Genomic DNA, 67,261 nt, shown 5'->3' on the forward strand with positions numbered 1-67,261 from the left:
TCTATTACAGTTATTGGATTTATTGAGTATGCATGCAAGAAAACATCTCGGGGTTGTATATGGTCTCTCTCTCTCTCTCTCTCTCACACACACACACACACACATACACACACACTTTAAACTTTAACATTCTGCAATCTGTTGACTCATTTGTGCTTATTTTACATGTGTGATCTGGTGATTTAAATTTGCTCACAAGTGGTAATATCCTGTCAACACCATGCTTTTTTGCAGTACCTTGATATGGTTACTCTGTTAGTACTGACAAAGTACATGCTATCTTCTGATATCAGCTTTGGTACTTCATGTATTAAGATTAAAATTCTCATTACTTCCAAAAGCTTTCTTGAAATCTGTAAGCCAGAACTGTGTAAAGAGTTCAAACTGTGACCATTCTGCTTTAAGTATCTATTACTCAACGTGAACTTACAGCTTGGCTAGCTTTTTTTTACATAATCTTCTTCCTATGCTGCTGTTAGTGACTTGAGTACATCTAATTTCCTTGCCAAAACTTGTATGCTTCATAATATTGAAACATTGTGGTATTTTTCCAACTAAACATCATTTTACATTTATTTAATAGGAAATCCATTTGCTCAGTAGACCTCTATTCTGAAATTACGAGTTTCCAAAATCTAAACCGTGAATATTCATCTCAATTTTCTATTGGGATCATCAGTATTCAAATCTACACCATTGAGTATGTATCACATAACATTTGTGTCTTGTAATGAACTGGCTTTTGATTTAAAGTGCAAGAGAAGGGAAAATGTCAGAGGGATAAGGCATAATAAGCAGCATTTCTGTTGCACAACTACTAATTAAAACCTCCAGCAAGCAGCAATAATAACCAATTAAAAAACCAGCATGGATTTTGGGAGCTGATACTATTTCTCCAGTCCTTCATTACTGACAGAAGTTTGCCATCTTGAAGTTTTAAAACTAAACAAAACCGCAGCATTTCTAAAGCATAGAAAATTAAACTGTACTTTTATCATAGTCTTGGTATGATGATCCGGAACTCATTGAAACGTGGGTCAATTATTCTTCTGACTTCGCCCCAAATTTTTTTGGTGAATGTTACTGGACAAAGTTGCAACCATACAGGTGAATGCAGTGAAGACCTTTATTCTGGCCACTTTAGAGAAATGACAGACTTGCAAATAGAATCAGATGCATAAAAAAGTTTGACAATTTCAAAAACTGTTAAATGCTAGGTATATATTTTAGTTTAAGAAATTAAAATTAACTATTTTATCTTCCTAAATAGAATATGGAGTATCCCTACATTTGCCCCTTTTAAAATTAGAAGTAATTGATTAATTTGAACAAGCAATGAAACAAATGCTACTGACTTGAAGGTCAGTTATTCTGATGCTGTACAGAAATTAATTACCTATAAAATTGTTATTAAACTAGGTTAGCCTAGTCTAGCATTGTCATGTGAATTCAGTTTGCTGGGCTTAGTAACATACAATTCATTTGATGTCAGTATTCATACTTAAAGGAAAGAACTAAAATGCATCCCAATTTTCCTTTGAAGAACACTGCCTTTAAAATAGGCCTGGATGAAGTTTCCAGCAGTGCACAGTTATATGAATGTTACTATACACAATCTGTATTTACAGCATCTGTATATAATTTTGAATCAAATGCTGTGCAGTAATAAGGACTGCAGTTTAAGAAAAGTGATAACAGCCGTAGTGTCTCAAATTAGAATTTCTGCTACATATTTATTTGGGGTCTTCATCTATTCCAATTATACCCCAAGCTAAACCTGCTCCTTGGTTTCCTGTTTCAAGACTCTCTGAATCACCACCTTTGCCCAGGTCATCTTCATTCTCGTGAACCTTAAGCAAGGGAAAAGATTTATCAGTTTATTTCATAAGTAAATAGTCAAGACTTCATTCAACTCAGGGAAGACTTTGCACAGATACAGCATATAGGATTACAACAAAAATTATAAATTAAGATGCATTTCTGGGATAGTTGAATAGGAGTGATTTGATCAGGAAAAAAGAATTGATTCAGTGCTGAAAGAGACCGGCTCAGTGCTCTTGGTAACCTTCCACAAACTAACTCAAAGAACAGACAGTGTTCAGTCGGTGTTATTTTTTTTTAAATCAACTTCCAGTGTGTTAGTTCTCCTGTAATTTGTGCTGGCTGTTGTTAAGATTGTGTAAGTATGGCACTTTCTGAAGTTCTTTATCCACAAGCAGTAAAATACCAAATACTGACATATTTTGCACAATTTTCCCATAGTAACCCAAATGAGCAGAAGACTGAATATGGAGTCATATACTGCCCCATCATAACCTCAACGTTAATAAACACATAATCCTACTTCACCTTCACAAGGAAAATTGAGGGAGGCACCTCAGTAAGCAAGTTCTTGTCAACCCACAACGTTAATCTAAGCAGCTAAAGGACACGGAGCCATGTTATTTGGGTTACCTCAACTTGACACGCACATACTCCACTAGTATCCTGGTAACGATCATTCTTCAGTAGTATGCTGCTATAAATTACCACTATGAGACTGAATTTCTTACATGTTGTTTTTAAGATGTTAAAGAACTCTTCAAATAGTTCACATTCAAGTTAACCTTGCAGGATGTTAGGGATAAATTTGTCCCGGTGAGGAAGATAAAGAATGGTAGGGTGAAGGAACCATGGGTGACAAGTGAGGTGGAGAATCTAGTCAGGTGGAAGAAGGCAGCATACATGTGGTTTAGGAAGCAAGGATCAGATGGGTCTATTGAGGAATATAGGGAAGCAAGAAAGGAGCTCAAGAAGGGTCTGAGAAGAGCAAGAAGGGGGCATGAGAAGGCCTTGGCGAGTAGGGTAAAGGAAAACCCCAAGGCATTCTTCAATTATGTGAAGAAAAAAAGGATGACAGGAGTGAAGGTAGGACCGATTAGAGATAAAGGTGGGAAGATGTGCCTGGAGGCTGTGGAAGTGAGCAAGGTCCTCAATGAATACTTCTCTTCAGTGTTCACCAATGAGAGGGAACTTGATGATGGTGAGGACAATATGAGTGAGGTTGATATTCTGAAGCACGTTGATATTAAGGGAGAGGAGGTGTTGGAGTTGTTAAAATACATTTGGACGGATAAGTCCCCGGGGCCTGACGGAATATTCCCCAGGCTGCTCCACGAGGTGAGGGAACAGATTGCTGAGCCTTTGGCTAGGATCTTCATGTCCTCGTTGTCCACAGGAATGGTACTGGAGGACTGGAGGGGGGCGAATGTTGTCCCCTTGTTCAAAAAAGGTAGTAGGGATAATCTGGGTAATTATAGACCAGTGAGCCTTACGTCTGTGGTGGGAAAGCTGTTGGAAAAGATTCTTAGAGGTAGGATCTCTGGGCATTTAGAGAATCATGGTCTGATCAGGAACAGTCAGCATGGCTTTGTGAAAGGCAGCTTGTGTCTAACAAGTCCGATAGAGTTCTTTGAGGAGGTGACCAGGCATATAGATGAGGGTTGTGCAGTGGATGTGATCTGCATGGATTTTAGTAAAGCATTTGACAAGGTTCCACACGGTAGGCTTATTCAGGAAGTTAGAAGGCATGGGATCCAGGGAAGTTCGGCCAGGTGGATTCAGAATTGGCTTGCCTGCAGAAGGCAGAGGGTCGTGGTGGAGGGAGTACATTCAGATTGGAGAATTGTGATTAGTGGTGTCCCACAAGGATCTGTTCTGGGATCTCTACTTTTCGTGGTTTTTATTAACAACCTGGATGTGGGGGTAGAAGGGTGGGTTAGCAAGTTTGCAGACAACACAAAGGTTGGTGGTGTTGTAGATAATGTAGAGGATTGTCAAAGATTGCAGAGAGACATTGACAGGATGCAGAGGTGGGCTGAGAAATGGCAGATGAAGTTCAACCCAGAGAAGTGTGAGGTGGTACACTTTGGAAGGACAAACTCCAAGGCAGAGTATAAAGTAAATGGCAGGATACTTGGTAGTGTGGAGGAAAGTTGCCTCACAGGTGGATAGGGTAGTTAAGAAAGCTCATGGGGTGTTAGCTTTCATAAGTCGAGGGATAGAGTTTAAGAGTCGCAATGTAATGATGCAGCTCTATAAAACTCTGGTTAGGCCACACTTGGTGTACTGTGTCCAGTTCTGGCCGCCTCTCTATAGGAAGGATGTGGAAGCATTGGAAAGGGTACAGAGGAGATTTACCAGGATGCTGCCTGGTTTAGAGAGTATGGATTATGATCAGAGATTAAGGGAGCTAGGGCTTTACTCTTTGGAGAGAAGGAGGATGAGAGAAGACATGATAGAAGTGTACAAGATAATAAGAGGAATAGATAGAGTGGATAGCCAGCGTCTCTTCCCCAGGGCACCGCTGCTCAATACAAGAGGACATGGCTTTAAGGTAAAGGGTGGGAAGTTCAAGGGAGATATTAGAGGAAGGTTTTTTACTCAGAGAGTAGTTGGTGCATGGAATGCACTGCCTGAGTCAGTGGTGGAGGCAGATACACTAGTGAAGTTTAAGATACTACTATATGGAGGAATTTAAGGTGGGGGCTTATATGGGAGGCAGGGTTTAGGGGTCAGCACAACATTGTGGGCCGAAGGGCCTGTACTGTGCTGTACTATTCTATGTTCTATAAAACTCAAAATTCAAAAACTCCTCTTGTACTGCAATTTTAATTAACTTCTTTTAAGATATCCCTGTGCTACATCTAAAAAGAAATCAATAAATAATAAATCACAATTTGTTACCTTTAAAATGTTTTGAGATCTATCTTTACAATTCACTCTTCAGTGTTTCCTGTCTTTAAATGGTACAGGGAGTTTGGTAATGTGATGGTTGCATTCCTAAGAAATCATGCATCATAGTCACGTTATAAAAATATTGTGCAAATGGCAATAAGGGTCGAGAGCTGGAGTTTCAGACTAACAACCAAGTTAGTTTTTCTGCAAGATTTTCAAAAAAAAAGGAGCTTTTAACAGCTGTAAGTTTATTTTGTTAATCTAAAAGGTGCTGTTACTTAATCGAGTATGGTTGCACAATTATCAAAAGTGATTGTTTATCATTTTCCACTGATCTCCCATGCTGAACCTAGCAGCCTGGGTTCTTAAGGAAAAATGGTGCTTGATTTATAGTTGAGAATTTACATGTAAGCAGTTTTCTTCCTAGGACATTTATTTTGTTTGTCATTTTCCAAAACAACTCAACTGAAAATACACTGTAACATTTTGGCCCACATTATACAAATTGTGTTCCTTAACTAATCAATTTCATTACATCCAAAACACAACAGATTCTGTAGCTGTTGGAATTCCTGAGAAACCCACAGAAACTGATGGAGGAACTGAGCAACCCACACAAAATGCTGGAAGATGGGATGGTAGTGCAGCAGTTAGCGTTAACACTATTACAGTGCCAGCAACTTGGGCTCAACTGCACTGCTGTCTGTAAGGGGTTTGTACATTCTCCCCATGACCATGTGGATTTGCTCTGGGAGCTCCAGTTTCCCCTCACATATGGGTTAGTAGGTTAATTGGACACATGGGTGTAATTGGGCACTGTAGGCTCTTTGGGCCAGAAGGACCTGTTACTGTACTATATCTTAAACAAAAGAGTAAAACGTGCTTTTTGTACACACTGCCATTCTCTCTAACATGAATTTTGCATATCTGCTGTTTATCACATTCTTTAACTCCGGAGATGTGGTTCTTCAGTAAATCAAGATATGAACAATACATTACTGCTTACCTCAAGTTTTGTGTGATATTGAAACAATCTCACCCAAACGACCTGTACTCAAGTTTTATAATTGCACTAATTGGGATGACCTGTTTCAACCTCTCCATATTCTCAACACTCTGCAGAAAAACTTGACATCCACTTTTTAAGTTTCTACTTTTACACATCCCCATTCTGCACTAGGCCAGAAATGACAACTGTTTTTGTTTTCAAGTAAAATTTCAAAGAAATTCCATAAAGTAATCACATTTTCTTAGAAGTCCTGGAACAAGTCATTCTCATAGCTGCGTTCCTGTAATTGTTAAAATATTTTAATTAACTCAAATTAACTTAAAAATTGTACTCCTTTATAAGTAAAGCCTACTACTATTTTCTTGCTCTTCTATGGTCTTCTCAACCCATTTAGATATTTTTAGTATCTTAGAAATCTATGCCAGATTTGTTTGGTTTCTGCTCCATTTAGCTTACTAAGTTTTTAAGAATTAAAGTTTATGCCAAAATGATGAACTTAATTTTCCTTTTGTCAGCTCACCTTCCTGTTGGAAATCAACACCTTTTATACTGAAATTGAAGCCACTTCAGCTTGCTATTTCCCATTGTCTGTAAATTGGGAGTAATCTCTGACTTTTACTCCTCCCCTCCTTCTGTCATAATTTTTCAGTTCAATCTGCTACTTGGTTCATAAGTAGACAGCTTTGCAAGAATTTTCAAGTCTTCAAAGTAGAACTTTATCAAAAGGTATTCTGAAAATGTACCACCTTTATTGCTTTTACCTGCTCTTTCCAATTTGTTTACAGAATTCATTGTGTTTCAGTAGGCCAAAGTTACTTTCATGGTCTTGTACTCCGTGAACAGCTATTTTTTTGTTTTTTGTTAATTCAAATGAAGAAAGGAATTGAAACATGATTCTAATTTAGAAAATTCAACTGTTTTTGATACATTTTGGTTGAATTAATTCAAAATCAAAATAATTCAAAATTATTTTCTCCACTATTAACTCTATTTGCTATTTTGCTTGGCAGTACAATTTTAACACTTACCACTATACTACGTCCAATAATTGAATGCTTTCCTGCCAGGCGAAGCAGCCGGTCTTCCAGTTCAAAGCGGGCTATGCCACTTCCATCAGCTTCAATGTTTCCTAGGTCACCCACATGTCTATATAAATTGAAACATTATAATTTAATCAAAGGAATGTTCACTGTTTATGCATGTTTAAAGTGACACATTTTTTCTCGTTGACGATGCATTTTAAAGGCTTAGAGGTAGCTAAATCTTTCCAAATCTATTTACCAGTATTCCTCAGGTCAGTATTGGGACCACTATTTTTCACATTGTCAATGATTTTGGATAATGGAATTGATGGCTTTGTAGCAGAGTTTGCGGACAATATGTAGATAGATGGAGGGGTAGGTAGTGCTGAGGAAGCAAAGCAATTGCCGCAGGACTTAGACAGATTGGAGGAATGGGCAAACAAGTGGCAGATGGAATACAGTGTTGGGAAATGTATAATAATGCATTTTGGTAAAAGGAACAATAGTGCGGACTATTTCCTAAATGGCAGAAGGTTCAACCATCAGAGGTGCAGAGGGACTTGGGAGTCCTTGTGCAAGACTCCCAGAAGGTTAATTTACAGGTTGAGTCTGTGGTAAAGGCAGCAAATGGAATGTTGGCATTTATTTCAGGAGAAATAGAATATATAAGCAAGGAGACAATGCTGAGGCTTTATAAGACACCAGTCAGGCTAGACTTGAAGTATTGTCAACAGTTTTGGGCCCCACATCTCAGGAAGGATAGGTTGTCATTGGAGAGCGTCCAGGGGAGGTTCACAAGGATAATTCCAGGAATTAAGAGGTTAACTTACAAGGAGCATTTGGCAGCTTTGGGCCTGTACTCACTGGAATTTAGAAGAATGCAGAGGGATCTCAATGAAACCTGCCAGGCACTGAAAGGGTTAGATAGTGTGCTCAATTTGACATGGCATCAAAGGTTATGGGGACAAAGCTGGGGAATGGGGCTGAGGAGGGCAAAAATGGATCAGCCATGATTGAATGGTGGAGCAGAGTCAATGGGCTGAATGGCCTAATTCTGCTCCTATTTCTTATGGTCTGGAGTCTTCAAATTGACTTAAGCAGCTCAGCTGAACTCTGTTACAAGTTTTCACTCAACCCCAGAATCATGACTAGTTTAAGTAGTATACCTGCAGAATTTCTCATGTTATCTCTGGAAAGGTAATTGCTTTATAAGAAATATAATTAAATCTAATTCTAAAATACTTTTTTTAAACTTGTCGTAATGAAACATTTTAAAAGATCTGATACAAAATTGGATGTCTAAGATGAAGAATTATTCAGCTTTTTTTGGTGTCCATTTAGAAATCAAGGTTGAATGTTTAAATTGCTTTGTTCCGAGTTTTGAAAGTGATATTATCTTTCAGAAAAAGGAACCTGCCTCCCTCAACTTCTTTCTGACCAAAGACCTGTGATACGTTTCATAAACACTTTATTTAACAAAAATATTAATTATGAATCAGATTCTAACAGGCAAGACTAACTAATATTGAATGATTAGAACTGGTTTCTTCACCAGCATATTATTTCTGTATTATTTTCATTCCTATGAATTGCAATTTGCTATTTTAATTGTATGCCTATCCTTGAAAGGAGGTAAACATGTCATCCTTTTTGAAAAATACTAGTGGAATTTATTCCATGCCCTTTTTAAACTCTAGCCTAATGCAAAAAGAACATCAAACTAGCAAAGCTTTAAGATGCCACAGGAAACTGTTGAGGCCAGTTCATTGGCTATATTTAAGAGGGAGTTAGATACGGCCCTTGTGGCTACGGGGGTCAGGGAGTATGGAGGGAAGGCTGGGGCGGGGTTCTGAGTTGGATGATCAGCCATGATCATAATAAATGGCGGTGCAGGCTCGAAGGGCCGAATGGCCTACTCCTGCACCTATTTTCTATGTTTCTATGTTTATCAACTCTCAGATAAGCCATTTGAATAAGTAAAGTAACAAGTCCTTTGATTACCTTGACTAAGAAGCACGTTTTATTTCATTTCTTTTAAGGCTTCCTGCTCCCAGTACACAGTTATGCGTTCGCTATAAATGCACTAAACTTGTCACTACCCGTAACCATAGAAAACAGGATGGGTCTAGGGGATAATCTATTATTTTATCCATTAGGAAGCATTGCTTATAAAATACATCTACTAATCCAGAAATAGTCACCTCTAGCTGTGTTAAGTTTAAAATGATAATTTAATTTATTTAAATGAGGGAGTAGTCTGTCTTCTTGAGAGGACTTAGTATCACTGACCAGTCTAAAAGTTATTGCCCTTGAGAAAATAGGTGCTGCGTTGAATCACTGTTATCCCTCTGGTGAAGGTTCTTACAATGCTATTAGAAACAGAGAATCAAATGATGGATTAGGTAAAGCAATATATTTCAGTCAGAACAATATGCAGCTTAAATCGCAGCATGCCTTTTTCACCACCCTGTCCACCTGTGATACTGCTTTCAAAAAAATAGACTATGTACTTTTTCTCTTAAGTCCTTCTGCTCCATTACACTCCCTAGTGCCCTACCATTCACAGAACAAGACTTATACTGGTTTGACTTTCGAAATGCATCATCAAATGCTTACGTGTACTGAAATCTATTTGCCACTCATTGACTAACTTCTCTAACTGATCAAAATCCCCTTGTAATCCATGATGAACTTCTTCACATCAACGCCACCTAACTCCATGTCATCTTCAGACTTACTGATCAAGTCTTGTGGAGTCACATCCAAATCACTTATATAAATAAAAAATAACAAGTGTCCCAGCACAACCCTGTGGCACACCACCAGTCACATGGCTTCCGAGAAACAACCTTCAACTATCACCTTTTGCTTCCTACCTTTGAACCACTTTAAACCCATCATGTGAGCTTCCCCGAAAGCCCAAGCTATGGAACCTTCCAGTTCAGCCTACCATGTGGGATCTTGTTGAAGGCTTTTGATAAAGTACATACAAACAACATCCACTACCCTACCCTCATCTACTTTTTTGATTACCTCTTTAAAAAGAAACCCTAAAAAGTTCGAGCACAACTTCGCATGCACAAGGCTCTGCCTATCCAGACCTACCCTGTACCCCTTTGGAATGTACTGAAGGGCCCCCAAGAAAGCCAAGTGGTCACAGGAAGTACGTACAAACTCCTTACAGGCAGCCGCAATTATTCAACCCCAATTGTTGGCACTGTAAAGTGTTGTGCTAACTGCTACGCTAACATTTCCCATCCCATTAGGAAAAAAAGCTATTTCTAATTTACTGTGATTATTCAAAGTGTATTTATCAAAGAATGTATAAATTATACAACCGTGAGATTTGGTTGCATACAAGCAATCACAAAGAAAGGTACCTGAAAGAACCCAATTTTTAAAAAATAAGACCAACCCCCCAAAGAAAAACACAAAACAAATCATGCAAACAATAGAAGTGAGCAACAACAGCATTCCAAACCAAGTTGAGTCCTTAGATCCAAATCCCTGGAGCAGCTCAGAGTGGGCTCAAAGCCTTGATATTCAGTTCATCATATTAGCAGGACAAATGACCGCAAAGTAAAACACACGAAGCACAGCAACTGGGGGGAGTCTTGCAGTCTTAGCATCATGGAGAGAGGAGCCCCCAGACTATCTGTGCTGGCATTTAAATTGTCCGAACCTCCCACTAGGAAATGGCCCTACAGTGGCGATTTGCTTCATGCCTGAGTTCACTAGCAGAAAAGCTGTTCTCAACCTCTCCAAATCGGCTCAGCTCCCAGAGTGATCCAACTTCGCCCGGCACCCTGCCTTCCAGTCTATCTGGGCAGGCATTTAGATTGTCCAAACAGCATATTGTACCATGCATTAGTATCTGGGCCTCGCCGCATGGCGAATCTCTCCGGGCCTAGAACAAACTGCCAAGCGATTTGCTTCAGAACTGGATTTCGCTGCCAAAGAAGCCCAGTATTGGCTCAGTACTCAGAGCAATTCACACTCACACCTGGGTTAGTTAGACGGGCATCAGAATTCCTTTGCCCCATCTCTCCTCCGAATCGCCCATTCCAACCAGCACGGCTCCAACTCCAAGTGCGTCAATCTTACAACACACCAGCAGGCACATCTCGCAAATTAACTTCGCCTTCACTTGCCTCTTCATTGTTTGCAGTGATAGTTTACCACAATTTACTTTTTTTAAAAAAAGTGTTATTGATAATGATTTTAATCGAATTCCTTTGCTTCTGAACTATCAGTAAACTGTCGCGCGTCTTTGGTAGCGCCATCTTAAACCAAATATTATGAATATATTCCATTAAGTTACAAGAGAAATGATTAATAGTCACATCCGGCCTAGTCCAGAACAACTAATGATGAGTTCCTCCAGAACTGATGTTGAAATTGTGGGTTGTTGAGGCAGGCAGTTCCATCACATTAAATTACTTTTAAAGGGAGGCCTCAATCATGTGGGAATTATCTCCGGAGAAAAGCAACTGATGTTAAAAAAAATAGCCACCCACTTTTTAAAATCAAGTATAACTCGACAACAGTCTGACCAAAGCCATTATTATCAATGCTAGTTGTGTCCAAACTTTGTCCCAGTTTCCAAGGATTGTTACTGCACATGATCATTAACACTTAGCATAGTAATGTGGAATACAGTAGACCTAATCTTCTAAACTAAAGGGGAACTACTTATCCTGCAGCAACTATACTCCAGTCCTGATGCACAGTTTTGATTGAAAATATCTACCATCCCTTTGCCTCCACAAATGCTACTTGACCAAAAGACCTCTTCCAGTTTATTTTATAATGGGATCCAAAGTAATAAAAAGCCCACAAAATAAACACCAATACATAAAACTGTAGATCCTGAAATCTGTAGCAAAAAATTAAACTCTATTTGGTTCATACACTCATTCTATTTTGTAATTTTAAAGAAGTGTGTGTGTTTAGTAGCAACTTGATACTCAAATTATATAGGCCAATCACTCAAAACAGTGAATCAATGACCAAGGTGCATCAAAGTCTTCAACTATCAATATCTATAAATATTCAAACTGGTATCTCCATTATTTTACACAGTTCAAGAATGATCATTATGACAAGCTCAACTATAAATGGAAAAAATTAGATTTTCTCAACTGCTTGCTATGTGGTTCTATTATTCCACAAAAAAAATCACAACAAATAATTTTATTGCTCAAGTAAACTTAATGTCTCCTACCTCCACCATCTGGCAGCTTGTTCCATCTACTCACCTTTTTTTATGGAAAAACTTGCCTTTTAGCTCACCTTTAAATCTTTCCCACTAACTTTCAACCTATGCCCTCTAATTTTAGACTTCTCAGCTCTGAAGAGAAGACCATCTATTCACTTTATCTAAGTCCTTCACAATTTTTATCATGCCCTCAATTAAGATTACCCCTGAGCCTCCTTCACTCCAGCTAAAATTGCCCCAGCATTTCCAGTCTCCTATCCAGTGGTAGTTTACCACTAATTAAAAGTTATATAAACACTAGAGTTAGAAAAATAAATCAGGTATTCTGTGGCACAGCAATTGGGTGGTATAATGGAACAAAAAATAATTGAGTGTAAGTCTAACAACTTTAAGAATGTATGATTCCACATACAACCATCAGTTCAACTGCTAGGAACAATCAGCAATTTACACTGAAGTAACTCAAAGCTGATTCATCCTTAGTCTCAATACTGCTACTACTCTTTATTATAGCTTTAAGGTCGATGAATCTCCACCTCCAATATATTCAATAATTCTATTTAACAGCTGAGTTGAAGAATATTAGTTTCACAATTCTCTGTGAAAACACTCCAAGAAATTCCCTTCAAATCATAAGAAATCCTTAGTTCAAGTGGAGAGTCAACTTCCTGGAAATCAACAGCTAACATGCGTTTATAGACAGCATTTGGTGCTCCATAGAAACATTATCATAAAAGGTTGATAATGCTTTAAACAATGGAAAATCTGAGCAAAGACCAAAATCTTGGTCAAAGATATAAGGGCACAAGGACCTCAAGGGGAGGATGGAGTTGTATAGGAAGCAAAGCCTGAATAATTGAAAGGTCAGACTTTAATTGTGCAAAATTTAAAATCAAGGATGTTCAAGGTGGCTAGAATTAGAGAAAATATATTGCGAGATAGTAGGAAGAAGGCTTCCACCAGCAAAAGGAAAAACAATGCAAGCTTGAAAGTAAGGATGTGATTATTAAAAACTGAAGCATTGTTTAAATGAAAAGCAATGGAAATCTTCCAGTCAAGATGGCACCTGCATACAAAGCTCCTTCGGTCAATGTCCTCTAGATAGATCATGAAACCTTCTTTCACTTCTTTTATGTCTTTTACAGTTGTTTTTCATGAATTTGATTCTGAAAATGTTGGAGCCTACCTTTTTATCGCTATTGAGATCGCTCTGCTGTGGAGATGGGAGACTGCCTTTTATTGCTGATGAGATCGCTCTGCTACGGCGAGGGAGAATATTGTCTAGGTTTTCTGTGTTTGGATGTGGACTTGGATTGTGGGCTTTTTTCAGTCTTAAGATTTTTTCAGTATTCTGTTTTTTGCCCAACCTTTCTTGTTTTTTTGTGTGCAGGGGTGGGGGATTTAGGGGTCGATGTACTTGTTCAGTTTTAGTTCGTTTTTTTTGTGCGGAGAGGTGGTATTTGGGGGTTCATGACCATTTCTTTCTTGGTTTCATTGCTATCTCGAGAAGAATTTTGGAGTTGCATATTTTGATAATAAATGAAGTACTGAACCTTTGAAATCATAAATACTTAAAAGCAATCATAATTTATGTTGGATTACGATTAATTTTGTAGCATTTTTAATGCCACAAATCCAAATATTAGCTGATTCCCCACGTCCAAAGACATAGTGTATCCAATTGCCAAATACTGAGAAACAGTATGAATTAGAATGCAGCTAGGGATGATAAGTTTGTTTGTACAGGGTGTAACCAGGAGTTTGTTGGAATTGTCAAATTCAGAATTAACCAAGAATGGGATTTCCATTCCACCACCATAGACGTTGCTTTCACCAGCATTTCTCTCTTTTTCCCCGCACATCTGTACTTACCCCATCTTTTCGCCATCATAACAGAAATAAGGTTCCTTTTGTCCTTACCCACCATCCCATGAGTCTCCAAATCCAGCACATCATTCAACAGAACTTCTGCTTCAACTGGATCTTATCACTAAAGTACATCAAGTATGATAATACAGCTTCAAAAAAAATTGTTTATCTTGGACTAAAATATTGCAGATCCAGTATGACTGACCATATTTACCCCAGAAGCCTGCCAATCCTTGGTTAGATTTTTCTCTGGATAATTAAATTGTCACTATAGGGGTTGGTGTTCCACACTAATGAATAGATTGACATTGCCTATTACTCCTGTTCTGTCTGGACTGACTACTATGGAACTAATAAACTCGACAATGGACCTGTTGGACCAAATGGCCCAGTTCTATTTTGATATCTCATTTTTATCATTTAATCAATATTTCACAATTTAAGCAAAGCAATGAGATTGTTTCAATGTAAGTATTAGGGTACAGTCAATCTTCCAATGCTTGATAAGACCCAGTAACAAAAACATATTAAGGTGGTACAGAGCCAGCATAATTCTGACATGTGGGCAAAAAAAAGAGCTAATCATTGACATTAGAAAGACATGCTCCTCTATGTCTCACTGGTGTGGTAAAGAGCTTCAAATTCCTGAAAGGTTTCAGCCCAAAACGTCAACTGTACTTTTTTCTTAGATGCTGCTGGCCTGCTGAGCTCTCCCAGCATTTTGAGCGTGTTGCTCGAATTTCCAGCATCTGCAGATTTGCAGATATCATTTGCAATATATTCTGCATTCAGTTATTGTGTTTCCCTTTGTACTACCTTGATATATTTATATTGTGAAACAATCTGTATGTAAGACACTTAAACCAAAAAAAATTTCAAACAGGTCTGAGTAATTTTATTTATGAAAATTCCCCGAGTTGATAAATGAATTTTAAGATTAAAAGTCAGCATTATGTAGTAATGTACACTGTATATGGTAACAAATAAAGATATCAAAAAATAACAGCATTTCCAGCACTACTGTTTAGATGAAACTTACCTCCTCTTATCTTGTGGTGCACCATGCTGTTCTTTACAGGGGTTGAAATGAGGTCCTGTACAGGCAGACCCTAAAAATGTTTAATAGGCTTTGTATTACTGGAAATATTGTCCACTTTATTAACATACTAGTAATAAACAGTGAAGACTGCCACAAATACTGCACATATTCTTGTAAACACAAGGATCTGGCATAGTTTTGAGGAGCTGGGTCACAGACAGGTCTAAGAATCAATCATCTCAATTTTGGCCTTGAGATTTTTGAGTAGAAATACCAACTCCTCTTCCTAACACCAATTTATATTGGATTATAGTTCACTTACTGAGGTATCTATAATACTGTTATTTCCATTATTTCCTGTATCATTACTCCAGTGTAAATGTTTATGCAGTTGTTATTTCTCCATTGTTAAAATGTTTCAAGCACTCCTTTGCTTTTCCTCCATGATAAAGGTAGTGTGACATTTTTCAATAGTTATTTCACTATTCTTCAAGATCTTATATATAAACTGAGAAGTTTCTGTATACATATGGAAATACAGTCATCCACATAAAGAATTTTGATGTTTCCTCAATAGATAGTAAATGGGTGCAATTTTCCAATTTCTCTCTACCAAATGATTTTCTATTTTGTCATTATATACCACAAAGAGTCAACATCTGTTGATACAAGGAAGAAGATGGTAGCATAAATCAGCATATAAAAGCCAATCTGACATACATTACCTACAGAAATTCAGTTAAACAATAGAATCTTCTTTATTCTGTGTGACTGACACACTTTCAACAACAGGAAGCACCCAACTCCTCACCCAATCCACACCATTTGAACAGCTCATCAATTATTTAACAAGCTAGACAATAGTCAAATTTGAACTGATTGTTATCATGGTTCTACAAATACTTGATGTCCCATTACTGAATGAGGGTTCACAACTCTGGAGGGCACGGTACAACAGTTGCTGAATGACCTGAGATAGTTCCTTCTATCCAGTAAACCTGCCGGAAAAACAGTAAGACAGGAGTAAAACACTGAGTAGATCATACTGTATCTGCACAAAAGGTATCCAGGGAAAGTTGGGAGAAAACAAGGCACATTCTTAATGAAATCTAGCATCTGTTTCAGCCACAACTATGATCTCAATACAATAAAAGGATCACATTGTCTGGTTTCTTCCCGATTGAAGTAATTTGCAGCATCTCATCAGACACCTCTCATTGTTGTAGGCTCAAAATTGAATGACAGCAAAGTACATTTCATTCTGTTTTGTGTGCAATCGATCTGCAAGATCTACAAATTTCCATTGAATCAGGGTGCAATTTGCTGCAAGGCCACGAGTAGGAAACAGCCCACCACAACTTTAACTACACCAGAACTGAAAGAGAAGTCACACCTTCATCCTCACAGATAGAAAATCATGCAGGTCAATCCCTCATTTTCTAGCAGCAATCCTTTGTATTCTTTGCTCTTCAACCACCACGGAAAATCAAAGGTTGCTGCAGATCAAGAGTGTGTATATGGCATTATCACCCTTTTGCTATTCTTTCAAGGTTGCTGTACTTGAGCATTCAAAATTGAAAAGACGTAACTGCAAAGTAGATATGTTTGCATCAACTTCAACTTGTAAATTAGAAGAGTATATAGACCAAGGAGAATCAAGAAGGTCAGCATCATTTCTGTAGGTGTTACCACATATGTAGTCCATCTGTTCCCTTCTGGTTAGCTGGAACATGCAACAAGAGTAATATGATACTTTAAGTATCATGACCATCTTTACTAAATGGCTATTGGCATGTGCAGACTACAAACATCTAATGATATGGTGGATCATCTGAATATTGGCCATGATTCCTCTAAAAGATTTTTGGTATTTGAGTGGTGGAAATGTTTCTAGTTATGTAGTAACTAAGGCTAAGCATGCAATTGCAGATAAGCATTGAATGACCCTTTGATTAACTTCTTGTGGCAAAGAATTCAAGTACATAGGAATTTATTCCAGGCCTTCTGAAAATCTAAGAAAACAACATCCACTGACAAAATGCTGGAGGAACTCAGTAGGTCAGGCAGCATCTATGGAAAAAGTACAGTCAACACTTCAGGCCAAAATCCTTCTGATGTCCTGCCGAAGGGTTTCAGCCCTAAACATCGACTGTACTTTTTTCTATAGATGATGTCTGGCCTGCTGAGTTCTTCCAGCATTTTGTGCGTGCTGCTCAAATTTCCAGCATCAGCAGATTTTCTCATTTGACATTTTCCGGCAGTCTGATATCCACTCTCACCTCTCTTTTACTTCTTATATATCTGAAAAAACCTTTTGTATCCTCTTTTATATTATTTTAAACATCCTCTGACACTCATTTGACTATCCTGCCTCTTATTTCCTCAAAGAATCCCAACAGATTTGTCAAGAAAGATTTCCCCTTAAGCCATAGTGACTTTGGCCTTTCTTTTATCATGTACCTCCAATCCTCCAAAACCTCATCCTTAATAATGGACTCCAACATATTCCAAAACACTGAAGTTAGGCTAGCTAACTGGTCTATAATTTCCTTTCTTTTGTCTCTCTCCCTTCTTAAAAGAGTGGAGTGACATTTGCAATTTTCTAGTCCTCCAGAACCATTCCAGGATCTAGTAATATTTGAAAGATCACTACTAATGCATCCACAATCTCTTCAGCTACCTCTTTCAGAACCCTGGGGTGTCATCCATCTGGTCCAGGTGATTATCTACCTTCAGTCCTTTCAGCTTCCCAAGTACCTAGTTCTTAGAGACTACACTCACTTCTGCTCCCTGACACACTCAAATTTCTGACCTACTGCTGTGTCTTCCACAGTGAAGACTGACACAAAATACTTAAGTTCAATTGCTATTTTTGTCCCCCATTATTACCTCTTCAGTGTCATTTTCCGGCAGTCTGATATCCACTCTCACCTCTCTTTTACTTCTTATATATCTGAAAAAACCTTTTGTATCCTCTTTTATATTATTAGCCAGCTTACTTTTGTATTTCTTATTTTCTCTCCTTATTGCTTTTTCCTTTGCCTTCTATTGGTTTTTAAAAGCTTCGTAATCCTCTAACTTCCTACTAATTTTTTTCTATATACGTTCTTTTGCTTTTAAGCTGTCTTTTACTTCCCTAGGCATCTATCGTTGCCTCATCCCTTTAGAATACTACTTTTTCTTTGGAATACATCTATCCTACACCTTTTGAATTGCTCCCAAAAATTGCTGCCAATCAACTTTGGCCAGCTCTCCTCTCATGCCTCTGTAATTCCCTTTACTCAACTGTTAACACTGATACAACTGATTTTAGCTTCTCCCTCTAAAACTGCAGGGTGAGTTCTATCATATTATTATCACTGTCACCTAAGGGTTCCTTTACCTTAAGCTCCCTAATCAAATCTGGTCCATAACAGAACACCTAATCCAGAATTGTCTTTCTCCTAGTGGGCTCAAACACAAGCTACACTAAAAAGCCATCTTGTAGGCATTCTACAAATTCCTTCTCTTGGGATCCAGCACCAACCTGATTTTCCCAATACAACTGCATATTGAAATCCCCCCATCAAGACTGTAACACTGCCCTTTTGGCATACCTTTTCTGTCTCCAGCTGACAGCCTGTACCTCCTCCAGCCAGAAAACGCATGGAGTTCATGTTATCTTTAACTGATGCTGCCCATTCAAAATCTTGCATGTTGTGTGCGCAACTAATCAAGTATGGGAACAGAATAGCTGAATGCTGAAATCATCATGTTTTTCTGGCAGGAAGGGTAATGCACATAACCTTCATTGAAATCAATAGGCAAGGATTAATCCTGCAGAGCAATCCCTGCTACAATTGAAAATTCCCATGATCAACCTGGGAACATAGAAACTACGTCCACCGTTATCTCAAAGTAACTTAATGATTTCAAGTAGGAAGTGCTGAAACCACACAGCCTAAGGGGAGTATCTAAGACACATTTAGAGCAGGGTTTGCTGTTGCCTTGTTATCATAATTTCTGTGGTGCATTAGGGGCACTGTTAGCAAATCTCCTGATCAGGTGAATGGAAAAAATAGTTAGATATAATACCAGGAACACACACAAGATGTTGGAGGAACCCAGCAGGCCAGGCAGCATCTATGGAAAAGAGTACAGTTGACGTTTCAGGCCAAGGCCTTTCAGCAGGACTGGCAAAAACAAAATGAGGAGTATCAGAATCAGAATCAGGTTTATTATCACCGGCATGTGACGTGAAATTTGTTAACTTAGCAGCAGTAGTTCAATGCAATACATGATCTAGAAGAGACAAAAAAATAATAATAAACAAACAAGTAAATCAATTACAGTATACATATATTGAATAATTTAAAAACATGCAAAAAAACAGAAATACTGTATATTAAAGGAAGAGAGGTGGTGTCAAGGATTCAATGTCCATTTAGGAATCGGATGGTAGAGGGGAAGAAGCTGTTCCTGAATCGCTGTGTGTGCCTTCAGGCTTCTGCACCTCCTACCCGATGGTAACAGTGAAAAAGGGCATGCCCTGGGTGCTGGAGGTCCTTAATAATGGACACTGCTTTTCTGAGACACTGCTCCCTGAAGATGTCCTGGGTACTTTGTAGGCTACTACCCAAGATGGAGCTGACTACATTTACAACCCTCTGCAGCTTCTGTTGGTCCTGTGTAGTAGCCCCACCCCCCATACCAGACAGTGATGCAGCCTGTCAGTATGCTCTCCACTCTACATCTATAATAGTTTTTTGAGTGTATTTGTTGACATGCCAAATCTCTTCAAACTCCTAATAAAGTATAGCCACTGTCTTGTCTTCTTTATAACCACATCGATATGAAATTGTCTCTTTGCCCTTGAAATAGCCCTTCGCAAATCAAATCTGGCTTTCTGGTACAGGCTTGGGTCGCCAGACTTGAATGCCACAGATCTAGCCTTCAGCACACACTCATTCCACACAGGTTTTAATGAAGTCAGTAACAACTGCAGCATACTCATCCAAGTTCGAAGAGAAATCCCTGAATACAGTCCAGTCCATCGGTTCAAAGCAGTCCCGTAGGCACTCCTTGTCCATACCTTTATGGTCCTCACTACTGGTGTTGCAGTCTTCGGTCTCTGCCTATACTCAGGGAGTAGAAATACAGCTAGGTGATCAGCCTTCCCAAAGTGAGGGCATGGAATAGCACAGCAGGCATTCTTGATCGTTAAAAGGTGGGGGGGGGGGAGGGAGAAATACAAGGTGATAGCTTAAAGTGGGAGGGGGATAGCTGAAGTAAAGAGCTGGAAATTTGATTGGTGGAAGAGATAGAGGGCTGGAGAAGGGGGAAATCTAATAGGAGAGGACAGAAGGCCATGGAAGAAAGAAAAGGGGGAAGGAGCTCCACAAGACAGAAGGAGGTGATGGGCAGCCAAGGAGATAAAATGAGAGAGGGAAAAGGGGATAGGGAATGGTGAAGGTGGTGGGGGAGCATTACCAGAAGTTCGAGAAATTGATGTTCATGCCATCAGGTTGGAGGCTAACCAGACAGAATATAAAGTGCTGTTCCCCCAACCTGCATTTGGCCTCATCGCGACAGTAGAGGAGGCCATGGATAGACATATCAGAATGGGAATGGGAAGTGGAACTAAAATAGGTGGCCACTGGGAGATCCCGCATTGGCTGGTGGATGGAGCGTAGTTGCTCGGCAAAGTGGTCTCCCAATTGGGTCTCACCAATATAAGAACATATGAAATAGGAGCCAGGAGTAGACCATCTGGCCCGTCGAGACTGCTCCACCATTCAATAATATCACGGCTGATCTGGCCATGGACTTATCTCCACCTACCTGCCTTTTCCCCATAACCCTTAATTCCTCTTCTATGCAAAAATTTATCCAACCTTGTCTTAGATATATTTACTGAGGTAGCCTCCACTGCTTCATTGGGCAGAGAATTTCACAGATTCACCACTCTCTGGGAAAAACAGTTCCTCCTCATCTCTATCTTAAATCTACACCTCTGAATCTTGAGACTACGTCCCCTAGTTCTAGTCTAGCCTACCAGTGGAAACAACTTTCCTGCCTCTATCTTAACTATCCCTTTCATAATTATATATGTTTCCATAAGATCTCTCATTCTTCTGAATTCCAGTGAGTACAGTCCCAGGTGACTCAATCTCTTCTCATAGTCTAACCCACTCATCTCTAGAATCACCCTGGTGACCTCCTCTGCACCCGCCTTCAAAGCCAGTATATCTTTTCTCAAGTAAGGAGACCAGAATTGCAGGCAGTACTCCAGGTGTGGCCTCACCAGTATCCCGTACAGTTGCAGCATAACTTCTCTGCTCTTAAAATTCAATCCCTTTAGCAATGAAGGCCAACATGCCATGTGCCTTCTTGATAGCCTGCAGCACTTGCAAACCAACCTTTTGTAATTCATGCATAAGCACTCCCAAGCATGCTGCAATTTTTTACCATTTAAATAATAATCTGCTCTTTCAGTTTTCCGTCCAAAGTGGATGACCTCACATTTACCAACTTTGTACTCCATCTGCCAGACCCTTGTCCACTCACTTAACCTATCTATATCTCTCTGCAGACTCTCTGTATCTTTTACACTATTCGCTCTTCCATTCAATTTAGTATTGTTAGCAAACTTAGATATTCTACACTCAGTCCCATTTTCCAGATTGTTAATGTATATCGTGAACAGTTGTGGGCCCAGTACCGACCCCTGCAGCACACCACTCACCAGTGATTCCCAACCAGAGTAACACCCATATAATCTCAACTCTCTGCTTTCTATTAGTTAACCAATCCTCTATCCATGCTAGTACATCACCCCCTTCTCTATGCAACTGTATCTTATGGATAATCCTTCTATGCAGCATTTTATCGAACACCTTCTAGAAATCCAAGTGAATAACGTCCATCTGTTCCCCTCTATCCACTGCACTCATTATATCGTGAAAGAACTCCAATAAGTTTGTCAAACAGGACCTGCGTTTGCTGAATCCATGATGCGTCTGCCTGATGGATCCATTTCTTTCCAGATGCCTCGCTATTTCTTCTTTAATGATAGCTTCAAGCATTTTTCCAACTACAGATATTAAACTAACTGGCCTATAGTTGCCTGCCTTTTCCCTATATACTTTTTTGAACAGTGGCGTGATAATCAGCATCTTCCAATCTGCCGGGACCTGCCCAGAGTCCAGAGAATTTTGGTAAATTATCTCCAAAGCCTCCACTATAACTTCTGCCATTTCCTTCAATACCCTGGGATGCATTCCATCAGTACCAGGGGTCTTATCTGTCTTCAGGGCCACAAGTTTGCTCAGCACTAGCACTACCTCTTTAATGACAGCTATTGTATCAAGGTCTTCACTTCCCATTTCATCCATAACAACTCTCTTTGGCACGTTAGACATGTCCTCCACCATGAAGATCGACACAAAATAGTCATTCAAAGCCTCTGTCATTTCCTCATTACCCAATATCAATTCCCCCTTCTCGCCCTCCAAGGGACCTATGTTCACTTTAGCCACCCTTTTACGCTTTATATAATTATAAAAACTTTTACTATTGGTTTTTATATTTTGTGCTAGTTTATTTTCGTAATCTAGCTTCTCTTTCTTTATTGCTTGCTTAGTGGTCTTTGTTGCTTTTTAAAGTGTTCCTACTCTTCCAGTTTCCCACTGCTCTTGGCGACTTTGTACGCATGAGCTTTTAGCTTGATGCCTTCTTTTACTTTCCTTAGTTATCCAAGGCTGGCTCTCCCCACCCTTGCTTTTAACTGGAATATACTTTTGTTGAGCACTGTGAAAAACCCTTTGAAAGTCTTCCACTGTTCCTCAACCATCCCACCATATAGCCTGTGTTCCCAGTCTACACTAGCCAAACCCTCTCCCATCCCATCTAGTCTCCATTGTCTAGGCATAATACACTGGTTTTCAATCGAACTATTGCATCCTCCACTTGTATGAGAAACTTGATCATACCGTGATCACTCTTTCCAATAGGATCCCTAATGACAAGATCACTAATTTTACCTGTCTCATTGTACAAAACCAGATCTAAGATAGCACATTCCTTTCTAGATTCAGTAACATGCTGTTCAAGAAAGCCATCATGGATGCATTCTATGAAGCCCTCAAACTCCCTTGACCAACTTGATTCACCCAATCTATGTGCAAGTTAAAGTCCCCCACGATAACTGCTGTTCCATTCTTACATGCCTCAGATATTTCTCTGTTTATTGCCTGTGCCACTGTAATGTTATTGTTTGGTGCCCTATGGACAACTCCCACCAGTGATTTTTTGCCCTTTATTATTCCAAATCTCTAAAGAGATGGATTCAACATTCTGCTCCTTAGATCTTATATTGTCTCTCACTATCACCTTGATCTCATCTTTAATTAAGAGTGCTACCCCACCTCCCCTACCTTCCTACCTATCCTTCCATTTTACCTGATATCCTTGGATATTTAATTCCCAATCCTCTCCATCCTGCAACCACATCTCTGTAATGGCCACTAAATCATACCCCTTTGCACTGATTTGTGCCACAAGTTCACACACCTTGTTTCGAATACTACAAGCTTTCAAATAAGGTGCCCTTACATTCAGCATGCTTTTAAAATCTTGTAATCTTTTACTCTTTTGCACTTGATTTTTCTTTACTCCACTCTTATGTTTCTCTTTTTTTTTAATCTTTTGCTCTTTCTTTATCTTTATCCACACTTTTCTTTTTTACTTTATCCATACCTCTCCAATCTGTTGAACCCACCCCCTACTATTTAGAATAAAGCCCTATCCACAGCCCTAGATATGTGATTCACTAGGATCCAGGACACATCATGGTTCATGTGGAGCCCATCCCATTGGTACAGCTCCCTCCTTCCCCCATACTGGTGCCAATATCCCATGAATTCAAACACACTTCTCCCATACCAATCCTTGAGCCACATATTTAACTCTCTAATCTTCTTGACCCTTGCCAATTTTCACATGGCTCAGGTAGTAATCCAGAGATTACCACCTTTTTAGTTTTGCTTTTTAATCATTAGCTGTTCAAATTCCCTCAGCAAAACCTCTTTCCTCATTCTATCAGTGCTGTTAGAACCCACGTGGACCATGACAACTGGATCTTTCCCACTGCAAATTCTTCTGCAGGTCAAATAAGATGTCCCAAACCCAGGCACCGAGCAGGCAACACAGCCTTTGGGATGTTCTATCCTAACGACAAAGAACTCTGCCTATTCCCGACTATACTATCCCCAATTACCACTGCATTTCTTTTCTCTCCCCACACAGGTAGCAAGATTCTCAGAACTATTGGACAAGCTCAAGTGCTAAGGCTCTTCCATCACTGTTTCTTGGAACCCACTACCCACCTCACTCACAGTCACACCCTCTTGTCCCAGACCACAGACTGAATTTGAGGCATCTAATCTAATGGGTGTGACTACCTCCTGAAACAGAATCCAGGTAACTCTACCCTTCCCATGTACCACAGTGTTTGAAGCTCAGATTCCGGGTCATCAACTTTGAGCCCAAGTTCCTCGAGCAGCCAACAGGATATACAGGAGGCCACACCAGGAGCACCAGACACAGTATATGACCCCAACAGACTCACAGGGGAAGTGTCCTTTCACCTGGAAGGACTGTTTGGGGCCCTGAATGGTAGTGAGGGAGGAGATGCAGGGGCAAAGGTAGCATTTATTCTGTTTGCAAGGGTAAGTGCCAGGAAGGATCTCCCATTCCCATTCTGATATGTATATCCATGGGTTCCTGTACTATCGTGATGAGGTTACATTCAGGTTGGAGGAACCTTAAATTCCATCTGGTTAGCCTCCAACCTGATGACATGAACATCGATTTCTCGAACTTATGGTAATACTCTCCCTCCTCTCCTTCATCATTCCCCATCCCCTTTTCCCTTTCTCACCTCATCTCTTCTCCTGCCCATCACCTCCCTCTGGTGCTCCTCCCCTTTTTCTTTCTTCCATGGCCTTCTGTCCTCTATCAGATTTCCCCTTCTCCAGCCCTGTATCTCTTTCACCAATCAATTTCTAAGCTCTTTACTTCACCCCTCGCCCTCCCAGTTTCACCTATCACCTTCTTTCCCCTCCCCTCTCCACACCTTTTAACTCTATCCCTCATCTTTTTTTTCTCCAGTCCTGCTGAAGGGTTCCGGCCCAAAACATCAACTATACCCTTTCACTAGATGCTGCCTGGCCTGCTGTGTTCCTCCAGCATTTTGTGTGTTTTGCTTGGATTTCCAGCATCTGCAGATTTTCTTTTGTTTGTAGATATAATACGACCCACCAACTTTGTGATTTTACACTTCTGCAGAGTTGTTATCACAGGGTCAAAATCTATTCCCTCTGTAAATTTCCTTTTACTCTACAAAAGGAGATTGATTTTCCTGGTGAAAAATTGCTGTAATTGTCCCAAACTCAGCAGTGGGATCCTGGTTCTCATTATGTGAGGGTGGCAGTTGAAATTTGAGGAGAGTGGGAAATCACATTCACAAAACTACAATGTATAACAGCCAACTCCCACTATTTGTTAAAATACAAACACTGAAAAGCATAGTAGTTTTGTTGGCCTGTATAAATTCCCTCTTTTTGTAAAAGAAAACAAATTAGTGTTTCTGATTTCATATCTATATTTGGCTCAAAATGTGAAAATCAGATATTTATAAAAGCAGTCTTTAACATACTATGGCTTCAATCTTACAATATGATTAATAAGTTGAATCTCTTATGAAACATGTAGATCAAAAAGTAATTTTAAGACTTTACCTTTGGCTATGAGAAATAAATTACTGAGGGGAAAATGGTGCTTGAAAAATCAGTTTGTAGTTCAATATAAATCCAACAGATAACATACATTGTGATACAGATTTATATATTCAAAATTCATGCATAGGAATTATAATAACAAGATGTTCCAAGAAAGTGTAACAACAGAATGTGAAAAGGTACTAATGAACTGCAACTCAATTTGTGATTTACTTATATTATGTAAACATTGACAGACACAAAAGCTATTAATATTTTAGACATAGAATTAAAACTCTTAAAATTTCTAAATTACCTACTCTTAACTTAGCTCTCTATACTGAAAGGAATAAAGCTGTCCCTATGTCAGGACTAAACTACATGCAAGTTGTTAAGTAAATTCTTCAATGCAAGAAGTTGGAAACTGGTACAACTTACCATCCTCTCATGATTAGACCACGTGCAATATCCTGAGATATGCTGAAAGCAAATTCAAGGCCTCTGTTTTCACACAAACTTGAAGTTGCTTGAGTAAAGTGGAGATACAGGAAAAAATTCCTGTAAAATCAAGCCATATAGTGCTGCAGCCTGAAATAACTGAAAGAACCATGCTCTGTATTGTAGTATTGTTGGTGCAGATTTTCAAATCGATGAATTGTCTTCTCTTTCAAATGGAAGGGAAATATATGCAAAGAACAATACAAGGTCCAAAATTTGACAGAATATTCTGACTACTTGACTGTATTACTGCCGATCAAAAATACACATGATACTTGATTGAGGACTAAATAGCTCATGTGATCGATTGATACCCCAATCACCACCTCAAGATTCACTGATCATCAAATGCTGACAGCAGCATTTTAAAATATACATCAGCAGTGGTAAAATTATTTTAAGGCATTATGAGGAAATATATTTGCATTTGGAAAGACAAAGACTGATTAGAGAGAGTCACTATTACTTTATGCACAGGAAATCATCTTTCACAAATTTGACTGAGTTTATCTGAAGAAATGACCCAGAAGATTGAAGATAAGGCAGTTTATATTACCTACATTCAAAGTTCAAAGTAAATTTATTATCAAAGTATGAAAATGTCACCATATATCACCCTGAGATAACAGGGGCCCATATTTAAGTTAGTGATGCTGCTTAAATAATATGAAAATTATACATAATCATTCTTTAAAGCCATTTCTCACGATTCAAAACACCATTTAGTAGCTTTAAAACATACCAATACTTTTTCTCCCATTTGCTTTCACTGATTTTTGAATTCATTGCTAATTTCTAAATAAGAAGTCCACTTGGAAATTCATCTCAGACTAAAATATACACATAGTTGTAATCTTTACAGGTTTAGTTGATTTTAGATCTCCTCAATAACGTTCGATTCCCTAGCCCTAACCGCCTCATCTTCACCATGGATGCTCAGTCCCTAAACACTTCTATCACCCATCAGGAAGGCCTCAAAGCTCTCTGCTTCTTTCTTGACAAAAGAACCAAACAATACCCCTCCACCACCTCCGTCTGGCAGAACTGGTCCTCACCTTCGACATTTTTTCCTTCAGCTCCTCCCATTTTCTCCAAACTCGAGGGGTAGCCATGGGCTCGAGCTGTGCCTGCCTCTTCATCAGCTATGCAGAACAATTTATGGTAAAAGCCTTCCCCAGTTATACACCCCAACTCTTCTTCTACTATACTGACAACTACTTTGGCACTGCTTCATGCTGAGATCGTCAATTTTTCTTTAATCAACTTTGCCTCCAACTTCCACCCTGCCCTTAAATTTACTTGGTCCATCTCTGACACCTCCTACCCCTTTCTCAATCTCTCTGTCTCCATCTCTGGAGATACAGTGTCAACTGACATCTTTTATAAATGTACTGATTCCCATAATTATCTTGCCTATATTAGATATTAGAGGGAGGTTTTTTTACTCAGAGAATGGTTGGTGCGTGGATTACACTGCCTGAGTCAGTGGTGGAAGCAGATACACTAGGGAAATTTAGGAGACTACTAGACAGGTATATGGAGGAATTTAAGGTGGGGGGTTATATGGGAGGCAGGGTTTAAGGGTTGGCACAACATTGTGGGCCAAAAGGCCTGTACTGTGCTGTACTGTACTATTCTATGTCCTATGTTCTATACCTCTTCTCATCCTGAAAATGCTATTCCTTTTTCTCAGTTTCTTTGCCTCTGCCACATCTCTTCCCAGGATGTGGCTTTCCATTCCAGGACATCTCTAATGTCCTCCTTCTTTAAAGAATAGGAGTTTCTCTTCCTCTACTATTGATGTGGGTCCTCAACTGCATCTGCTCCATTTCCTGTACATCTGTGCTCACCCCATCTTCCCACCCCTTAATAGTGATAGAGTCCCCCTTGTCCTTACCTACCACCCCATCAGCCTCCACATCCAACACATTATCCTCTGCAACTTCCACCATCTCCAAAGGGATCCTACCACTAAATATATCTTTACCTCCTCCCCCCAACTCCACTTCCATACAGGGTTTGCTCCCTCCACAATTTCCTTGTCCACTCATCCCTCACCACCAATCTCCCTTGAGGCACTTATCCCTGCAATGACCTAAATGCTGCACATGCCCATACATCTCCTCTTTCACCTCCACTCAGGACGCCAAACAGTCCTTCCAGGTAAGACAACACTTCATCTGCAAATCTGCTGGGGTGGTCTATTGTGTCTGTTACTCCCAACGTGGTGTCCTCTACATCTGCGAGACCCATCACAAATTAGGGGACCACTTCGCCGAGTACCTCTGTACTACCCGCCACAAGCAGGACTTCCCAATGGCCAAATGTTTTAATTCCAATTCCCATTCGTGTTCCGACTTGCCAATCTATGGCCTACTTTTGTGCCAAGATGAGACCACCCTCAGAGTGGAGGAGCAACACCTTATATTCCATCTGGGATCCCTCCAATGTGATGGCACAAAGATTGACCCTTCTCCTTCCAGTAAAAAATTCCCATCCCTTCCTCCATTCCCCATTCTGACCTTTTACTTCTTCTCACCTGTTTATTACTTCCCCCCAGGTCCCCTCCTCCTTCCCTTTCTCCTCTTGTCCACTCTCCTCTCCTCCACTCTCCTCTCCTATCAGTTTCTTTTTTTCCCAGCCCTTGACTTTTCCCACCCACCTGGCATCACCTATCACCCTTCCAGCTAGCCTCTTTCCCCCACCCCACCTTTTTTGGCATCTTCCACTTTCTTTCTCAGTCCTGAAGAAGGGTCTCAGCCTGTAATGTCGACTATTTACTATTTTCCATAGATGCTGTCTGACCTGATGAGTTCCTCCAGCATTTTGTATGTGTTGCTTCGATTGATTCTTTATATTGTCCAGGATGAATTCACAATTGTCAATGTTGCTGACCTTCTAAGCAAACATGTTTAGCAAGAACTGGTGAAGCCATTTATGCCTTTTGCTTTCTAATCAAGTAAACTGACAATGACAAAAAATAAATTATAATTTATAATTATAAATCTGTTATAAATCTTCAATACAAACATAATAAAACACCGCAAAAATTTACGTCTATGGAATCTGAAATAGAGTAGATCCTTTATTTGACAAGAAAGATGCCTATTTATTTACTGTACTCTCTGAAAAGCTATTCAGCATCTTATAACAAAGTCTACTTACTTGCTCTCAAAATGGTCACAACAAACCTACACATCAGTTTCGGATTGAAAGTTTCCGATCTCTTCAAGAATAATGCAATCAGTTCTAATCAGCAAACTTCAGGCAGGAATACAACATAGGTGAACCAGATTTTGAATAGGATTTAAAGGATTACATTTGGGATACAGTTGAACGCCCTAGTTGGGCAGTCTTTCATTGCTTCTGTTATAGTTATTATTCTATAGACATTAAGTATGTCCACAAGAAAATGAATCTCAGGGCTGTATATGGTGACGAATATGTTTGTATATGAAGCAGTAGTGGTAGAAATTGTGGACGTATTAGTAATGATCTTTCAGAGATCACTGGACTCTGGCATAATGCCAGGGAACTAGAAAATTGCAACTGTCACTCCACTCTTTAAGAAAGGAGGAAGGCAGCAGAAAGAAAATGAAAGACCAGTTAGCCTGACCTCAGCAGTTGGGAAGATGTGGGGAGTCAATTATTAAAGATGAGGTCATAGAGTACTTGGAGACGTAAGACAAAATAGGACAAAGTCAGCATGGCTTCCTTAAGGATAGATAAAGGGGATGTAGTTGATGGTGTATATTTGGACTTTCAGAAGGCCTTTGACAAGGTGCCACCCATGAGGCTGCTTACCAAGTTAAGAGTCCATGGTATTACAGGAATGTTACTGGCATGGTTACAGCATTGGCTTATTGCTAGGAGGTAGCAAGTGGGAATAAAAGGATCCTTTTTGTGTTGGCTGCCAGTGACTAGTGGTGTTGCACAGGGGTCTGCATTGGGACCGGTTCTTTTTATGCTGTATATCAATGATTTAGATGATGGAATAGATGGCCTTGTTGCCAAGTTTGCAGATGATACAAAGATTGGTGGAGGGACAAGTAGTGTTGAGGAAACAGGTAGGCTGCAGAAAGTAAGGATGGGGGTCCTTAATAATGGACGTCGCCTTTCTGAGGCACCGCTCCTTGAAGATATCTTGGGTACTACGAACGCTAGTATCCAAGATAGAGCTGACTACTTTTACAACTTTGTATAGCCTCTTTCGGTCCTGTGCAGTAGCCCCCTTCCCCATACCGGACGGTGATGCAGCCTGTCAGAATGCTCTCCACGGTACATCTATAGAAGTTTTCAATCTGTAGACATCCTGCTTTTGGAAGATGCTGTTGAAGAATCTTTTGCAAAGTACTGCCATATACTCAAGTTCAATTTATTGGCATTCAAGCATACACATGTATACTGTCAAATGAAACAACATTCCTCCAAACCACAAATAAATTATCAAACAATAAAGTGCATATACAAGTTAAAAAGTAAACAGTATACTGGCACTTCATATTTAATGCAACCTGGTTTGTGGCAGGGAGTTCAGTAGTCTCACAGCCTTGGGGAAGAAGCTATTTCCCATCCTAACAGTTCTTGACCCAATGCTACAGCATCTCCTGCCTCAGGACAGGGAGACAAAGAGACTGTTGAGCAGATGAGAGGGATCACTGACAATGCTAAGGGCCCTGCATTAGCAGAGCTCCTGATAAATATCTCTAATAGGTAGAAGTGAGACCCCAATGATTGTCTCAGCAGTCCTTGCAATCCATTGTAAGGACTTGCAGTCAGAAATCTAATAAATAGTACATATGGCAGCAAAGGTGGATCAATAGTGGAATGTCTAAGAACATGATTCAGATGTCCATCAATAGACTGCAATGTCCTAAATTTCTTGAATTTTGTTGCCATTGTACTCATCTATGTAAGTGGTGAGTATTCCATCATATTACTGGCTTGCAAGTAATAGTGAAACTTCTAGTAATCAAAAGGCAAGTTATTTGTGGCTAAAAGACCTGCCTCAACCTATTCTTGCAGCCATTATTGATTTTTTTTGGTCCAAGATAATCCCAATGATTCTAATGAGAAGAGAATTTGGTGAATCTAATTCCATGGAATCTCAAATGAGGCGAAAAATAAATACAGGTGGCTCCCGTTTTCCAAACGTTCGCTTTACAACACCTCGCTGTTACGAAACACCTACATTAGTTACCTGTTTTCGCTAACAGAAGGTGTTTTCACTGTTACGAAAAAAGGCAGCGCACGCCCGAACAGCCAAGCTCCTCCCCCGGAACTGCATTCTAGCCGCCATTGCTTAAACATGTGCTTTATCTCCATTTATTTTCTGCATCCATTAGCAAGATGAGTTCTAAGGTATTGGAAAAGCCTAAAAGAGCTCGTAAGGGTGTTACACTTAGTGTAAACCTAGACATAATTGTTTCGATTGTGGTGAACGAAGTAAGGACATTGTCCACACGTTGAACTTACCTGCGTCCACCATTCGCACTATTTCTACACAGAGAGAAAGAATTTTGAAAGCTGCCTATGTTACTGTTGGTTCTGCTCGTGGCAAAGTGGTCTCTTTTAGTTGGTATCCAATAATGGATAAAATGGAAAGTCTATTGCTTGAATGGATTGATGGGTGTACAAAGTGTGGTGTTCCATTAAGATTTCTTATACTTAAGGAGAAATCAGTCAGTCTTTTTAATAAACTGAAACAGAAAGCACTGGACGATGGTGATGAAAGTGTTGCGAAAGTGGATAGGTGGTTTGATTGGTTTCTGAGGTGAGGGCAGTTTCATAGTTTAACGTTTACCGGAGAGAGTGCTTCAGCTGATACTGAAGCTGCCGAAAAGTTCCCAGCAGAACTGAGGAAAATAATTACAGAAAGTGGTTATTCACATAACCAAGTGTTTAACTGTGACGAAACTGCAATTTATTGGAAAAAATTGCTGAGCAAGACATTTATTTCGATAGAAGATAAGCAGGCTAAGGGACACAAGGCATCGAAGGACAGGTTTACCCTAATGCCTATTATTAACGCCACTGGTGATGCTGTCCTTAAGCCTCTACTAGTGTACCATTCAGAAAATCCGAGGGCACTTAAAGGCGTAGATAAGAAAACATTTCCCGTTGTGTTCCATTCACATCCAAGTGGTTGGAATACCCAAGTGCTTTTTTTCTGAGTACATGAGTGGATACGTTAGTCTTTTTGTTGAAAAATACTGTAGAGAAAATAACCTCAATAATAGGTGTCTTGTGATTGTCAATAATTGTGCTGCTCATCTACCTGGCATTACCGAGTATGGCGGTAACATTTGTGTTGTGTTCTTACCGCCAAATACAACAGCGTTGCTGCAGCCATGCAACCAAGGCCTAATAGCCACAATTAAGGCTTACTATACGCAAAATGTGATGCGTTTTATTGTAAGTACCATTGACAGAGAGGGCAACTCTGAAGTATCTTTGCGAGAGATCTGGAAAGACTACAATATAAAACTGGCAATCGCCAACATTGGAGATGCTCTCGATAGGCTAACAGTCTTGATGAGAAATAGTGTTTGGAGGAAACTGTGTCCCGAAGCGGTGAACGATTTTAAAGGCTTCGAACCATCAACAATAAATACAGCAACAGTGAGTTTGGCTACTGTACATACATTATTTCTACTTTACATAGGCTGTGTATTTTTACGTGTTATTTGGTATGATTTGTTATTTAGTATTATTTGGCAGCTTCATAGCTTAAAGGTTACTGGAGAGAGTGTTTCTACCAAGAGTGCTTCCGCCGAGAGCGCTGCCGTGAGATTTTTACTGCGCTAGACAGTGCAGAAAAGTATTTTTACTTTATATAGGCTGTGTATTTATCATATCATTCCTGCTTTTACTATATGTTACTGTTATTTTAGGTTTTATGTGTTATTTGGCATGATTTTGTAGGGTTTTTTTGGATCTGGAAATGCTCAAAAAATTTTCCCATATTAATAAATGGTAATTGCTTACTCACTTTACGACATTCCGGTTTACAAACCGTTTCATAGGAACGCTCTACCTTCGGATAGCGGGGGAACCTGTATTCTGACTTGGGGGCAACCCAGCTAGATTGTCAGATGCCACAGATGTCAGAAAAAAATCTGACAGAAATAAAACCTTCAACAAATACTGCAGCAATGCAAGGCAAGCTACAACCAGTAAGTTGCCTTAAAGCCATTTGCAATCCTAGGCTGATTATTTGTTTAAAAAATTATTCATCCTTTAAGACTTTAACTGTTGCAGCTTTTTAACCAAGAGCACTGTGGGATTACTTTACCATGAGGGCTCAAACTGATTTGGTCACTTAGGCCATCTTAAATAAAAGGTAGAAAATAAATGCAAAATATATTGCCAGATTTCAAAATGACATTAAGGAAGGCAGTTTTGGCTCTTATTTCTATACCACCTCACTGGGAATCACCATCTCCACTGATTTTCCATATCAACCATTCTCAAGCTAACTTCTTAAGCAGTCCTTCAGAATTTATCTCCAGTTTTGTAAGGCTCTTAGATGGCTAATAAGGAGGTAAAGAAGTCATAATTTGTAGAGGACTGAAATTTGCCTTTTTATTCTAAAAACTGCTGGCTAACTAACTTACAAACTAATTTGTAGACTGCATAATGAAATTTTCATACCCTACTGTTTTTGAGCAAAACTTTCACCCCTTCATCCATTAAAACAGAGCATTTCTACAAAAAAATTACAAATATTCATACCTTTGGAAATATCTCCAAATGAGTGCACATGTAATCCATGCTTTCCAGGAGTCAACCCAGAAATTTCCCCTGTCACAATGGTTGTATGGCCACCTTCCTGCAAAAATATTACATATCTAATCTCAAAAATACTGACAAATAGAATCATGCAAAAACGGAAGTGTAGAAAATACATTGCAGGAAATTCAAACTTCTATTTGTCAAGAACAATCATGATATAAACTTACTAGATAGGTTGTGGCTGAGAGACCATGGCAGACACCAACGATCAGGCCTCAAGGGCTATAGAATCAGTTACATAGCACACAAAATGGTTGAGAGCTCAACAGGTCATGCAGCATACATAAATAGTCAATGTTTCAGGCAGAGATTCTTCATCAGAACTGGAAAGAAAGAAAGCCAGAATAAGAAGGTGGGGGAGGGGAAGGAGTACAAGCTGGCAGGTGTTAGCTGGAAGAGGCAGAGGACTGAAGGAGGAGGAATCTGATAGAAGAGTGAAGGGAGATGGGGAGGATGAGCACTAGAGGGAGGTGACAGGCAGGTGAAAAAAGTGGAAGGGTAAGAGGGGAGCCAGAATGGTGATGGAAAAAGAGAGAAGGGCGAAGAGAGAAACAGGTCTTTTAGTTCAACCCCTCTAAGCTCACCAATGTGCTTTTCTGAGCTGGTCCCATTTACCCATTTGGCCAATATCCCTCTAAATCTTGGACCTGTCCAATTTAAACATTCTAACTGTACCCTAGCTATATATACCCACCACCTTCTGTGTGAAAAGCTTTCCCCTGAGCTCTCCTTTAAATCATTCCCTTCTCACCTTAAACCTATTGCCTTCTGTTTTAGATTCCCCCACCCTGGGAATAAGACAGCAACCATCCATCTGATTAATGCCCCCTCATGATTTTATATACCTCCATAAAGTCTCCCTCAGGCCTCGTTCATTCCAGAGAAAACAGTCCCAGCCTATCCGGTCTCCCAAAGTTAGGGTAAAGGGTAATTTTACCCCACAGGTCCAAGCTGACCAAGATTCCCATCTAAGCTAGTCCCCATTTACTCACATTTAGCCCACATCCCCTCTAACCTAAACCTTTCTTAGCTACATGCCTGTCTAAATAACTTTTACTCTGTTTCCATAGAACCATAGAAACTACAGCACAGAAACAGGCCCTTTGGCCCTTCTTGGCTGTGCCGAACCATTTTCTGCCTAGTCCCACGGACCTGCACATGGACCATATCCCTCCATACACCTCCCATCCATGTATCTGTCCAATTTATTCTTAAATGTTAAAAAAGATACCGCATTTACCACCTCGTCTGGCAGCTCATTCCATACTCCCACCACTCTCTGTGTGAAGAAGCCCCCCCTTAATGTTCCCCCCTCACCCTTAACCCATGTCCTCTGGTTTTTTTCTCCCCTTGCCTCAGTGGAAAAAGCCTGCTTGCATTCACTCTATCTATACCCATCATAATTTTATATACCTCTATCAAATCTCCCCTCATTCTTCTACGCTCCACGGAATAAAGTCCTAACCTATTCAACCTTTCTCTGTAACTGAGTTTCTCAAGTCCCGGCAACATCCTTGTAAACCTTCTCTGCACTCTTTCAACCTTATTTATATCCTTCCTGTAATTTGGTGACCAAAACTGAACACAATACTCCAGATTCGGCCTCACCAATGCCTTATACAACCTCATCATAACATTCCAGCTCTTATACTCAATACTTCGATTAATAAAGGCCAATGTACCAAAAGCTCTCTTTACGACCCTACCTACCTGTGACGACACTTTTAGGGAATTTTGTATCTGTATTCCCAGATCCCTCTGTTCCACTGCACTCCTCAGTGCCTTACCATTAACCTTGTATGTTCTACGTTGGTTTGTCCTTCCAACGTGCAATACCTCACACTTGTCAGTATTAAACTCCATCTGCCATTTTTCAGCCCATTTTTCCAGCTGGTCCAAGTCCCTCTGCAGGCTCTGAAAACCTTCCTCACTGTCTACTACACCTCCAATCTTTGTATCATCAGCAAACTTGCTGATCCAATTTACCACATTATCATCCAGATCATTGATATAGATGACAAATAACAATGGACCCAGCACTGATCCCTGTGGCACACCACTAGTCACAGGCCTCCACTCAGAGAAGCAATTCTCTACCACCACTCTCTGGCTTCTTCCATCGAGCCAATGTCTAATCCAATTTACCACCTCTCCATGTATACCTAGCGACTGAATTTTCCTAACTAACCTCCCATTCTATTCATTCGGCTGTATCCATATATGGTTAAATGATAATTGAACTTAATATGATTTGATTGAAATGTTGCTCAGGTACCTGCCTCAATTACTTCTGCTGGTAGCTCATTCAATATACTGATTGTTCTCTGGGTGAAAATTTTTCCCAACAGGTTCCTATTAAATTATGTCCTCTTTCACATTAAACCAATGCCACCTCGTTCTCAATTTCCCAATCCTTGGAGAGGGACTTTGTGCATTCACCCTACGATTCAACCCCTCATGATTTTATACACCTCTATAAAATCACCCCCTGATTCTCCTACACTCCAATGAAAAGAAGTCCCAATTTGCTCAATCTCCCTTCAAAACAGGACTTCACAATTCCTGGCAACATCCTTGTCAATTTCCTCTACACTCTTTTCACCTTCAGGTATCTATCCTTTAGCAGGATGATAAAAATTGAATACAATATTCCAAACGTGGCTCAGAATGGTGAATGGAAAAAGAGCGAAGAGGGAACTATGACATAACATCCTAACTTCTAGACATAATGCTTTAACTGATGAAGGCCAAAGTGCCAGAAGCCACCTTCACAACCACCACCCTGTCTAGCCACAATGCCACTTGCAGGAAAACATGTACTTGTATCCCTAGGTTGCTCTGTTCTACAATACTTCACAGGGCCCTATTATTCACTGTGATACTCCTATCCTGATCTGTCTCCCCAAAATGCACCACCTTGCACATACTTGATTTAATTACATTTGCTATTCCTTGACCCACATACCTAGCTGATCAAGATCCCTCTGTAAATTCTGATAACCATCTCCACTGTCAACAGCTCCAACTATTTCAGTGCAAATTTATTAACCAGGACTCATACACTCTCATCCAAGTCACTAATATAAATGGCAAATAGTAATGGACCTAGCACCAACCTCTGGGGAACATCACTAGTCACAGACCTCAAGTCCAAAAAGCAATCTTCCACCATCACTCTCTGCTTCCTAGCATCAAACCAGTTGAGTATCCAAGTTAAATTACACCTGCCACTTTCCAATTACATTAACACAGTCTTCTTCAATATTCACTACATGACCTATTTGATCTATCCACAAACCTACTAACCATCCCACCTACATTCCCATCCAAAATGTTTATATAGATTACAAACAATAGGGGACCTAGCACCTATCCCTCCAGCACACCACCAGTCACAAGCCTCTTTTCTGAAAAAAAAACCTCCACTACTTTGATTTATGAGGGCCAACCTGCCAAAAACTTTCTTTATGAACCTATCTACATGTGATGCCACTTTCAAGGAATTATGGATCTGCTATTTCCAGATCACTCTGTTCTACCACACTCTTTAGTGCCTTACCACTTACCATGCGAATCCTACCTTTTGGCTTCTCTTCTCAATGTCATGGTCTAGTCCGTGAAGTCCATGTTCTGGTTCACGGTCCGGTCCATGGTTCCTTCTTCCGGGGTTTCTGGTTTTCCCCAGTTTCTGTTGTGGGCACATGTTTCTCATTTTGGGGCTGAGACATAAATACCTCTGCAAACCAGGAATTCCCTGCTAGACTGTTCTGTCTTTGTTTTTGTCTTTCCCCTCTTGCCTGCCTCTCTGCCTGGATACCTTGCCTGACTCTCTGCCTGCTCACCTAGCCTGGATACCCCGCCTGTATACCCTGCCTGTATCACTGAAGTTTTACTGCTGGAGCAAGACTGGAGCCTGGTTAGGTCAAGATAAGGAACTGTCTTTTGTTGTGTGGAATTGTCTCTCTGTGTCCATGCCTTCGCTAGGTAGGTCCGGCTGTTTGCCGCTACCTAGTGTTGGGAACCGTCTCTGTGTCCTCGCCTTCGCTAGGTAGGTCTGGCTGTTTGCCATCACCTTGTGTTCAGAACTGTCTCTGTGTCCTCGCCTTCGCTAGGGGGGTCTGGCTGTTTGCTACCACCTTGTGTTGGGATCCATCTCTTCATGTTCAGTGTTCTGTGTGTGAGTCCCGGCCCTACATCCTGTTCCCAAGGAGGGGTCCTGGCTCTGCGTTCCGTGCTCCTGTCTCCTCTAGTCCAAGGCTCCATGCTCCTGAAGGCCCTCGTCCAGTCCGTGCCTAGTCCAGTCCTATCTGAGTCCTGTCCATGAGCCTTTACCTGTCCTTGTGTCTCGCCCTACCCAGGAGTTCCTCACCCAAGCCATGCCCAGTCCTGTAGCCTCATCTTGTCCTCGCCTAGTTCTGGAGTCCGAGCCCGCGTCAAGTCCCAGGTTCTGGATCCTTGCCCAGTCTCTGGCTCGGAGTCCATACCCAAGCCTCCGCATTTCAAGACCCAAGACCCCAAGCCTGTCTCCAAGCTTCAAGCCTCAAGACCCCAGCCTCCAGTCCTGCAGTCATGTCATGTCCATGCCTGGTTCTGGGGCCTGAGCCCAAGGCAAGACCCAGGTTCTGGGTTCTTGTCCAGTATCTGGCAGGGTCCAAGCCATAGTCTGCATTCTTGTCCCTGCTCCTTGTCTGTATCCGGTCACGTCCCTACTCTAGTCAAGTCCTGTTCCTTGTACTTCAGTGTCTGTATCTTGCATTTGGGTCCGCCATCAACACCCCCATTGTAACACTCAAAGTGCAACACCTCACATTTGCCTGCATTAAATTGCATCTGCCATTTATCAGCCTATTTTTCCAGCTGGTCCAGATCCTGCTGTACGTTGTTGACAGCCTTCCTCACTGTCCTCACTTCTCCAGTCTTGGTGCCACCCATAAATTTGCTGATTCGGTTAACCACACTATCATCCAGATTTTTGATACATTGATACAGATAAAGAACAACGGACTCAGCACCGATCCTTGCGGCACACACTGGTCACAAGCCTTCAGTCAGAGATGCAACAACCTACTACCACTCTCTGGCTTTCCCGTGAAGCCAACGTCTAATCCAATTTACTACTTCATCATGAATGCCATGTAACTGAACCTTCTTGGCCAACCTCCCATGCGGAACCATGTCAAATGCCTTGCTGAAGTCCCTGTAGACAACATCCACTGTCTTGCCTTCATCAACATTCCTGGTAACTTCATCAAAAAACTCTGTAAGACTGGTTAGATATGACCTAACATGCACAAAGCCATGTTGACTATCCCTAATCAGTCCCATCTAACCAAATACTTGTATATCTAGTCTCTTAGAATACCTTCCAGTAACTAACGCACTACTGATGCCAGGCTCACCAGCCTATGATTTCCTGGCTTATTATTAGAGCCCTTCTTAAATACTGGAATAACATTGGCGACCCTCCATTCCTCCAGCACCTCACCCCTGGCTAAGGAGCTTTTACACTTCTCTGCTAGGGTCCCTGCAATTTCTGCACTGGCTTCCCAGTGTCTGAGGGAAAATCTTGTCAAGCCCTGGGGATTTACCCACCCTAATTTGCCTCAAGCCAGCAAGCACCTCCTCCTCTGTAAACTGTATATGGACCGCGATCTCAGTTGCTTTGCCTCACTTCTATAGACTCTGTGTCAATCTCCCCAGTAAATACAGATGCAAAAAAATCCATTTAAGATCTCCCACATCTCTTCTGGCTCCATGCACAGACGACCATTCCGATCTTCCAGAGGACCAATTTTAGTCCCTTGGTATCCTTTTGTTCTTAATATATTTGTAAAAGCCTTTGGGATTCACTTTAACCTTGTCTGCTAGAGAATCTCGTGCCTTGGTTTCCTAAACCTGTTATGCTTGCCTTTTATTCTGACAGGAACATACAAACTCTGTACTCTCAAAATTTCACTTTTGATTGCCTCCCATTTAGCATGTATACCTTTGCCAGAAAGCCAGCTGTCCCAATCCATACTTCCAGTTTATTTCTGATACTATCAAATTTGGCTTTTCTCCAATTTAGAATTTCAACCTGAAGACTAAATCTATCCTTTTTCATAACTGTCTCAAGACTGTCTGCAATACGATTACTAGTAGCAAAGTGTTCCCTCAGACAAATTTCTGTCACCTGCCCTGCCTGCCTCATTCCCTAATAGGAGATCTGGTATCGCACTCTCTTTGGTTAAAACCTTCATGTACTGATTAAGAAAACTTTCCTAAGCACATTTGACAAACCCTTTCCCATCCAGCCTGTCAATATGTGGAAAGTTAAAATCACCTTCAATCACAACCTTGTGTTTCTTCTAACAGTCTACAATCTCTCTACAAATTTGCTCCTTTAATTCCAGCGAACTGTTGGGTGGTCTGTAATATAATCACATAAATGTGGTCATCCCTTTCTTATTCCTCAGTTCAACCCATATAGCCTCAGTATTTGAGCCCTCCACTGTCCAAGCACTGCCATGACATGTTCCCTGATGAATAATGCTACCCCTCCCTCTTTAATCCCTCCAGCTCTATCACGTTGAAAACTACAGATCCCTGGACCTTGAACTGCCAGTCTTGTCCCTCCTGCAACCAAATCTGACTGATGGCTACAATGTTACAATTCCATACGTTCATCCGCCTCCCAAGCTCATTCACCCTTCCTACGATCCTCTTGCATTGAAATACCTGTATTCACAACTCAGAACATTAGTCCCACCATGTTCAAGCTTTTGATTCCTGACTGTGTACATATACTTAACAACAACTATCCCCAGAAACACCCCACTACTTGCTCTGGTACTCGAATTCCCATCCTGCTGCAACTCTAGTTTAACCCCCCCCCCCACTCCCACAATGCAGCACGAACATACCTTCCTACAAGGATATGTCCCCCTTCAGTTCAGGTGCAAAACGTCCCTTACCTTCCCTGGAAGACAGATCAATAATCCAAAAATCTGAAATCCTCCCTCCTGCACTATCGACCCATTATGTTCCTCCAGTAATTTTCTTTTGCTCCCCAATCCTGCCAGCCTTGCTCCCCTCTCCAATAGCAACATACTGTCATTGGACACTTCTATATCTCGCTTTGAAGGCCCTCAAACTTGCCGGACTCCTTGGCTCTTGGTCCTCCAAAATATTCCGCATGGAATTTAAACTGGAGGTGGCGGAGGGTGGACTTAAGGAGGAGATTTTTGAGAAGAAAAGCTGCCTTAAATTTAATTGGGTTTGGTTGTGTGACTTTCTTGGTTGCCTTTCTGTCATACCCGTTTCCAAGAAATCTCAGAGGTTTGTTTTGAGGTCTGCTATGGCAAACAGTACTCGAGAAAATCGGGGCGATGGAGCAGATACCACTGAAAGGTCTACCAAAGGCATGCGGGAGAGAAGCTACCTAACCCACCGTTTGTACGGATGGATACGGTGGGGTTTTCAGGCCGGCCGGCCGACCGTTGCCTCTCGGGGCGCGAGGACTGAATTCACGCCGGCCTCAGCCTATTCCCCTTGCGCCACACCGCCGGATGTATTACCGGCTGTCCGGCACTCGCCACATCACACCATTAACGGCTGAGTGTACAGAGCGAAAGAGTCACGGCACCAACGCAAGTTAAAGCTAACTTTCCCGCCGCGTCTTAACCACGCGGTTTCGAGAACCGAGAGCTTATGTCACTACACATCCAAAACAGTTGTGTGTATTTTTTTTTCTTACCCCCGATTTCATATTAATTATTCCAGTGATACCACCAGGACCCTTCAACACGCAAATTGCCTTGGCGACCTCCATGACGCTCCTCCTGAAAACGGTCAGAAGGCGGGAGGAGGAACTGCGCAGGCGCCCTGCGGCGCCGCCCTCGCGCACGTGCCGTTTGAAAGGTGGTGCTTCAAATCCGTAAACCAGAACGAAGAATTTAGGATTAAAAATTCTTGATATCTCTGGGAGCAACAGTAATCTTTGGCATATTATCATAGTCGTCTCTTTATATCTTATGAAATGCACAAAAAAGTTAAAATATTAAACGAAAGTAATCTTTAAAGTTCTCCACGATTGGGTTAGTTTTCGTTTTGTATTTTCATGTTGGGCAGGAATGTATAATTCTTCTTGTCCCTGCATTCATTTCTCTAATGTTAGCCATTATCCGTTATGTCTTCTACAGCAGTTTCTTATTCTGTCACACTCAATTCTTCCCCAGTTACCTTTGTAGGGCTCTGGTTTCATACCTAACTACTTTTGATTGGTTATGCCGTTCTCTCCAAATAAACCCCGCACAGAAAGGTTATTATTGTACAATATTGAGTCTAGAAAAGCCTATTCCCCACCTAGCCGTTCTACACACTGTCCAAAATATTTGAATATTCAGCTCACAGCCTCGGTCACCCTACATGTCCACAATCTAATTTTATTCCTTTATGCCTACCGTATTTCATCCATTTTGCGATTTTTTTGGTGAACATTTACAACTAATTCCTTGTAATATTGTGGCAAGGCACTGCTCAAACACCACCTGTAAATTTGCCGATGGCATATCTACTATTGGCAGAATTTCAGAGGATGTGGAGGAATCGTGCGGGAGTAAAATAGATTGGCGAGTTGTGTGGTGTTACACTCGACGTCAGTCAGATCGAGGAATTAATTATGGACTTCAGGAATGGGAAGTCAGAAGAACACACCCACCAGTCCCGATCAAGTGGTCGGCACTGGAAGGCTGAATAGCTTCCAAGTTCCCAGGTGTCAACATCTCAGAGGATCTATCCTGGGCCCAACATATTGATGCAATCCCGAAAAAGAAGTGTTGTGTCATGGTCCGGATCGGGGTCCCTTTAAATTTACCTTGTTTATGTTACGATCCGGACCGTTGATTCTCTGTTTTCCCGTGTCCCTCGACTTTGGTGATTAGAGGCAATTAACACTTGGCTGAACCGGTAGTTTATAGTCTCCGGCTTTCAGCTGTTCGGTGTGGGAGCGTCTGCAAAGTCATCTAAGGTACGGTGTGCCGATGTCATCTGGCCGGAGCAAGCCTAGTCTCTACTGAAGCGAGTGCCGGTGATTCGCATCTCTTCACCGGAGCAACCCTGTCCAGTTACCTCGACAAAGTGAGCCTCCAAAGGTTGCTCACCGAGGTAGGTCCGTCAGTTAACCCGCCGGAGGAAATCAAGAACTGCTGTCTACTGTTCCCGGGCCGAGTCGAGAGCTCGCCACTACCCGGAGGCTCCAAGTCAAGTCCTGACCCTGGCGGCATTCAAGCACCAGGTCAAGTCCTGGCCCTGGTGGCATTCAAGCACCAGGTCAAGTCCTGGCCCTGGCGGCATTCAAGCACCAGGTCAAGTCCTGGTCCTGGCGGCATTCAAGCACCAGGTCAAGTCCTGGGCCTGGCGGCTTCCCAGTTCTGAGTCAAGTCCTGGCCCTGGCAGTCTGTGATTCCTGTCCTACCCCCTTGTCTGAATCCCTTCTCCGCCCCCTCACCTCTAGCCCTCGTCTGCAGCCCCTGCCTGCACTTCGGTCTAGTTGCATCACCAGAGCTAGATAGGTACTGTCTGGTGTTCATTCGTGTTGATCTTGTCTTGTCTTGTCCTCGCCTCCGTGGGGTAAGTCTGGCTGTCTTGCCGTTGTCCTGCGGTTGAGGGGGGGGGTCATGAGTCCTGGCCCTATGTCCTGTACCCAAGGAGGGGTCCCGACTCTGTGTTCTGTGTATGTGTCCATGGTTCCACGTACCTGCTCCCCGAGACTAAGGCTCTGTGTTCCCATGTTCCTCCTCCCCCTAGCCCATGTCATGTCCTTGCCTGGTTCTGGGGTCCGAGCCCGAGGCAAGACCCAGGTACTGGGTCCTTGCCCAGTCTCTGGCTCGGAGTCCATACCCTAGCCTCTTCATGTCTCCTCTAGTTCTGGGAGCCGATTCAGAGTCTGAGCCGAGACCCTTGGTCCCAGCCTAAGTCCTTGTCCAGTTTGCTACTCCTGCTCCTGCCCAGCTCTCCTGATATCGAACAATAAACTAAATTTAATTAACCTCACAAGATGTGTCTTGCATTTGGGTCCACCCTTGCTCCCTATGCCCCCGCCATTGTGACATGTTGATGGCTGTACTTCATTTGGTGTTTGAGGAGATTTGGTATGTCATCAAAGACTATAGCAAATTTCTACAGGTGTACAGTGAAGTGCATTCTGACTGGTTGAAGAACCATTGGGTTTGGAGATGCAACCAGGGGAATAAAGCTGCAGGGGATTGTAAACACAGCCAGCTCCATCATGGGTGCCCACCTCCAAGCCATTTAGGGCATATTTGTAAGGGGATGCCTCAGAAAGGTGGCATCCATCATTAAGGACACTCATCATCCAGATCACAGCTCTTCTCATTTTTGCTTTTCTTTTTGCAATACCTACTTACTTTCTCTATCTCTTATTATAACTTAGTATTTTTATGTACTGTACTGCTGCCGCAAAACAAATTTCATGACATGCCATGCCATATACAAATTTCACATATGTCAGTGATGATAAACGTGGTTCTGATTGTGAGATGTAATCTTATTTTGTTCTCTTGACCCATTTGCCGCAGTGCCATTTTTTCATGCCATGTTCTTCAATCACTTCCCTACTCAGCTTCCTTCTGGTTCCTCTCTATTATCCCAGATTCTCCCTTCACTCCTCAATTAGTGTAAAACCTCACTTGCATCCTTAGTTATTCAATTAAATAGAACTCCTACATGGTTCATATACAGTCCTTCCTGATGAAGATGCTTTCTTCTGCAAACCACTTCTCTCATTCCATTGTGTATATCATATAATCACCTTCCTAATACCCCTATTCCTGGCAAATGACACTTAAAGGATTGACGGTGGATATGCAATGGCAAGCATTTAAAGGTTGCATGGATGAACTACAACAATTGTTCATCCCAGTTTGGCAAAAGAATAAATCAAGGAAGGTAGTGCACCCGTGGCTGACAAGAGAAATTAGGGATAGTATCAATTCCAAAGAAGTAGCATACAAATTAGCCAGAGAAAGTGGCTCACCTGAGGACTGGGAGAAATTCAGAGTTCAGCAGAGGAGGACAAAGGGCTTAATTAGGAAGGGGAAAAAAGATTATGAGAGAAAACTGGCGGGGAACATAAAAACGGACTGTAAAAGCTTTTATAGATATGTAAAAAGGAAAAGACTGGTAAAGACAAATGTAGGTCCCCTGCAGACAGAAACAGGTGAATTGATTATGGGGAGCAAGGACATGGCAGACCAATTGAATAATTACTTTGGTTCTGTCTTCACTAAGGAGGACATAAATAATCTTCCAGAAATAGTAAGGGACAGAGGGTCCAGTGAGATGGAGGAACTGAGTGAAATACATGTTAGTAGGGAAGTGGTGTTAAGTAAATTGAAGGGATTGAAGGCAGATAAATCCCCAGGGCCAGATGGTCTGCATCCTAGAGTGCTTAAAGAAGTAGCCCAAGAAATAGTGGATGCATTAGTGATAATTTTTCAAAACTCATTAGATTCTGGACTAGTTCCTGAGGATTGGAGGGTGGCTAATGTAACCCCACTTTTTAAAAAAGGAGGGAGAGAGAAACCAGGGAATTATAGACCGGTTAGCCTAACGTCGGTGGTGGGGAAACTGCTGGAGTCAGTTATCAAGGATGTGATAACAGCACATTTGGAAAGCGGTGAAATGATCGGACAAAGTCAGCATGGATTTGTGAAAGGAAAATCATGTCTGACGAATCTCATAGAATTTTTTGAGGATGTAACTAGTAGAGTGGATAGGGGAGAACCAGTGGATGTGGTATATTTGGATTTTCAAAAGGCTTTTGACAAGGTCCCACACAGGAGATTAGTGTGCAAACTTAAAGCACACGGTACTGGGGGTAAGGTATTGGTGTGGGTGGAGAATTGGTTAGCAGACAGGAAACAAAGAGTGGGAATAAACGGGACCTTTTCAGAATGGCAGGCGGTGACTAGTGGGGTACCGCAAGGCTCAGTGCTGGGACCCCAGTTGTTTACAATATATATTAATGACTTGGATGAGGGAATTAAATGCAGCATCTCCAAGTTTGCGGATGACACGAAGCTGGGTGGCAGTGTTAGCAGTGAGGAGGATGCTAAGAGGATGCAGGGTGACTTGGATAGGTTGGGTGAGTGGGCAAACTCATGGCAGATGCAATTTAATGTGGATAAATGTGAAGTTATCCACTTTGGTGGCAAAAATAGGAAAACAGATTATTATCTGAATGGTGGCCGATTAGGAAAAGGGGAGGTGCAACGAGACCTGGGTGTCATTATACACCAGTCATTGAAAGTGGGCATGCAGGTACAGCAGGCGGTGAAAAAGGCGAATGGTATGCTGGCATTTTTAGCGAGAGGATTCGAGTACAGGAGCAGGGAGGTACTACTGCAGTTGTACAAGGCCTTGGTGAGACCACACCTGGAGTATTGTGTGCAGTTTTGGTCCCCTAATCTGAGGAAAGACATCTTTGCCATAGAGGGAGTACAAAGAAGGTTCACCAGATTGATTCCTGGGATGGCAGGACTTTCATATGAAGAAAGACTGGATGAACTGGGCTTGTACTCATTGGAATTTAGAAGATTGAGGGGGGATCTGATTGAAACGTATAAGATCCTAAAGGGATTGGACAGGCTGGATGCAGGAAGATTGTTCCCGATGTTGGGGAAGTCCAGAACGAGGGGTCACAGTTTGAGTATAGAGGGGAAGCCTTTTAGGACCGAGATTAGGAAAAACTTCTTCACACAGAGAGTGGTGAATCTGTGGAATTCTCTGCCACAGGAAACAGTTGAGGCCAGTTCATTGGCTATGTTTAAGAGGGAGTTAGATATGGCCCTTGTGGCTACAGGGGTCAGGGGGTATGGAGGGAAGGCTGGGGCGGGGTTCTGAGTTGGATGATCAGCCATGATCACAATAAATGGCGGTGCAGGCTCGAAGGGCCGAATGGCCTACTCCTGCACCTATTTTCTATGTTTCTATGTTTCTATGTTCCATATTGCTTTTGTGTCTTGGGTAATGAACCAGATTATGGTTCTGCATTTGTTAGCTCCTAGTTACACAAACTCTAAGCAGAACTGCTTTCTTAAAATTCCCTAGGTCCTTGCTATGTACGGGGACAAAGAAAACTGGATCTTCCCATTTTCCAACAGCTGGGGGCAGATTCAACAATTCAGAGCACACTTATTACCAAAGAATGTATAAATTATACAACCTTGCAATTTGTCTGCCTACAGGCAGCCACAAAGCAAGAAACGCGAAAGAACCCGATTTAAAAAATAAAGACTAATTCCCAATGAGCAAAGAAAGAGGGAAAAAATACAAATCATGCAAACAGTAGAAAAGAGCAACAGCATTCCAAATCTTCTCACGACTATTCCCTGAACTATACTGTTCCCCAGTACAACATTCCTTTTAACTTGAACGGTTTCCTACACCACAATGCTATTGCCAAGTCACCCTCACCTGTTGTGGTCCCCACACTTCATCACAGAGATTGCATGAACCTAATATATATATATTGGATTGGAGCAGGGACGCAAGTTCTCCTAATACCATCACGGGCACCACAGTAGTGTAGCAGTTAGTGCAATGCCATCACAGCTTCAGGCATTGGAGTTCAATTCCGCCACTGTCTGTTTTCCCTGTGAGCATGTAGGTTTGCTCCAGGTACTCCGGTTTCTTCCCACAGTCCAAAGATGTACCAGTTAATTGGTCATTACTCACTTTCTTGAGCAAAGGAATATCATTTACCATCCTCCAATCATCTGGTATTACTCCTGTGACCAGTGAAAACACAAAGCTCATTGCCAAAGATGCAGGAATCTCTTCCCTCACTTACTGTACAAACCTGGGAAATATCCAGTCCAGCCATGGGAATTTATCTATCCTAATATTTTTCAAACATTCCAGCACATCCTCGTTTTTTTTAAGTCAACATGTTCTAGCACATCAGCCCATTTTACACTGTCCTCACAAACATTGAAGTCACTCTCACTGGTGAATACTGGGGTAAAGTATTCATTAAGGGCTTCCCCTATTTTCTCCAACTCCAGGCACATGTCTCCTCTTCATCCTCCTGTTCTTCACAAACATGTAGAATACCTTGGGGTTTCCTTAGTCCTACTTGCCAAGAGCATCTCAAGCCCCCTTCTAGCTCTCCTAATTCCATCCTTAAGCTCCTTCCTGGCTACCTTGTAAACCTCTAGTGGCCCATCTGATCCTGGCTTCCTATATCTTAAGTAAATTTATATCTTTCTATTGAACTAGATATTCCACATATCATGTGAACCATGGTTCCTTCACCCTACTATTCTTTCAAAGGGACAAACCTATCCAGAACCCCTTACAAGTACTTACTGAACATGAGTGCTCCTCAGAATTGTGAGTTGAGCCCAGTGCTGTACACTCTGCTTATGCACTACATGGCCAAACACGCTAGTAATCTCATTGTGAAGTTTGCCAATGACACAACAGTGGTGAGGTTCATCACCAACAGTAATGAGATGGCTGAGAGAGAAGGCGGAAGAGCTCGAGATCTGGTGCCAGGCAAATAACCTCTTTCCCAATCTCAACAAGACAAAGGAGGTGGTTATCAACTTCAGGAAAACTCACAACACTCACACCCCTCTTTACGTCAATGGCACAGCAGTGGAAACTGCAAGTAGTTTCAGACTCTTAGGGATATATATCTCGCGCAACCTCACATGATCCCAGAACACATCCTACACAATCAGAAAGCTCGCCAATGCTACTACATTTTAAGGAGGCTGAAGATAGATTGCAGATTAAATTTAAAGTGCAGCTCTGACCAATACGTTCCTAAAAGCTTTGAGTCACAGACCAGACAATGCTAATTAAAATTCATTTAAATGTCTGGTATGGATGTGAATTGGGAGGTGTAAAGTTTGTATGTAGTTTCAAAAAAAGCATTCTGGATGCATTGTAAATATGGAATGGTTCTTTGATGTTTAGCACATAAAATGCTGGGTAGTGTTGGGTCAGCCAAAACATTTCCACTGAAAGCATCTCAATATCATGCCTGCTGTATCACATTTTGTTGAATATAGAGGCTGCTTCATATATACCAGTACTTTTCTCTGGAGACCTCATTCATGCAATAACATTTGGTGTCAACAGTGGGATACCTTTGTGCGACCCATCGTGTGGCCAATGATCTTAGCAGTCTAAGTGGGTGAGCGTCTTTAAAATTAGCACTCACACTTGGATCTGTTAGGGTTGGTAGTAGTCAAGCCAGGTCAAGCCACTTTTTATTTTCATTTCGACCATAACTGCTGGTACAGTACACAGTAAAAACGAGATGACGTTTTTCAGGCCCATAGTGCTACATGAAACAATACAAAAACTACACTGAACTACGTAAAAACAACACAAAAACTACACTAGACTACAGACCTAGCCAGGGCTGCATAAAGCGCACCAAACAGTGCAGGCATTACGATAAATATTAAATAAGACAATAGGCACAGTAGAAGGCAATAGGTTGGTGTCAGTCCAGGCTCTGGGTATTGAGGAGTCCGATGAGTCTGATGGCTTTGGGGAAGAAACTGTTACATAGTCTGGTCGTGAGAGCCCGAATGCTTTGGTGCCTTTTGCCAGATGGCAGGAGGGAGAAGAGTTTGTATGAGGGGTACGTGGGGTCTTTCATAATGCTGTTTGCTTTACAGATGCAGCGTGTGGTGTAGATGTCTGTAATGGCAGGGCAGAAAGAGAGACCCCGATGATCTTCTCAGCTGACCTCACTATCCACTGCATGGTCTTGTGATCCGAGATGGTACAATTTCTGAACCAGGCCATGATGCAGCTGCTCAGGATGCTCTCAATACAACCTCTGTAGAATGTGGTGAGGGTGGGGGGTGGGAGATGGACTTTTCTCAGCCTTCGCAGAAAGTAGAGATGCTGCTGGGCTTTCTTTGCTATGGAGCTGGTGTTGAGGGACCAGGTGAGATTCTCCATCAGGTGAACACCAAGAAATTTTGTGCTCTTAAGGATCTCTACGGAGGAGTTGTTGATGTTCAGCGGTACACAGGAACATGAGGTATCACAGATGCGGAGAGCTAAACTGGTAGATATAAAAGTAGTGTGTACGCGTGCATGTGTGTTTATGTAAGAGACAAAACTTTACATGTTAATTTGGTAAGAAGGAGCCACCAGTTGTGAAGGGTGGTTACTGAAGGTTCAGGACACCAGTGTGTACTCATTCCAGGAGCTGCATTTTAGCATACGCATTTTGCGAATGTGATGCAAAGGGTTACAGCAGGCATCATGCGTTTAGACATACATGTGCCAAATTGCAGAGTGCATTCTCTGTGGTTTTAATTGTATATGTTTAACTTTTATCTGTCATTTATGTTTTGCATTGTGTGTTGTGTAGGAATTAGTGTGGAGATATTTTAGGGACAGGGTCTACCCAGATGTATCTGTCAAAGATGGCGCCTATTGAGGTCAAGCAACGTCAGGTCGGGAACCCTGATGATCCAAGCCAGCCTTGACTCTGATTACAACCATTCATAAACCCTTCATCCCTGGGGAGAAACAGAGCATTTTGGCAGAGTTGCCCTCACTTAAAGTTGGATGTGGGAATTTGGAATTCTGGTGCAAGCTTGAGAAAATGTTTGAATTTCACCATATGCACCCCAAAGGTATACACGTGTTGGTAAAAGTGAAGTGCCCGAGGAATATGTGGGACAGTTTGGCCCAGGGGGTGCGGGATGGTGCATGGGCAACTACTGGGAATACCAGTAATGAAGAAAGTTATTTCTCTTTTAAAGGGGAAGTGAGGCAGTGGCTGGGGGGAAATGAGAGTAACTGGGGAATGATAATGGCAGTGATTCAAAGAATTGATGAGATAGCCATAGATTATACAGAACGTAAATACCAAGTGTATGATGAGTATTCAGGGTTGGATAATCTGGAGAGGGGCGACCCAGTCTTCCTGAAATGATGAGCTCAGCTCACCAGGAAGTTTTAGATTTATGGATAGCAGTGGGGTCGACCTACTTTACGATAGTTTCATGGGTCAGTGAGATAAACCAAAGAAAATGCAAGTGAAATCATGAAGTAGCTGTAGCTGATGCAGCTGCTGTGATATCACACAGAGTTTGCTTTGTGTGCCAGCAACCGGGGCACCTAGAAAAGGACAGCCGGACCAGTAAAGGAGTTGATATGCTACAGCTGTGGCCTATCAGGACATGGTTGCAGGCCGTGTCCAAGAAAGAAGAAAGACAAACAGGTGAACGTCACAGCAGACAAGCAATCTCTCACCTCTTCGGCCCAGTCTGACCAAATTGACTGCCGATCAGTTCATAGACCTGGTGAAGATGGCTTCTAGGTCACTGCTAGCTCTCTGATGACCCGTGGATGTGCACAACAGCATTGTTAGGGGGCCAGCAATGCGAAATGTTAGTTGACACAGGGGTGTCGATATCGATAACTGACCTGCCCTTGCCAACAACTGGCCGGTTCTTGGCTATTTGTATTACGGATGTAGGAAGAAAAACAGTGAAAACGGAAAGAAGGGAGTCGCAGACACTCGAAATCGGCGGGGTGCAGCTTAGAGTATTTTTGCTTCTGTCCAAATAATGAGGATATTATCCTTGGATTAGATATTCTAAGGGAAGCAGAGGTCTTCATAGATTTAGAAAAAGGGAGAAATAATATGGACACAAGTCAGGGGCGGAGAACACGTACAACCAACGTAGCGTAGCTGCAGCCAGAGATTGGAGCAAGGACAGTGTCCATGGCTTACTTTGTCAGCAGTTCTCAGCAGTGAGGGCTAGACACAAGCAAGATTGTGGTCGAGTCAAGATGAACTATTTAAAATAGAGGAGGGCTTGCATAAAACCCATAAGAAGTATCCTATAAAAACCTAATGCACTGGCTGCTGACACAAGACAGTAACGATAGTTAGGGACACTGGCATGAATCCCACGAGCACCATCCTAACAGAGGGCGAGGCACATGAGTGTGAAGTGGAAATAAAGCAGAAAGAAGATATCGGTGTAAAGGAAACACCTCTGGAAGGGGAAGCAGAGAAAATTTTTAATAGATGGGTCTCGGAGGTATTCAGACGGGAAGCCACGGGCTGGGCGGGCTGTGGGTGAAGGAAACAGGTGAAGAGTTCGCTTCAGGAGCACTGCCAAGGGGTTGCTCAACTCAGGATGTGGAACTGGTGGTCCTGACAGAAGCACTGCGCTACAGTAAAGGCAGACAAGCAAATATGCAGGCAACCAGTATGCCTTCGGGGTGGTGCATGATTATCTGATGACGTGGGCATGACGAAGATTTGTAACCTCAACGGGTGCAGGTATTCAGCATGAGCACCTATTGCAGGAACTGCTGGAAGCAGTGAGTCTGCTTGCAGAGGTGGCAGTGATTAAAGTAAAAGCTCACCAGAAAGGGGAGAGTAAGGATCAGAAAGGAAATGAGTGGGCAGACATCACTGTGAAGAAGGCAGCAGAGGTCCAGGAAGCAATTGAAATTGCAAGTGTGCAGGAAGAAACGACTGACGCCAGTTTAGTAAAATTATATGAAGAGGCGGAGGCAGAAAAGAAGGAAAAATGAAGGAGAAAAGGGGCAAACGAGTGACCAGTTGAGTGCTGGATCTACGGGGAGGAAGGAGTAGTGGCAGCCCCACCATGTATTAGGCAGGTACTACTGAAGCTATATCATGGTGTGAGGCACCAGGGAAGGCAGAGCACGGCCATGACTCCCCAGCAGGAGTGCCAGTGGCCAGAGATGGGCAGGAACGTTGAGAAATTCTGCCACTGTAATATCATTTGTGCCTAGCATAGCCCTGGTAAGGGCATAAAGCTATACCTGGCAACATCCTGGGAAAAACATCCAGATGGACTTCACGGGGTAGGGTGGGGCTGAACAAAAAGCAGGGAGAAAAGCACCCGGAGGGCAGAGACATTCCCAACAAGGGACTGCAACGACAGCACCACTGCACAGATCCTAGTTCGGGAAATCCTCCCAAGGTGGGGAAACCAGTCCAGCTGGACTCAGATCAGGAGCACATTTCACAGGGAAAGTGATGAAGGAAATGTGCCGACTGTTACGGATTGGACAACAGTTCCACGTACCCTACCATGCTCTGAGTTCAGGAATGGTAGAAAGGATGAACCGAACAATCAAGAATGCCTGAGCCAGAGCAACAGCTGAGCCCGGAAAGACATGGGTTGATGTATTACCAGGAATCCTGATGAGATTGCAAGCAACTCCAAACAGCACCCTGGGTGTCAGCCCCTATGGATTATTGATGGAGCGAGCAATACGACCCCTTATGGGGTAATTAAGGGTTGCGATGAGCCTGGGACTTACAGGGATAGAATGACACAGGAGATGAAAGACCTTTGTAACCAACCTAAAGGTGTTGATGGACGGAGCAAAACAACAGCAGCACATTGCTGATCAAAGAGAGCCGGAGGGAAAGGAGATAGTCCTCCTAGAGCTGGGTGACCAAGTCATGGTGAGGGTGCTGCCTGAAGGGACAGGGTTTGCTCCCAGATGGATAGGACCACTGATGGTACTTTTAACAAATAAAACTTGTGTATGTGTGCAGACTTGGTGAGGCAGCCAGTGGAAACACTGGACTCAGGTTAAATTGTTTGACTCACCTTCTTGTTGCCCCTACAGAGCAGGGAATTAAGTGTACCCAGTAACCGTGTAATTACAGAGATGAACACCAGCCAGCCACACCAGGCCTGACCACAGTTGATTGAAACACACCCACAGCAAATGCAAAGGCAGAAGACACTGAGAGCATAACAGAAACCCATGAGTAGCATACTAAAGTGTGATGGTGATGGTACTCTGTAATGAAGGCTGGTTGCTGAAGGTAGAAGATTAGTTGAATAGCATAGAATATAAAAGATATTGGGGAAAATAGATGGGGAGGGATTTAAGTTAAAACAGAGACATCAGGTTCCACAACTTCGATGGCATACATGACAGACTGAGAAAGATTGCACATAGCATCTGAAGGCAGTCACCCCTAGCCTGAATGGGGAGTGAATATGTGAGCTGGCCCCTGTCAGCATTTGGGGCCAGCAATCGACTGGGCAATTCAGAAAGGGGTGCCATCAGGGAGAGGTCCTTGCAATCATTCAAATGGAGACTACCCCAACCTCTTCCTATACATCATTGAAAGGGCCTGTGAGCCTGATGCATTTACCTTGCCTGTGCCCCTGGAAAGAGAGTTTTAGCTTCCAGAAAATGAAGGAGTGAAGACAAGGAATGTGCTTAAGCTGCAATCGCCCAGCAAGGAAAGAGCTACCAGGCATACAAACACAGCCACATTTCTAAAAACTGTTCTTCAAATTTCTGGAACAATCTCTCGCTTAGCATTTTGTAAGTTGTGATCAGGGATGATATGGTGGATATAGATTGACATAGTAATTGGGGGTGGGCACGTGACCAAGTGATTAAGGCATTGGACTAGCGACCTGAAGGTCATGAGTTCGAGCCCCAGCCGAGGCAGTGTGTTGTGTCCTTGAGCAAGGCACTTAATCACACATTGCTCTGCGACAACACTGGTGCCAAGCTGTATGGGTCCTAATGCCTTTCCCTTGGACAACATTGGTGTCATGGAGAGGGGAGACTTGCAGCATGGGCAACTGCTGGTCCTCCATACAACCTTGCCCAAGCCTGCACCCTGGAGAGTGAAGACTTTCCAGGCGCAGATCCATAGTCTCACAAGACTAACGGATGCCTTTAAAGTAATTGGGGGTGGGTGGTGAATTCTGAGGCAGGGTATTTCTGCTGCTCTGTTTGAGTAGATACTCCTTAAAGTTGGCCTTTCCTGGTGCAAATTTGTTTTTGTGCAGGAGGGCCAAGAGGAGGGACTGTTAGAGCGATTTTTGGGTTTAGCACATATAGCAAATAACTTCAGCCACAAATCTTCAGACCTATAACCATATAACCATATAACAATTACAACATGGAGACAGGCCATCACGACCCTTCTAGTCGGTGCCAAACTCTTACTCTCACCTAGTCCCAAATGACCTGCACTCAACCCATAACCCTCCATTCCTTTCCTGTCCATATAGCTATCCAATTTAACTTTAAATGACAACATCGAACCTGCCTCAACCACTTCTGCTGGAAGCTCATTCCACACAGCTACCACTCTCTGAGTAAAGAAGTTCCCCCTCATGTTACCCCTAAACTTTTGCCCTTTAACTCTCAACTCATGTTCTCTTGTTTGAATCTCCCCAAATCTCAATGGAAAAAGCCTATCCACGTCAACTCTATCTACCCCCCTCATAATTTTAAATACCTCTATCAAGTCACCCCTCAACCTTCTACGCTCCAAAGAATAAAGACCCAACTTGTTCAACCTTTCTCTGTAACTTAGGAGATGAAACCCAGGTAACATTCTAGTAAATCTTCTCTGTACTCTCTCAATTTTGTTGACATCTTTCCTATAATTTGGTGACCAGAACTGTACACAATACTCAAAATTTGGCCTTACCAATGCCTTGTACAATTTCAACATTACATCCCAACTCCTATACTCAATGCTCTGATCTATAAAGGCCAGCATACCAAAAGCTTTCTTCACCACCCTATCCACATGAGATTCCACCTTCAGGGATCTATGCACCATCATTCCTAGATCCCTCTGTTCTACTGCATTCTTCAATGCCCTACCATTTACCATGTATGTCCTATTTTGATTAGTCCTACCAAAATATAGCACCTCACATTTATCAACATTAAACTCCATCTGCCATCTTTCAGCCCACTCTTCTAACTGGCCTGAATCTCTCTGCAAGCTTTGAAAACCTACTTCATTATCCACAACTCCATCTATCTTAGTATCATCTGTATATTTACTAATCAAATTTACCACCCCATCATCCAGATCATTAATATATATGACAAACAACATTGGACCCAGTACAGATCCCTGAGGCACACCACTAGACACCAGCCTCCAATCTGACAAGCAGTTATCCACCACTACTCTCTGGCATCTCCCATCCAGCCACTGCTGAATCCATTTTACTACTTCAATATTAACACTTAATGATTGAACCTTCCTAACTAACCTTCCGTGTGGAACCTTGTCAAAAGCCTTACTGAAGTCCATATAGACAACATCCACCGCTTTATCCTCGTCAACTTTCCTAGTAACCTCTTCAAAAAATTCAATAAGGTTTGTCAAACATGACCTTCCACACACAAATCCATGTTGACTGTTCCTAATCAGACCCTGTCTATCCAGATAATTATATATACAATCTCTAAGAATACTTTCCATCAATTTACCCACCACTGATGTCAAACTCACAGGCCGATAATTGCTAGGTTTACTCTTAGAACCCTTTTTAAACAATGCAACAACATGAGCAATACACCAATTCTCTGGCACCATCCCCGTTTCTAATGACATTTGAAATATTTCTGTCAGAGCCCCTGCTATTTGCACACTAACTTCCCTCAAGGTCCTAGGGAATATCTTGTCCGGACCCAGAGACTTATCTGCTTTTATATTCCTTAAAAGCACCCAGTACTTCCTCTTCTTTAATCGTCATAGTTTCCATAACTACCCTACTTGTTTCCCTTACCTTACACAATTCAATATCCTTCCCCCTAGTGAATACCGAAGAAAAGAAATTGTTCAAAATCTCCCCCATCTCTTTCGGCTCTACACATAGCTGTCCACTCTGAATCTCTAAGGGACCAATTTTATCCCTCACTATCCTTTTAAATTATTATAACTGTAGAAACCCGTTGGATTTATTTTCATCTTACTTGCCAAAGCAACCTCATGTCTTCTTTTAGCTTTTCTAATTTCTTTCTTAAGATTCTTTTTACATTCTTTATATTCCTCGAGCACCTTATTTACTCCAAGCTGCCTATATTTACTGTAGATCTCTCTCTTTCTCCGAACCAAGTTTCCAATATCCCTTGAAAACCATGGCTCTCTCAAACTTTTAACTTTTCCTTTCAACGTAACAGATACATGATTCTGTACTCTCAAAATTTCACCTTTAAATGACCTCCATTTCTCTATTACATCCTTCCCATAAAACAAATTGTCCCAATCCACTCCTTCTAAATCCTTTCGCATCTCCTCAAAGTTAGCCTTTCTCCAATCAGAAATCTCAACCCTGGGTCCAGTCCTATCCTTCTCCATAGTTATATTGAAACTAATGGCATTGTGATCACTGGACCCAAAGAGCTCCCCAACACATACCTCCATCACCTGACCTATCTCATTCCCTAACAGGAGATCCAACACTGCCCCTTTTCTAGTTAGCACTTCTATGTATTGCAGCAAAAAACTACCTTGCACACATTTTACAAACTCCAAACCATCCAGCCCTTTTACAGAATGGGTTTCCCAGTCTATGTGTGGAAAATTAAAATCTCCCACAATCACAAACTTGTGCTTACCACAAATATCTGCTATCTCCTTACAAATTTGCTCCTCCAATTCTCACTCCCCATTAGGTGGTCTATAATACACCCCTGTAAGCATTACTACACCTTTCCCATTCCTCAATTCCACCCAAGTAGCCCCCCTAGACGAGTCTTCTAATCTATCCTGCTAAAGCACCGCTGTAATATTTTCTCTGACCTGAATATAGATTGTAGATTAAATGTAAAATGCAGCTCTGAACAATAGGTTCTGAAAAGCCATGAATCACAGACCAGAGAATACTGATTAAAATTCATTTAGATGTCTGTGGTGTGGGTGTGAATAAGGAGGTGTGAGGTTTGTGTGTTAATTCAAAGAAAGCATTGTGGATGCATTGTAAAGGTGTCAATCAGTATTAGGGAACTTGAAATCTCCAATGGCAACAATCCTGTTATTTTTGCATCTTTCCTGAATCTGCCTCCTGATCTGTTCCTCAGTATCTGTGTTGCTATTCAGGGGTCTATAGAATATAATCAGTAGTGATTGCTCCCTTCCTGTATCTGAATTCCACCTACAGTGACTCAGTAGACAATCCCTCTATGACATCCTCCCTTTCTGTAGCTGTGATGATATCCCTGATTAGCAATGTCATTCTTCCACCTCTTTTACTCCCCCCCGCCCCGCCATCCCTTTTGAAGCATCTAAACTCCAGAACATTCAGCAGCCATTCTTCCTCCTGTGACAGCCAAGTCTTCATAATGGCCACAACATCATACTTCCATGTACTGACCTGTGCTCCAAGTTTATCACCTTTGTTCCTGATTCTTCTGCAATAAAATAGGCCCACTTCGACTTATTCAATTGACATCAATTTTGTTCTGTCATTTGCCTATTATCACAGTCTCTCTACATGCTGCATCTATCTGCACACCAACCACGCGATCCTCTGATCTATCACTTGGGTTCCCATCCCTCTATCAAACTGATTTAACCCTTCCCAATAGCTGTAACAAGTCTGCCCACAAGATATTGGACACTTCAAGTTCAAATGTAGCCTGTTTTTATCATACCTTCCACAGAAGAGATCTCAATGATCACAAATCTGTAATCCTGCCACCTGCACCAATTCCTATTCACTATTTTTTATAGGCCGACCAATAGTAACAGGGATATCAAGGAGCAGATAGGGAAACAGATCCTGGAAAGTTGTAATAATAACAGAGTTGTCGTGATGGGAGATTTTAATTTCCCAAATATCGATTAGCATCTCCCTAGAGTGAGAGGTTTAGATGGGGTGGAGTTTGTTAGGTGTGTTCAGGAAGGTTTCTTGACACAATATGTAGATAAGCCTACAAGAGGAGAGGCTGTACTTGATTTGGTATTGGGAAATGAACCTGGTCAGGTGTCAGATCTCTCAGTGGGAGAGCATTTTGGAGATAGTGATCATAATTCTATCTCCTTTACAATAGCATTGGTGAGAGATAGGAACAGACAAGTTAGAAAAGCGTTTAATTGGAGTATGGGGAATTATGAGGCTATCAGGCAGGAAATTGGATGCTTAAATTGGAAACTGATGTTCTCAGGGAAAAGTACGGAGAAAGGTGGCAAATGTTCAGGGGATATCTGTGTGGAGTTCTGCATTGGTACGTTCCAGTGAGACAGGGAAGTTATGGTAGGGTACAGGAACCGTGGTGTACAAAGGTTGTAATAAATCTAGTCAAGAAGAGAAGAAAAGCTTACAAAAGGTTCAGAGAGCTAGGTAATGTTAGAGATCTAGAAGATTATAAGGCTAATAGGAAGGAGCTTAAGAATGAAATTAGGAGAGCCAGAAGGGGCCATGAGAAAGCCTTGGCAGGCAGGATTAAGGAAAACCCCAAGGCATTCTACAAGTATGTGAAAAGGAAGAGGATAAGACATGAAAGAATAGGACCTATAAAGTGACACAGTGGGAAAGTATGTATGAAACCGGAGGAAATAGCAGAGGTACTTAATGAATACTTTACTTCAGTATTCACTATGGAAAAGGATCTTGGTCATTGTAGTGATGACTCGCAGCAGACTGAAAAGCTTGAGCAAATAGGTATTAAGAAAGAGGATGTGCTGGAGCTTTTGGAAAGCATCAAGTTGGATAAGTCACCGGGACCGGATGAGATGTACCCCAGGCTACTGTGGGAAGTGAGGGAGGAGATTGCTGAGCCTCTGGCGATGATCTTTGCATCATCAATGGGGACAGGAGAGGTTCCAGAGGATTGGAGGGTTGTGGATGTTGTTCCTTTATTCAAGAAAGGGAGTAGAGATAGCCCAGGAAATTATAGACCAGTGAGTCTTACTTCAGTGGCTGGTAAGTTGATGAAGAAGATCCTGACAGGCAGGATTTATGAACATTTGGATATGTATAATATGATTAGGAATAGTCAGCATGGCTTTGTCAAGGGCAGGTCATGCCTTACGAGCCTGACTGAATTTTTTGAGGATGTGACTAAACACATTGATGAAGGAAGAGCAGTAGATGTAGTGTATATAGATTTCAGCAAGGCATTTGATAAGGTACTCCATGCCAGGCTTATTGAGAAAGTAAGGAAGCATGGGATCCAAGGAGACATTTCTTTGTGGATCTAAAACTGGCTTGCCCACAGAAGGCAAAGAGTGGTTGTAGATAGGTCATATGCTGCGTGGAGGTTGGTCACCAGTGGAGTGCCCCTGGGATCTGTTCTGGGACCCTTACTCTTTGTGATTTTTATAAATGACCTGGATGAGGAAGTAGAGGGATGGGTTGGTAAGTTTGCTGATGACACAAAGGTCGGAGGTGTTGTGGATAGTGCGGAGGCCTGTCAGAGGTTACAGTGGGATATTGATAGGATGCAAAACTGGACTGAGAAGTGGCAGATGGAATTCAACCCAGATAAGTGTGAAGTGGTTCATTTTGGTAGGTCAAATATGATGGCAGAATATAGTATTAAAGGTAAGACTCTTGGCAGTGTGGAGGATCAGAGGGTTCTTGTGGTCCAAGTCCATAGGTCGCTCAAAGCAGCTGCGCAGGTTGAATTGGTGGTTAAGGAGGCATACAGTGGATTGGTCTTCATCAAACATGGGATTGAGTTTAGGAGCCGAGAGGTAATGTTGCAGCTATATAGGACCCTGGTCAGTCCCCACTTAGAGTACTGTGCTCAGTTCTGGTCGCCTCACTACAGGAAGGATGTGGAAGCCATAGAAAGGGTGCAGAGGAGATTTACAAGGATGTTGCCTGGATTGGGGAGCATGGCTTATGAGAATAAGTTAAGTGAACTCGGCCTTTTCTCCTTGGAGCGACAGAGGATGAGAGGGGTATAAGATGATGTGAGGCATTGATCATGTGGATAGTCAAAGGCTTTTTCCCAGGGCTGAAATGGTTGCCACAAGAGGACACAGGTGGTGGAGACGGATACGATAGGGTCTTTTAAGAGACTTTTGGATAGGTACGTGGAGCTTAGAAAAATAGAGGGCTATAGGGAAGCTTAGTAATTTCTAAGGTAGGGACGTGTTCGGCACAACTTTGTGGGCCAAAGGGCTTGTATTGTGCTGTAGGTTTTCTATGTTTCTATATCCATCTGCCATATTAATCTATTCTTACTTTCACTGGTGTATGGCATAGGCAGCAATCCAGAGACTACTACTCTTGATGTCCTGCTTTTCAGCTTCTTAACGTAGTTCTCTATGTTCTCTGTTCGGGACCTCATTCTTTTTCCTACCTCCAACACTGGTACCAATTTGTACCACGACTGCTGGTCACTCACCTCCCCCTTTATAATGCTGTGGAAGGCAACATACCACCCAGGAGTTTTTTTCATATTCATAGAATCTCCTGACTGCTTCCCTAACTATTGGATCACCTATGACCACCACCACTCACTTCTTTCCTTCTGAGCCACAGAGTCAGGTTTAATGCCGGAAGCACTACAGCTTTCCCCTAGTAGGTCTATTTCTCCTCCCACAAAAGTATCCAAAGTATATCTGTTATTGAGGGGAATAGGCACAGCGTAATCTGCACTGTCTGCCTATTCTCTTGTCCTCTCCTGACAGTCACTCAGCTACCTGCCTCCTGCAGCTTAGGGCTGACTACCTCCCTGTTACTCTTATCTTCTACTTCATTCTCCCGAATGAGCCACAGATCATCCAGCTGCAGTTCTAGTTCTCTAACACAGTCTGTAAGGAGCTGGAATCGGATGCACTTCACGCACATGTGGCTATCAAGGAGGCTGGAGGTCTCCCAGATCTCCCACATCTGGCATCAAGAACACATCACTGACCTGGGATCCATTCTCACTATTCTAGCTAGGCAGTAACAAAGAAAGAGAAGCTTGACAAGAACTTCAACCTGACTCTACATCTTCTTGCCAAAGCCTGAAGCTCTCCACTCTAAGCAGTCCAGTCTAACAATGAACACTCCACTTAAAGCTCACTTTTTACAGGCCTTTGCCAAGTGCAAAATAAATAGTAATATCTGAAGCCCACCTAAAAGTTCCAAATGGCTCCACTTGCTTTTTAAATCTCACACTCAATCTCCACAAACAAGCGATTGCTCATGATATAACAAGCCTGCCAAAACATTACAATTACAATTGTTTCAATTTAGTTAAATGCTATACATTGGCCCATGGTTAGCACTAGTCACTCATCTGACTTATCTGTGATGCCATGCTGCAGATTTTCCCTGTTGCAACTCTGAAAGCACTCCATAACAAAGTCATGTTCTCAAAAGCCTAAACTCAAAGAACCTCCATGCTTTTGCAGTTTCGTTTCCTAAACACTTTGCTGTGCTACCTCACCTGACTTCATTTGATTCAATTAAAATATCCTTTATACAAACCCCATTTCCAGAAAAGTTGGGATATTTTCCAAAATGCAATAAAAACAAAAATCTGTGATATGTTAATTCACGTGAACCTTTATTTAACTAGCAGAAGTACAAAGAAAAGATTTTCAATAGTTTTACTGACCAACTTAATTGTATTTTGTAAACATACACAAATTTAGAATTTGATGGCTGCAACACACTCAACAAAAGTTGGGACAGAGGCATGTTTACCATTGTGTTACATCACCTTTCCTTTCAATAACACTTTTTAATCGTTTTGGAACTGAGGATACTAATTGTAGTAGATTTGCAATTGGAAATTTTGTCCATTCTTGCTTGATATAAGACTTCAGCTGCTCAACAGTCCATGGTCTCCGTCGTCTGATTCTCCTCTTCATGATGCGCTATACATTTTCAATAGGAGATAGATCTGGACTGGCAGCAGGCCAGTCAAGCACACGCACTCTGTGTCTACAAAGCCACGCTGTTGTAGCCCGTGCAGAATGTGGTCTGGCATTGTCCTGCTGAAATAAGCATGGACTTCCCGGGAAGAGATGTCGCCTTGATGGCAACATATGTCTCTCTAAAATCCTAGTATACGCCTCAGAGTCAATGGTGCCTTCACATACATACAACTCACCCATGCCGTGGGCACTGATGCACCCCCATACCATCACAGATGCTGACTTTTGCACCTTTTGCTGATAACAATCTGGATGGTCGTTTTCATCTTTGGCACGGAGAACTCGACACCTGTTTTTTCCAAAAACTAGCTGAAATGTGGACTCATCTGACCACAGCACACGGTTCCACAGTCTTTCGGTCCAGCTGAGATGAGCTCAGGCCCAGAGAACTCGCCGGCGTTTCTGCATAGAGTTGATGTATGGCTTCCTCCTTGCGTAATACAGTTTCAAGTTGCATTTCTGGATGCAGCGACGGACTGTGTTGAGTGACAATGGTTTTCCAAAGTACTCCCGAGCTCAGGTGGCTATAATTGTCACAGTAGCATGACGGTTTCTTAGGCAGTGCCGCCTGAGGGCTCGAAGATCACGCGCATTCAACAGTTGTTTCTGACCTTGCCCTTTATGCACTGAGATGTCTCTGAATTCTCTGAATCTTTTCACAATATTATATACTGTAGATGTTGAAAGACCTAAATTTTCTGCAATCTTGCGTTGAGAAATGTTCCTTTTGAACTGACTAATAATTCTCTCACAAATTTTGGCACAAAGGGGTGAGCCACTTCCCATCCTTGCTTGCAAAGACTGAGCCTTTGATGGATGCTACTTTTATACCCAGTCGTGATACCTCACCTGCTACCAATTAGCCTGCTTAATATGGAGTCTTCCAAACTGGTGTCACTTGAATATTCTGTGCACTTTTCAATCTTATTTTAACGCTGTCCCAACTTTTGTTGAGTGTGTTGCAGCCATCAAATTCTAAATTTGTGTATATTCACGAAATACAATTAAGTTGGTCAGTAAAACTATTGAAAATCTTTTCTTTGTGCTTTTGTCAGTTAAATAAAGGTTCACGTGAATTAACATATCACAGATTTTTGTTTTTATTGCATTTTGAAAAATATCCCAACTTTTCTGGAAATGGGGTTTGTAACATTTCCCAATGACCATGGAAGCACTTCAAAGGCAAGTTGTGGAAAGGTGGTTCCTGCATTATGCCTGTTTAGTCAACAGAATTTGCTCTTGCTGATTTCACAAGTTACAAACAAAATATTTAAGATACAGAATAAAATCCTCTCTCAGAGAATTTTTGTGGGGAAAAAATTCTAACTTGCATCTCCTGTACATACAGATAATGCAGCTTTCCATTGCAGAAAATTGCGATCGTACACCATTTTCTGATAACATAATCCTTCCCCCCCCCCCATGTAACTAAATTTGGAACAAGACTTCTTTAATTTCATTTCTATTTCTATTCTATTTGCAAAACAAGCCCAGTATTCTATTTGCCTTGCAAATTACTTGCCCTATCTGCATGTTAACGTACAATAATTCCTGCACAGACTTTCAAATTTCTCTACAATAGCATTCTGTAGTGTTTCTCCAATTAAAAAAAACATTTTTCCATTCATGCAGCCTAAGGACCAATCTCACATTTCCATACATCATACTTCATATACCAACTTGTTACCAATGCATTATCTTTCTACATTTCTTCACAATTCTATATTCTCCTAATTGCTTTGCAACCTACATTTGTATCATCAGCAAATTGCCCACAGTACACTCATTCCTGTCACTGAGTTATCGTTAATGTAATTACCATTCAGTACTATCATCCCCCTCAGTACTAATCACCAAACCTCTAAACCTGGGCCTTTGTCTCTCCCCTCTGCAACTGGATCCTCAAGTTCTACATCATGAGACCACAGTCAACATTGATTGGCAATGGAAAGGGTCAGCAGCTTCAGGTTTTTGGATATCAATATCTATCTGGGGCCCAACACATTGAAACAATCATGAAGAAGGCACACCAGCCATTCTACTGCATTAAGAGTTTGAAGAGATCTGGCATGTCACCAAACTTGCAATTTTCTATAGGTGTATGGCTAAGAGCATTCAGATTAGTTGCATTATGTAGGCTCCAATACACAGGATTGTCAGAGGATGCAGAAGGCTATGGACTCAGCCAGCATCATCACAGATACAACCCTCTCCACCATAAGGTCATCTTCAACAGGCTGTGCCTCAAGATAGAGGTTATCCATTACTAAGGACCCTTAGTAGTGAAAGATACTTCAGTTAAATTAACAGCAAAGAAAAAACTGTTGAAGGAATTTAACAAGTCAAACAGCACCCAAAGGGGCAAAGATGTTGAGTTGAGACCGATGCAGTGTCTCAACCCAAAATGTCAACCATCCCTTTGCCTCCAGGGATGCTACTAGATCTCCTGAACTCTCTTAAGTTTGTTATTTGCTCTAGATTCCGGTACCTGCAGTCTGTTGTATCTCGGCTGGTTCATCACTAAGTTTTTGTGCACTCACAGAAATGCAAGTACGGCATTATTGCTCCGTGTCTTTCTGTTGAATGTGTTCTATATCCACTTAAAAGTCAATGTATCTTACTGATGTACATAGGTTCCAAAAGCAGTTGAGATGAATCAAGCCCTCTATATGACTGTAATATTACTTTCTTCACTTTTGACATGAAGCCAAACAATCCATTACCTTTTTAAAATTAAGATTTGTCTCAATACTAGGTTTTAGTGCCTTTTGGACACGCACCTCCAAATATCTGTGCTCATTCCACATTCCTTGCTTCTTCCTATTATGGAAATGAAAATTTAAAGATGCTGTTATTGACATGTTATTTCAATGTATGGTTTTGGACCTCAATATTAAAACTTTTGATGATTTCAATAATAAATGAGCCTGGAGGCACTAAGGTGGGGGCTTATATGGGAGGCAGGGTTTGAGGGTCAGCACAACATTGTGGGCCGAAGGGCCTGTACTGTACTGTGCTGTACTATTCTATGTTCTATGTACCTCAGAACATGTAGCAATTTCCACAAAACGGAAACCTAAATATCTAGCTCACAAGCATTCATGAAGAGCAATTTTCACGAAGTAGAAGAAAAATGGAAATAGGTCATCAGGTCACACAGCACATATGTGGAGGGTAAAACACTTTTGATATTTCTGCATTTCGAGCATCCTCAGTGACATACTTTCATGATAAGAGCATATAGACTCCACTTGGGCATTTTCAGAGAAGGCATGAAGTTAGCTGCTGAACTACCTTACCTATAACAGCATGGGCTTTGCTTATTAATAACTTTGAAACTCCTACTTTTATCGAATCCTTTTTTCATAAAATAAACAGAAAATATACACCACAGATCATTAAGGCCCATAGTACCCTTGCCCATCAGGAAAAGCTCCCAAAATTGACCTCACCTTCCAGCATTTTGGCTGTAGTTCCTATGGCAGCCCTTAAAGTACAATATCCAGGAACTTTTAATTAAGGTGAGAGTTTCCATTTCTAACCTTACCTCTGTACTCAAAGTCCCTCCTTTCAGGTTCCACATCCTCATCATTCTTTGGCTTAAACCTTTTTCTACTTCATCAGCACTTCTCAAATCCTTCCCCAAAATTAAACTTAACTTATGCAACCTTCCAGCTAACAAGAACAGTTCTTAAAGACAACTCACCACCAACTTTTCAAGGACAACTGGGGATGGGCAGTTAAATGCTAGCTGCGCTGCAAGACCCCTATCATCAGCATCAACTATTTCTCATTTAGGCCCCTCAATTTTATAAACATCGATTAAGTCACTACTCAATCTCCTTTGGGTTTATCCAATATTTTCTCCTGGCTAAATTTTTCAGACCTTGTACTATCTTCGTTAATCATCAATATATCTTTTCCAAATGCAGTCACAACCTTCCTGCATCATGATGGGCAAAACCCACACACAGTATTGAAGCTGTGGCCTAATAAGCAATTCTAACCTCCGTGCTCTCAAATTCTTTGTCGTGTAATAAAGGAGAGCAACCCAGGTGTTTTTTTAAAAAAAGATATTATATTATAAATGATCCTCAGCCCTCACTACAAGGGCTTTAAGTACAGCAGAAATGATGTCTTACTACAATTATACAGGGCCTTGGTGAGACCATATATGGAGTATTGAGCTGTTTTGGTTTCTGTTCCCAAAAAGTTGACTTGCCTTAGAAAGAGTGCAGCTGAAGTTCAGACAATTACTGGATGGCAGAACTGCTGAATAAGAAGAGATTGGGTTAACTAGGTATCTATTCATTATAGTTTAGATGATTCTGAGAGGATTTCATTGAAACCTACAAAATTCTTTCAGAGCAGAGACTAGATGCTGGGAGAGGATGTTTGCCATTACTGAGGGCAAGACAGGGTGAAGTGGTCTGGAATTAGGAGTCACCATCACTTATTTGGGCAACAGGCAGGACTATGTTTAGGAGACTACCACAAGATACCCAGATACTGAATATTTTTCAGAACAAGAGATTTCTGTACATAAAAAACATCAATGTTACAGAGAAAGAACAGTGATTTTGTATTGAGATTGAAAATCACCCATAATCATATTGATATGACAGCAGCCCCAAGGA

General features: G+C 41.7%; 1 protein-coding gene across 1 annotated transcript; it reads right to left on the bottom strand.

The window, feature by feature from the left end:
* Nucleotides 1-1,285: 1,285 nt before the first annotated feature.
* On the bottom strand, nt 1,286-41,747 carry LOC134348085 (superoxide dismutase [Cu-Zn]-like). Its single transcript, XM_063050930.1, has 5 exons — nt 41,658-41,747; nt 33,863-33,959; nt 14,874-14,943; nt 6,754-6,871; nt 1,286-1,850 (listed from the first exon to the last, which is right to left on the bottom strand). The coding sequence occupies exons 1-5, from the start codon at nt 41,730-41,732 to the stop codon at nt 1,734-1,736; spliced, it is 477 nt and encodes a 158-aa protein (XP_062907000.1). The 5' UTR covers nt 41,733-41,747; the 3' UTR covers nt 1,286-1,733.
* Between the last annotated feature and the right edge of the window lie 25,514 nt (nt 41,748-67,261).

Source organism: Mobula hypostoma, chromosome 6, assembly GCF_963921235.1.
Source record: "Mobula hypostoma chromosome 6, sMobHyp1.1, whole genome shotgun sequence".
Classification (NCBI taxonomy): Eukaryota; Metazoa; Chordata; class Chondrichthyes; order Myliobatiformes; family Myliobatidae; genus Mobula; species Mobula hypostoma.

Coding starts and splice junctions, on each gene's coding strand:
- LOC134348085 (XM_063050930.1), bottom strand. CDS start 41,732: ATGGAGGTCGCCAAGGCAATTTGCGTGTTGAAGGGTCCTGGTGGTATC. Junction 14,944..33,862: donor ATTTGGAGATATTTCCAAAG/GTATGAATATTT, acceptor AAACATTTTTAG/GGTCTGCCTGTACAGGACCT. Junction 6,872..14,873: donor GCACCACAAGATAAGAGGAG/GTAAGTTTCATC, acceptor CAATTTATATAG/ACATGTGGGTGACCTAGGAA.